Here is a 68,698-nt window from a genome sequence, read left to right as displayed (position 1 = left end):
TTGAGCGATCCACATCTGCGTATATACCCAAACACACTAAAAGCAGCAACTCAAAGAAATATTTGTGCACCCATGTTCATAGTTGCATTATGTGCAACAGCCAAAAGACGATGCAAACCAAGTGCCCATCAATAAATAGACAAAATATGATATATCCATACAATGAAATACGATTCAGCCTAAAAAAGGAAATTCTGACACATGCTACAACATGAACCTTAAAGACATCTGCTCAGTAAAACAAGTCAGGCTGGGTGAGGTGGCTCATGCCTGTAATCCCAACACTTTGGGAGGCTGACGCAGACGGATCACTTGAGGTCAGGAGTTCAATACCAGCCTGACCAACGAGGCTGGTAGAAATTTAGTAGAAATCTCGTTTCTACTAAAAACACAAAAATTAGCCAGGCATGGTGGCAGGAGCTTGTATTCCCAGCTAGTAGGGAGGCTGAGGCAGGAGAATCACTTGAACCCGGGAGGCAGAGGTTGCAGTGAGCCAAGATCACGCCATTGCACTTCAGCCTGGGCAACAAGAGCAAAACTCCATCTCAAAAAAAAAAAAAAAAAAAGGCAGTAACTTATCTGAAAATATTTGCTGAATGGCCCAAAAACACAAAGTTATAAAACAGTTAGACCATGTTAGGTGGCTTATGCCTGTAATTCCAACACTTCTGGAGGCCGAGGCAGGAGGACTGCTTTAGCCCAGGAGTTTGAGATCAGCCTGGGCAACATGGTGAAACCCCATCTCTACAAAAAATTTAAGAGTTTAATAATAGTTTTTTTTTTTGAGATAGATCTGTCGCCCGGGCTGGAGTGCAGTGGCCGGATCTCAGCTCACTGCAAGCTCCGTCTCCCGGGTTTACGCCATTCTCCTGCCTCGCCATTCTCCTGCCTCAGCCTCCGGAGTAGCTGGGACTACAGGCGCCTGCCACCTCGCCCAGCTAGTTTTTTGTATTTTTAGTAGAGACGGGGTTTCACCACGTTAGCCAGGATGGTCTCAATCTCCTGACCTCGTGATCCACCCGCCTCGGCCTCCCAAAGTGCTGGGATTACAGGCTTGAGCCACCGCGCCCGGCTCAAAAAAAAAACTATTATTAAACTCTTATTTTGATGAAACAATGTGTTTTGGGCCTAGAGAAAGGATGCTATTATCATTTCTGGAGGATAGGGTCAAGTGATTTATATTTCCTTTTTGCTTTTCTGCATTTTCTGTAATGAACTTGTGTTGCCTTTTTTTTTCTTCCTATACTTGCTTCCTGAATGACTGTGTTACAATCATTCTAATCTAATAATCTAATACGGTCAGTCACAGTGGCTCACACCTGTAATCCTAGTGCTTCTGGGAAGTTGAGAAGGGAGGATCCCTTAAGCTCAAGGCTGCAGTGAACTAGGATTGTGCCACTCACTACAGCCTGGGTAACAGAGCAACACCCCGTCTCTAAAACAAAATCAAAATCAAAAAACAACAAAAAATGCTTTTCCTCTCAAAAGTCCCCTCTCTCTCACTAGAGAGAGAGCTGTTTTCCTTTCTTTCTCTTTCTTTTGCCTGTTAAACCTCTGATCCTAAAAACAAAAACAAACAAAAAAGAATATCTAAATTGATTACTTTTAATGGATTTTCAAGTTTCCAAAATAAGAAAAGAAGAAGAGTATCTGGCTTCCTAGGTATGTTGCTCTTCCCCAAACCCCTGAGGGCACCACAGGGGACAGAACCTCCGTCCCCTGGAACTCTCCAGGGCCCCGTGCCAGGCACTGCCCTGAGCCTACACAGGGTGGTTTTCAGAGAAGGGGTGGGAGCATCTGAGTGATCCCAGAAGTCCCCAAAGCTGCTACCTGGATGGCTCCCAAGCACACCTCTCCAGGTGACTCACTTGGACCAAGATGTGCCCTCAACATGCGTTTTTTGTATTTTTATCTATTTATTTATTTAGAGATCAGGTTATGAGACTGGCTAATTATTGTATTTTTGGCAGAGACAGGGTTTTGCCGTGTTGCCCAGGCTGTCTTGAACTCCTGGGCTCAAGCGATCTGCCCACCTCCGCCTCCCGAAGTGCTATATTACACACATGAGCCACCAGCACCGGCCCTCTCAATATTCATTTTTGCCTCATTTACCTCCATATTGTATTCAAATTTTTCATCTTCTCCTACTTGTCCTGAAAATTTTAAAGGCATTTTTGTCTGGCTTTAATAAATTTGATATATGCCTCTATAGAAGCTTATGTCTATCTAGAAGATAGACATAAAATGAAATAAAAATCACCTGTAATCCTGCTGTACAGGAAAAAAATATGGATACCTTTTTGGTTTTGGTAAGTCTTACTTACATGTACAAACATATAATTTTTTTTTTTTTTTTTTTTGAGACAGAGGCTCGCTCTGTCACCCAGGCTGGAGTGCAGAGGTGCAATCTTGACTGAGCTCAATCTCCAAGTTCAAGCCACCCTCTCATCTCAGCCTCCCGATTAGCTGGGACTGCAGGCATGCACTGCCACGCCTGGCTCATTTTTAATTTTTCTTTTGTAGAGACAGGGTTTCGCCATGATGCCCAGATTGGTCTGGAACTCCTGGGTTCAAGCAATCTGACTGCCTTGGCCTCTCAAAGTACTGGGATTACAGGTGTGAGCCACCAGGAATGTGAATCTTTGACTAAATCTTTTTGTTTTTTTGAGATGCAGTTTTCACTCTTGTTGCCCAGGCTGGAGTGCAGTGGGGCAATCTCGGCTTACTGCAACCTCCACCTCCCGGGTTCAAGCAATTCTCCTGCCTCAGCCTCCTGAGTAGTTGAGAATACGAGCACGCACCACCACACCCGGCTAATCTTTTTGTACTTTTAGTAGAGATGAGGTTTCACCATGTTGGCCAGGCTGGTCTCAAACTCCTGACCTCAGGTGATCCGCCTGCCTCAGCTTCTCAAGTGCTGGGATTACAGGTATGAGTCACGGCGCCCAGCCTGTTTTTTTGTTGTTGTCGCTGTTGAGACAGAGTCTTAGTCTATCGCCTAGGCTGGAGTGCAGTGGCATGATCTCTGCTCACTGCAAACTCCGCCTCCTGGGTTCAAGTGTTTCTCTTACCTCAGCCTCTTGAGTAGCTGGGATTACAAGCACCCGCCATCACACCCAGGTAATTTTCATATTTTTAATAAAGACGAGGTTTCACCACGTTGGCCAGGGTAGTCTCGAACTGACCTCAAGTGATCAGTCCACCGCGACCTCCCAAAGTGCTGGGAGCATAGGTGTACACCACCACGCCCGGCCTACATCTTTGACCAGAAAAAAAATCTATTGGTAAAACGTGTGCTTTGAAGGCTCTACATAGATACTGATAAGCTTCCCTTTAGAAAAAGCATATACGCCGGGCGCGGTGGCTCAAGCCTGTAATCCCAGCGCTTTGGGAGGCCGAGACGGGCGGATCACCAGGTCAGCAGATCGAGACCATCCTGGCTAACACGGTGAAACCCCGTCTCTACTAAAAATACAAAAAACTAGCCGGGCGAGGTGGCGGCGCCTGTAGTCCCAGCTACTCGGGAGGCTGAGGCAGGAGAATGGCGTGAACCCGGGAGGCGGAGCTTGCAGTGAGCTGAGATCTGGCCACTGCACTCCAGCCTGGGTGACAGAGCGAGACTCTGTCTCAAAAAAAAAAAAAAGAAAAAGCATATACATTTATCTGCCTATCAGCAGTATATGAGTATGTGCAACATAGAAAGTTTAAGGTTTACTAACGTTTTTTAAATTAATGGTGAAAAATTACTTCTATTAAGGAAAAAGGGTGGTAGTACAGAAAACACTGGGTGTTTAATATTCCACACACAGGGTCAGGTGCAGTGGCTTACACCTGTAATCCCAGCTACTCAGGAGGCTGAGGCAGGAGAATCGCTTGAACCCAGCAGGTGGAGGGTGCAGTGAGCCGAGATCACGCCATTGCACTCCAGCCTGGGTGACAGAGCAAGACTCCGTCTCAAAAAAAAAAAAGAAAAAGAAAAAGAAAAAAATTCTACACACAGGACCGAAAATATCTGAAGCATGGGGGTCGACAAGAGGGTGCACAACTCAACGGTCTGAAAGTTGTCATTTTGCTTTCTTTTGGTACCCAACCAATACTGACCATGTACCTCCTTAGGAATAGTGACTTGGGGTGCTGGGAAACAGCCAGGCATAGGCCCTGTTCTTGTAGGGCACAGAGTCCCATACTTCAACCTCAGGGTACTTGCAAGCAGACACTAGGGGGGTGATAATCACCACCAGCACCTCCTTTTCCTACACTCACCGAGGGTCAGCTGCTGCACATACATTATCCCGGGAGGTGACAGTCACTATGGAAGGAAATTACAGGGACAAGTAGCCCTGGGTTCATACCTCACTCTGCCCCTTCCAAGTCTGTGACTTTAGATAAATTGCTCAGTCTCCACATTCATAAAATGGGGACAATGGCAGCACCTAGGGTTACTGAGAAGATGAAGTGAGCCAATGCACAGTAAACACTAAGTTGAATGACTGAGGGCAGGGCTTCATGGACTTTCTGGGTGGCTCAGATTTTCTATTGATTTGCATGACAAGAATGCTCAAAAAATGTTTACTACTATAATTTGTGTCACTGGCTGTTTCATCATTAGGACACTGAAATTGGTAGGAATAGAAGTCACAGGCTCAAGGTCACTCAGAAGGGCACCCTCCATGAGACCACTCAGGGCTCTGCAGGCCAACCAGCCCAGCAACAAACCATGGTGATGGAGTCAGACACACGGCAGGGGACTCACGCACGGATTCTTGGTGCGCTTCTTGAGATTTAAGTTCACCTCCTGGTGCTTTCGACATCAAAGACAAAGCCAGGAAAGGCAACTTCATGGACTAGAGCAAACCCTTCGACAGCTTCCCTGTCCTGGGGCAGCCTGTGCTTCTGAACCCTCATTCCTGCTGAGCACTTTTGCTTCCCTGCAACTTGAAGATTCCTTTTCTCCACCAAGGCTAACAAACTGTTCCAGGCAAGACACTGAGACATGACAAAGCTGGATCGTGGTTCAAGGTTGGGGGATGCCACAAAGAACATATCCAGGACCACCAGCATACCTGAGTGTGGACTGCCTATTAGATCGTAGTATTTGTTATGGCCTGAATTGTTCTCTCTCCCCCATTCATATGCTGAAGTTCTAACCACCAGGACCTCAGAATGTAATCATATTTGAAGATAATGTCTCTAAAGAGGTAATTAAGTTAAAAGAAGATCTTTAGGGCAGGCCCTAATCTAATCTTACTGGTATCTTTATGAGATGACAAAATCTGGACTTACACAGAGGAAAGACCAAGCCAGGACACAGCAAGAAGATGGTCATCTGCAGGCCAAGGAAAGGGCCTTCAGAAGAACCAAACCTGTAGTCACCTTGATCTGAGACTTCCAGCCTCTAGAACTGTGAGAAAATAAATCTCTGTTGTTTAAGCCACCCAGTCTGTGGTACTTTGTTATGGCAGGTCTGGGAAACAAACACATGATTCCATCAATGTGAAAGTTTCTAGGCCAGGAGTGGTGGCTCACGCCTGTAATCCCAGCACTTTGGGAGGCTGAGGCTGGCGGATCACCTGAGATCAGCAGTTCGAGACAAACCTGGCCAACATGGTGAAACCCCGTCTCTACTAAAAATACAAAAATTAGCTGGGCATGGTCGTGGGCGCCTGTAGTCCCAGCTACTCAGGAGGCTGAGGCAAAAGAATCACATGAACTCGTGAGGCAGAGGTTGCAGTGAGCCGAGATCACGCCGCTGCACTCCAGCCTGGGTGACAAGAGCAAGACTCTGTCTCAAAAAAAAAAAAAGAAGAAGAAAGTTTCTAAAGGTGGAACTCACTCTCTGGTTATGTATGATAATGTTCTTATTCTCAGTTAATTCCTGCTGGGATATTCAGGGGAAAAGGACTGTCATGGCTGCAGCTTACTCTTACCTGAATCACCAATAATTATGATAATAAGTATAGAGATTAGAGCTAGAGTAAATAAGGCAAATGTTGTAATTGGTGAATCTAGGTGAGCGGTAAGTGGGAGTTCACTGTATTCTTCTTGTAACTTTAAAAGTTTGACTTTTTAAAAAAATAGATTACCTTTCTCGCCTTTGAGGTTAGAGCAGGGAGGGGGCTTTCTGGGACAGGCAGCCCCATCGCAGGATCCAGGACCCAGCACCCACTGAGCCTCCAGGCCTAGTACCCAGGGCTTTGCTCACCCACCCTCTTGGGCAAGGGCGGCTGTTTTTCAACTCACAGAGGAAGAATGGAAAGTCCCAGACAGGAAGCAACACAGCAGGAAGCCAGCAGGTTGTGTCTGCTTTCCTCACTCTTCCCGTCCCACTTGTGCCTCTGTGCAAATATATGGAGTGTGCACAGCAGGCATTTCATAAAGGCTGAAAGGGAAAGACACCTGTGCAGCTGAAAGAACGTGCTCCAAGGTGCAGCCGCGCAGAGTAGGACCTACTGTGCAACAAGTCAGCAAGGTGCAGGGTGTGCCCCGCCCTCCTGGCCCACCAGAGCCTCCTCTGTTGGGGCAGGAGAGCACAGGATAGGAGGAGGAAGGCCTGAGACTTTCGGCAAAGAGCCCACCATTGCTGGCCCCAGGAGACCTACAAGATGCTTCAGGCTCATAAAGGCAGCTTTCCTTCCCTGGGCCTCCAGGGAGGGGGAAAGTGCCACTCCACCCACAGGCGCAAAGTGGAGGGGCAAGGCCTGAAGAGGGGCAGGGGAGGCACCAGCCAGCATAGCCTGTGGGCCCAGGCAGGTAGCACATCTGGACCTGGCTGCCTCTGATGCCTGTTACTCATGGTTTCCCAGAGGTCCTGGCTACATCCTTCTCCTCCCAGCAAGGAACCAGTACCTCAGGATGGGGAGGGTGACACTTCTGGTCCTTCCACCCACACAACAATGCCCACAGTCCTGCCCACATTGACCCTGACCACATTAGTCATCTCACAACCCCAGCCCTGTACAGGGTGTGTGCCCACCCCCTCCACATTCCCCTCTGGCCCTCACAGCACACACCCTTTCTCTCCTTCCTGCTGTCTTCACTCCACCTCCACAAAACAGCATTCTCCCTAAGTCCCAGACACACCCACCCTTTCCCTTAACCCAGTCCTCACTCGGAGGCCACCATCCTGACTCTCGAAGCAGAGCCCTCAGGCCTCCTCATGCCTCCGCACCTCCACAATCTCTGCTGCCCACACACCTCTGTGTTTCCTCATTGCCCTGCCCCCTGCCCCATGGCCCTGAATACTGGAAGTGACACTACCATCTTAGTCTGGTGTTCTCACATACGACTTCACTGGGCCCTCACAACCACCCTGGGAGGTGGCAAGGTTCCAAACTAAATCTATCTCCATCACTAACGATGGAGACACCGAGGCTCAGAGAGGTGGAATAACTGGCTGAGGTCACACAGCTACTGAGTTGCAGAGACATAATTCAAACCCACAACTACCTGCCCTGAGGCCCGTGCTCTAAACGCTCAGCTCCATGATGTCACAGACAGCCCCAGCCTGCCTAGCATGGGGACGACCTTCACCTCCCCAAATCCAAACATGCACACTCCAAGGAAGCTTCCTCACAAGAGCCTCTTCTGAGTCATTCTTCAGAGCATTTTTCTGCTCAGCTTAACTTCCTTCAGTCTAGGATATGACAGTATCTCCCTGCAGCCCAAAGCCTGCTACCGCCCTTTGCTCTGAGCTCTGTCTGGAAGAATCCTTACTTGGAGAAGGCATGGGCTTGGGGCTACCCTAGGCTGGAGCCAGTCACTGGCCCAGGTCATTAAAAGCCTCACACTTGGTGGTGAGTAAGCATGAACAGAAACTCAGTCTTGAAGCTCAGACTAGAAACCTTAGAAAAAACTCATATTAGAGATGCAGAAGCTAAGAACTAGGAAAATCATGACTTCTGGGCCCTGAAATCAGATCCTCTCTGTTCAGGCAGCTGGCTTCCCCCATGCAATGTCAGAGTTTAGGGGGGTTTAGAAACCATGCATCTTCCCCTTAAGGCAGAACTCTGCTCTGTAAAAGCCCTATTGGGTTGTTCTCCAAACCCAGTTTGAGCAGTCATTGATGATAAAATCATCCTTTTGCCAGAGGGCAGCTCTAGTTGCTTCAAACCTAAGTCTTTACAATAATGGAAATTGGCTCTCCTGAAATTTCTATTTATTGAGCCCTGACTGCTCACTGAAGCCAAAGAGCACTGCCACTTTCCTGTCTTTAAATATTTGTTGTTGGCCAGGCACAGTAGCTCATACCTGTAATCTCAGCACTTTGGGAGGCAGAGGTGGGCGGATCATTCAAGGTCAGGAATTCGAGACCAGCCTGGCCAATATGGCGAAACCCGTCTCCACTAAAAATACAAAAATTAGCCAGGTGTGGTGGTGGGGACCTGTAATCCCAGCTACTCAGGAGGCTGAGGCAGGAGAAACACTTGAACCTGGGAGGCGGAGGTTGGAGTGACCCAAGATTGCACCACTGCACGCCAGCCTGGGCGACCGAGCGAGACTCCGTCTCAAAAAAAAAAAATTGTTGTCAACTTGCATGGTTTCTCCAAGTTTCCTCCTTCACACTAATGAGAACCATCTGGATATCTGTTTGTCTTGCTAAGGTAAAAAGCTAAGAAAAGCCTGGCTCTTTCATCACTATTAAATACTCCACAATCAGGACTTGAGTTCAGGGTGTACCCTCTAATAAAAGCCTTTGTAAAATAAAAGTTCAAGCTTACAGACCCTTCAAATCATCAGGCAGCAACTGTAACCCAATCCTATCATTCAATCCACTGCTTTATCTGTCGTGTTCACAACCAAATCCCAAACCAGAATGTGCTAATTTTAATTTGCAACTCAACCCTGCCACCCTCCCGGAGGTGATTTCCCTTACCTTGCTCTTTTTCTTTTCCGCAGCACTTACCATCTTCTAACACACTTTACATACTTCACTATCAGAACATACACTCAACTAATCAGGGATCTTTTGTCTCTTTTGCTCACTGACTTATTTCAAGCACTTAGAACTGTGCCTGCTTCATATAGTAAACGCTAAGTATCTGTTGAATACATTGCTCCAATGAATACATTAATTGGATACTGACTATAGCTGGGCTGTGAACTGGATCACGTTGCTGGATCCCAAATCCACCTGGACATGAATGCTCCCTGAACCCTGAAACAAGCCAACATTTCATCTGGCTTCAGAAAGGAGCTAGGAAACCAACCTAAACCTAGGATGAATCTGTACATTTTTTTAAACAACTGAACTCCCAAACAAGACTAAGACCTTGGACTCATCTTTGAACTACATAGAACCTGTATTTCCGGGAGGGTCCTTTTGAGAGGCAGTCTCATCCTACCCTTAAAAGGGCCCAGTGAGACTTGGGCTGCAGTCTCTTTGCAAAGCCACGTACTGCCAGATTCATAGCTGCCACTTTTTCAACATTCCTTTTGCTAAACAGCACTCAATTAGATCTGCCACAGCACAGGTGGTGGGTATCACTGGGTCCTCTGGCCTCACAGAGCAAGGGTGGGGCAGCTCATCTGTACCCTGGGACTTTAGTTGAGGAGGAGGGTCCAGAAATGCCCCTGGCCTTCTTGCCCTTTCCTTAGTAGTGTCCAGCACCCCCTGGCGGATGGGCTGCTTGATGGGCAGATTCAGAGCCACCTCTGAGAGCATGAGAGCTGCAGACGTTGACCCCTGGACTCCCGCAGCAATTCCCAAGGAGCCTCTCCATCATCTGACAGGGACTCTGCATCGAGTGAGTGCAGGTGCATCTGGATTTGGCTGAACCAGTCTGCAGAGGGCAAGACTTTGAGACTTTAATATATGAATTTTGACCAAAGATAAAAGGCTGGTGCAAGAAGTCCTGAGTCTACTATTTTTTCCAGTCCAAGGAAGAGAAGAACAATCTCAGTGGAGACTGTTCCAGAGAAAACGTAAGGCATTCCAGAAATGCTGCCCTGCTTTGGAATGGTCTTCCCGAAGAGGGAACCCCAAACAGTCCCCATCAGCCCTTCCCCCCAGCCAGTGAGATGTAACAGCAGCTGCAGCAGCAGCAAACATCTACTGCACTCGTACTGTGCCAGGCCCTGTGCAAACCGTGCTGCAGAGACTGACCTGCAACCAACTGCTATTCCACCTCCTAGCTGTGTAACTTGAGGTACGCACTGCCCCTCAGAGACTACGCATTCTCATTTGTAAAACGAAAAACAATCTACCTCAAAGGATTGCTGGGAAAATTCAGTAAGATTATGCTTTGCCCAGGGCCTGCCACATGGTAACTGCTTAATAAGAGGTAGATCTCAAAGTAAGGGATGACGCTGAGAAAAGGAAAAACCACTGTTACTTAAGGGGTTCTTAAAAGTCCAAGAAGCCATTATTTATGCATTTAGGTATTTCCTAAGCGTTTGCTGATACCCGCTTTTCAAATAAACTTTATCCTCACAGTATCTTCGGGGGGGAAGAGGCAGAGGGTAGAGCGACAGACGTCCTGACCAAAGGAGGAAAACCAGGCCCGTGAAAGTCCAGGGGGGTGGCCAGCAAGCACCGAGGAGGAGCCCCCTGGCTCAAACCCTCCTGCGTGGCTTCAAAACATCAGACGCGCCCCTCCTCGCGGAGAAGCTGGGGGCCATTATTCGTGAGGCGGTCGGCGCTGGGACTCTAATTCAGCACCGCAGGGAAGTGGTCATCTTTTGTTCCTAAAGAAAAAAACGCACGTCAGGGCTCAGAGCCCGAGGAAAAAAAAGTCAGCGCCCGAGACGCGAGACGCCACGCGGATGCTTTCAACGCTAGGTCAGGCCCCGGCAGAAATAAAAGGGGGGCGGCCCTGGTTCTGGAAAAGCCACGAGCCTCCAGTGGGCTCAGAGTGGGGTGCTGGGGCCCAGAGGATACCCTGGACGGCGACCGGAGGAGGGGAGGGGGCGGCGGCGGGCGGGGGTCCCGGGCTCCGCTCACCTGGCCGCAGCGTCTGGCGTACCTGGCGAGGCCAGGCCCTGTCAGCCCGGAGCCGGGCTGGCGTCGCCAATGCTCTGAGAGGCCCGGCCCACAGATGCGGCCGGTGGCGGCCCGGAACTCACCTACGCTTGCAACCGCGCCGCCGCCGCCTGTCAGTCAAGCGCGCCCCCTCCGCTGCGCCGCGCAGGGTTGTGGGGTGGTCTGGCGACGCCCCACCTCCTTCCCTCCGCCGTCCAATCGGAAGAGGCTGACGCCAGGGGAGAGGCCGTGGCCACGCGGGCTGTGCGTGCCAGGGGCGGGGCCAGACGGGTCAGGCGCTCTGACCGCTCTGCGACGCGCCGGAAGCAGGCTGGGCCGCTGGGCAGAAGGCACGGTGGCCGGACACTTGGGCGGTTGTTAGCATGCCGGTCGTCCGGAAGATTTTCCGTCGCCGCCGGGGCGACTCGGAGTCAGAGGAAGATGAGCAGGACTCAGAGGAGGTTCGGTGCGTTTGGGGCGGGGCTCCCATGGGCCTGGTAGAGAGAGACTTGCTTGGGGGACTCACCACCGGCTGGGCGCTTCGCTGACATTGTTAACTGAGCCCGGATGGTGGTTCCTTCTGCGGACGCAGAAGTTGAGGCTCAAGTGGTGAGGCCGCGGTCCCAAGCCCGCACAGTTGGGAGAGATGCCTCCGGGATGCGCAGTGGCTCTGACTCCCGGTGGGTCTAGGCACAGGGTCGTCCTCTGGACCACTGTGCTGGTAGCTCAGCAGCGGGGCTGGGATGCCCACGAAGGTGCCTTGTTGGCTCTGTTAGCTTTGGATTCCGCGGGGAGTCACTCAGCCTATGCATTGCTCCTTCTTCTTTTTTTTAAAGATTAAAACTGGAAGAGACCAGAGAGGTACAGAACTTGAGGAAGAGGCCCAACGGGGTGAGGTGGGTACTACGGCGGGAGGAGGAGGCGGGGACGACAGACACATCCGCGTCCGGGTCGCTGTCGCAAATATCTCCTCAGACGTAGATTTTTCTGGAGACACTATACACTTTCCACTACCCAAATTGGAGAACAGCGTTATTTGCAAATGTTTAACCAGGACCTGCCCTCAGCTGTGTCGTCTTGGAGTGTGCTCCGGAGATATAGAAACAGGTCACTAACTCGCGTTTTTTCTTAAAACCAGTTAATTGTGAAATGCATATCGATCGTTAAGAGTCTGTATAATTTAGAAAAGTATAGTCAAGACAATAAAAAGCACCCATAATTCTCCATTCCGGAAGTGACCAGTGTTAACATTTTTTTTTCCTTGCAAAGCCACCCGAGAGTGCCATGGTATTAGTATTTAATACTCTTTCCAATCTGTTTTCTCTCTCTCTCTCTTTCTCAGATTGTGTACAACTTTCTATATACTTTTATTCCCTGTTCTTTTCAACTCATTATGACATAATGACATTGTAGGCATTCACCCATATTGTGGAGTATTTTTCAGAAAACCTTCTTAATGGCTGCGTAATATTCCACCAGATGTGTGCATCGTAATTTGTTAACAAATCCCCTATTTTGGGACATGTAGGTGATTTTGTAAATTTTTACTATCAAATAAGGTTGCAGTGTATATCCTTTTAAATTTATCTTGGCTGGGCGCGGTGGCTCATGCCTGTAATCCCAGCACTTTGGGAGGCCAAGGCGGGCAGATCACGAGGTCAGGAGATCGAGGCCATCCTGGCTAACAGGGTGAAACCCCGCCTCTACTAAAAATACAAAAAATTAGCTGGGCATGGTGGCGGGCGCCTGTAGTCCCAGCTACTGGGGAGGCTGAGGCAGGAGAATGGCGTGAACCCGGGAGGCGGAGCTTGCAAAGTGAGCAGAGATCGCGCCACTGTACTCCAGCCTGGGCAAGAGAGCGAGACTCCGTCTCAATTTAAAAAAAAAAAATTATCTTTAGCTGCACTTTCCATGATTGAGAGTACCTTAGAAATGAGATTTCCAGGCCAAGATAATGCCAAATGGCTTTACAGGAAAGTGGGACAGTGTACCACTTCACCACCAGCCCACCCTTCTTCCAGCATGTACAGTGCTTGTTGAGCCCTGTTTTATGCTTATAGGCTTTTCCAGCCGGCTTGCCTGCCCACCCTTCGAATCCCACCCTTGCAATAATGTTGCAATCCACATACCTGAGAGGGTTCCTCCTCATCTCTGAATTATGCCATTTCTCTCTCTCCCTCTCCCGTTTTTGGTTTTGCTCAGTGCTGTGGCCCTGCTGGTGGGAGAGAAGGTACAAGAGGAGACAACTCTAGTGGTAAGTTATGGGGTCTTCCCTGGGTAGTGATGGCAACCCTCCCTGCAGTGCTCTTCAGTGAGTGAGTATGCTTTACAAAAAAACAAATTCCACTACCATTTATTTAGATGCTTCCTCTTAACTGTGTTTGCTTTCCACAGGATGATCCCTTTCAGATGAAGACAGGTGGTATGGTGGATATGAAGAAATTGAAGGAAAGGGGCAAAGATAAGTAAGTGCAGGATAGGCTTATATGCAAATTCACCTTTAGCCGCTGCCTGGGTCTAGGTTCCCTCAGAGAACTGAGGCCTGTAGCAGCAGCATTAGTGGGACATCTTGAAGCAGGTTTTGTGCTTTGCAAAGGGTATGTTATTTAAAAACAAAGAAAGCAGAAAGTCTTTAAAAGTTAACTTAGAGCCAAGCTGGTAGACTCCTTTTGTAAAAGTGTGTTGTAGGCATGATGACTGATGCCTATAATCCCAACACTTTGCCGGGCGTGGTGGCTCACGCCTATAATCCCAGCACTTTGGGAGGCTGAGGCGGGCGGATCACAAGGTCAGGAGATCGAGACCACGGTGAAACCCCATCTCTACTAAAAATACAAAAAATTAAGCCGGGCGCAGTGGTGGGCGCCTGTAGTCCCAGCTGCTCAGGAGGCTGAGGCAGGAGAATGGCAGGAACCCGGGAGGCGGAGCTTGCAGTGAGCCAAGATCGCGCCACTGCACTCCAGCCAGGGGGACAGAGCGAGACTCCGTCTCAAAAAAAAAAAAAAAATCCCAACAGTTTGGGAGGCTGAGGCTAGCTTGAGTCCAGGAGTTTAAGACCAACCTGGGCAACATAGTGAGACCCCTGTCTCTACAAAAAAAAAGAAATACATGTACATATATATGTACACACATGTACATGTGTACGTGTATATATATGTGTATGTGTGTATGTGTATCTCTGGGTGTGGTGGCATGTGCCTGTAGTCCCAGCAACTCAGGAAATTAAAGTGGGAGAATTGCTTGAGTCAGGGAGGTTGAGCCTAGAGTGAGCCGTGATCACACCACCGCACTCCAGCCTGGGTGACAGAGAAAGACCCTGTCTCAAAAAAATAAAATAAGTGAACCCATGGGGGAAGTTTCATATAAAAACAATTAACAAAAATAATACATTCAGGCCAGCTGTGGTGGCTCATGCCTGTAATGCCGGCACTTCGGGAGGCTGAGGCAGGCGGATTACCTGAGGTCAGGAGTTCGAGACCAGCCTAACCAATATGGTGAAACACTGTCTTTTTTAAAAATACAAAAGTTGCAGGGCGCGGTGGCTCAAGCCTGTAATCCCAGCACTTTGGGAGGCCGAGACAGGCGGATCACGAGGTCAGGAGATCGAGACCATCCTGGCTAACACAGTGAAACCCTGTCTCTACTAAAAATACAAAAAATGAGCCAGGCGAGGTGGCAGGCGTCTGTAGTCCCAGCTACTCGGGAGACTGAGGCAGGAGAATGGCGTAAACCCGAGAGGCGGAGCTTGCAGTGAGCTGAGATCCGGCCACTGCACTCCAGCCTGGGCGACAGAGCGAGACTCCGTCTCAAAAATAAATAAATAAATAAAAATAAAAATAAAAGTACAAAAGTTAGCCGGGCGTTGTGGTGGGCGCCCGTAATCCCAGCTACTCAGGAGGCTGAGGCAGGAGAATTGCTTGAACTCGGGAGGCGAGGTTGCAGTGAGCTGAGATCGCGCCACTGTACTCCAGCCTGGGTGACAGAGTGAGACCCATCTCAATAAATAAATAAATTAGGCCGGGCGCGGTGGCTCAAGCCTGTAATCCCAGCACTTTGGGAGGCCAAGATGGGCGGATCTCGAAGTCAGGAGATCGAGACCATCCTGGCTAACACGGTGAAACCCCGTCTCTACTAAAAAATACAAAAAACTAGCCGGGCGAGGTAGCGGGCGCCTATAGTCCCAGCTACTCCAGAGGCTGAGGCAGGAGAATGGCGTAAACCCGGGAGGCAGAGTTTGCAGTGAGCTGAGATCCGGCCACTGCACTCCAGCCCGGGCGACAGAGCGAGACTCCGTCTCAAAAAATAAATAAATAAATAAATAAATAAAACAAATAATTCAAGAGTTTAAAAAATAAAAGTACACTGTGTACTTTTGTGACAACTATATAGCATTTATGTTGAATTAGGTATTAAAAGTAATCTAGAGATGATTTAAAGCAGATGGTAGTATGTGCGTAGATTAGATGCAGATATTACACTATTTTATATAAGGGACTTAGTAGTATGTGTGTAGACTAGATGCAGATATTACACTATTTTATATAAGGGACTTCACTATCTGCAGATTTCGATATCCTTGAGGGGGCACTAGAACCAATCGCCCATGGATACCTAAGGATAAGTGTATCCACTCAATCCTTGGAGGTATCACTAGCAGCCAACAGTTTGCTTGCATATATTTTTAGAGTTTCTTTCATTTACATGTTATACTATAGCTTTTTTTTTTTTGCCAACCATAAATGGTATATTATAAATGCTTGTGTCTTTGTTTTCTTCTTAGAACATAAAACTCAGCTTCACTGAGTTGTGACTTGAAAGCTCTGCCTTATTGTTCTCTCCCTTCAGGATCAGTGAAGAGGAGGACCTGCACCTGGGGACATCGTTTTCTGCAGAAACCAACAGACGGGATGAGGATGCAGACATGTAAGTGTCAGTCTGTTTGGCTGTGAGCAATTGGGGCTGGACCCCAGTCAGAGTCCAAGATATTTAGTCAACAGATGACATTTCTAGAATTTTCTAGAAGATGTCAAAGTTGGCCCCTCTGTTTCTACCTCCCAGCTTAAGAACTTTGAAAACCTCTTAAAAGGTCTTTTCAGGCTGGGCATGGTGGCTATCGCCTATAATCCCAGCACTTTGGGAGGCCGAGGCAGGCAAATCACCTGAGGTGGGGAGGTGACCAGACTGACCAACATGGAGAAACCCCGTCCCTACTGAAAATACAAAATTAGCCGGATGTGGTGGTGGGCACCTGTAATCCCAGCTACTCGGGAGGCTGAGGCAGGAGAATCGCTTGAACCTGGGAGGTGGAGGTTGCAGTAAGCTGAGATCTCGCCATTGCACTCCAGCCTGGGCAACGAGTGAAACTCCATCTCCAAAAACAAAAAATAAAACTTCTTTTCAAAGGTGGTTTCATGACTAGTAATATTTCCCCAAAACATTGCAGGGATAAAACATGGACTTGCCTACTTTTTATTTAGCCAACAAAGCTGTTGGCAAACTATCATCTTTCTGTCTTCAAAGAACCTGTACATCCTAACACCATTAGATTAGTGGGATATAACCTCATAGGTTGGTGCTTCTTTAAGTGGAAAATTTCTAACTTGATGAAAAAACTCAAGTTATTTTGTATTTTTCTTGTTTCTCCATGGACCGTCACTGGTCTGTGGGCCAGTGTTGGGGACCACTAATTTAGAGATACCTGGTGTGTGTTTCCCGCCCCTCCCTGAGCCCTGTGGGTTTCTCACTTCAGGATGAAGTACATTGAGACAGAGCTAAAGAAGAGGAAAGGGATCGTGGAACATGAGGAACAGAAAGTTAAGCCAAAGAATGCAGAGGACTGTCTTTATGAACTTCCCGAAAACATCCGTGTTTCCTCAGCAAAGAAGACCGAGGAGATGCTTTCCAACCAGATGCTGAGTGGCATTCCTGAGGTGGACCTGGGCATCGAGTATGTTTGAGACCCATAGGCAGAAGACACAGTGCTTTCCAGTTAAAAGTTATGGGGGACAGGCCAGACGCGGTGGCTCATGCCTGTAATCCCAGCACTTTGGGAGGCTGAGGTGGGTGGATCACAAGGTCAGGAGTTCAAGACCAGCCTGGCCAAGATGGTGGAACCCCATCTCTACTAAAAATACAAAAATTAGCTGGGCATGGTGGCGGGCACCTGTAATCCCAGCTACTTAGGAGTCTGAGGCAAGAAATTGCTTGAACCCAGGAGGTGGAGGTTGCGGTGAGCCAAGATCATGCCACTGCACTCCAGTCTGGCGACAGAATGAGACTCTATCTCAAAAGAAAAAAAAATTTATGAGAGACAGGTGTGGTGGCTTACACCTATAAGCCCAGTACTTGGGAGGCCAAGGCAGGAGGATCACATGAGGCCAGGAGACCAGCCTGAGAAATATAGTGAGACTCCTGTCTCTACAAAAAATTTAAAAAATTAGCTGGGCTCTCACTTGAGCTCAGAGTTGAGGCTACAGTGAGCCATGATTGCACCACTGCACACCAGCCTGGGTGACAAAGTAAGACCCTGTCTTTTTTTTTTTTTTTTTTTTAGGAAAAAGGCTAGACATGGTGATTTGTGCCTGTTATCCTAGCTCTTTGGGAGGCAAAGGTGGAAGGATCACTTCAGCCCAGGAGTTCGAGACCAGCCTGGGCAGTGTAGTGAGACCCCATGTTCTTATCTGTGTCCTTAGAATCCTACAGATACAAACGAGATTGTCTCTGGCAGGTTGTTGCTAGAAGTTTTGCTGAAGGCTTGGCCAGAGTAGTAAGGGCCCCTAGCTGCTGAAAGCAAAAGTGGTTCTTTAGCCTCTGTTGACAGCTGTATCAGGCCCTTTATTCTTCTGTTTTCTTCTAGCAGGAGCCATGTTAAAGGCTCACCCACCCCTTCTCCCCATGATCCTTCTTAAAACAAAATATCCACTTTAAAAGGGGATTGTCATGGAAGAAGTGCAATTGTCAGAATAATCTTTTGGTACAGTAGAAAGTTGGGAGGCTTCTAGGCTCTTTTCCGGCCTTACAAACTCTGAGCCTTAAGCATTTTACTTCTCTGAAGCTCAATTTGCTCTTGATCAGAAGAGCAGAGTAACTGTGGTTCTCTGACGGCCGTGAGAGTTCCATGAGAATGTGACTACAAGTGTGCTTGGTAAACTGGAGAGCTGTGTCCCAGGACACATGATTTTCTTATGTCCTGCTGGGCTGCCAGCCTCACCACTCACATCTGAGTAGTAAGGTGCTATCATCTTCTGAGTGGTGTGGTTTCTTTCTCTCCATAGTGCTAAAATTAAAAATATAATTTCCACGGAGGATGCCAAGGCCCGTCTGCTGGCAGAGCAGCAGAACAAGAAGAAAGACAGCGAGACCTCCTTCGTGCCTACCAACATGGCTGTGAATTACGTGCAGCACAACAGATGTAAGCCCCTCAGGGAGAGCGGTCTTGCCCCCTTTCCCTTGTTTGGGCTGAGGTCCCTAGGAACCTCATGTTCCGTCTAACGTGTCCCCTGGTCTCTTTGGGTCCAGTTTATCATGAAGAGCTCAACGCACCCATACGGAGAAACAAAGAAGAGCCCAAGGCCCGGCCCTTGAGAGTAGGCGACACGGAGAAGCCAGAGCCTGAGCGTGAGTGCAACAAAGGCCTCGGGGCTGCCTGGAGAGCTCAGCTCTGTGGTGGCCCATGGAGGCAGGGTGCAGCGGGGGACAGTGTGGAGGTTGGCACTGAAGCTGGGGCATCTGGGTTCCAGTCCATGCTCTGGACCATGACTATGTGCCTTCCCCTTTCTAAGCCTGTTTCCTCATGGGAATCCTAATAAAACCTACCTGTTAGGATTGCTCTGATAATTCAGTATCAAGCATACTATCTCATATTCTCAAGCACAGTAGAGACTCAAGAAGTCAGAAAATTTCAGTAAGGACAAATGAAAGCTAATCATAAGGTTAGCTGAGTGCAGTGCCTCACACTTGTAGTCTCAGCTGCTGGGGAAGCTGGGGCAGGAGGATCACTTGAGACTGAGAGTTCAAGGCTGCAGTGAGCTATGATTGGATGACTATACTCTAGCCTGTGTGACAGAATGAGACCACATCTTTTTTTTTTTTAAGAAAAGAAAAAGGTATTGGCCAGGCTCAGTGGCCCACACTTATAATTCCAGCACTTTGGGAGCTAAGGCAGGCAGATCACCTAAGGTCAGGAGTTCGAGACTAGCCTGGCCAACATGGTGAAACCCCATCTCTACTAAAAATATGAAAATTAGCCACGCATCGTGGCAGGTGCCTGTAATCCCAGCTACTCAGGAGGCTGAGGCAAGAGAATCGCTTGAACCCAGGAGGTGGAGGTTGCAGTGAGCTTAGATCATGCCATTACACTCTAGCCTGGGCAACAGGGTGAAACTCCATCTCAAAATAAGAAAACAAAAAAAAAAGACAAGTAAGTATCTACAGAGGCCCTACTGTGTTCACTGGATTAGGCGCTGGGGCTCCTGTGGGGAAGGAAACAGGCAGTTATCTTTGCCTACATGGAGTAAAGTCTAGCAGTGGGTTCCAGCATGGCAAACCACCTTTCCCATTATTTTCCTTCTCAGGGTCCCCTCCTAACCGCAAGCGTCCTGCTAACGAGAAGGCAACTGATGACTATCATTATGAGAAGTTCAAGAAAATGAATAGGCGGTACTGAGCTGTGCAGAGTGGGATGTAAATAGCGCCTTCCTCTCCCTATATCCCTCCCATGAAACATGGCTTCCTGGCCGGGCATGGTGGCTCAGGCCTGTAATCCCAGCACTTTGGGAGGCCGCGGTGGGCGGATCACCTGAGGTCGGGAGTTTGAGACCAGCCTGACAAACATGGAGAAACCCTGTCTCTACTAAAAATACAAAAAAGTTAGCCAGGCGTGGTGGCACATGCCTGTAGTCCCGGCTACTTGGGAAGCTGAGGCAGGAGAATCACTTGAACCCGAGAGGCAGAGGTTGCGGTGAGCCGAGATTGCACCACTGCACTCTAGCCTGGGCAACAAGAGCGAAACTGTCTCAAAAAAAAAGAAAAATGGCTTCCTGGACAGAGCATGCTTATTTGCTAGCGAACAGTTCCAGAAACAGGCCTTATTAGTCCTTCTGCTTACCTGCTGGATTTTTCAGGCACTAAATTTATAACTTTTTGAAACAAAACAATGTGTAATTTTCCATTGAGGGGCAAACTCTATTCTTGTGAGCATTATTAAATCTTGTTTGTAAATATATTGTCTTTCTCTTAATATTTGCTCTGGGTCAGGAAGAAACTGTTCACGGTGTGATAATACCCTTTAGATTGTGCTTCCATTATTATAGATGCATCATGTCTTCTGCTTTCACATATCTGGGATGGGGTCAGAAATGCATCCTCCATTGATTAGAGTGGGTCCAACTGACAGAAAAATCTAGGATGAGATCAGAAGGATACTGGTGTTTTCTGACTTTTACAAAATTACTTGTTTGTTTTCATTAAAAAAAAGCATAAACTATGTTTCTTATTACTATTAGAATTTAATTATTAAATTTCAAAATGAATCCAACCATATTGTTTGTATTATGTTTCCTTATACCAACATCAGGTAATGTTTTCAAAGCCCATGGTTTGGGTAGCTTAAATGTAAAATTGAATTGCTGAGATGGATTTTCTCATTTATTTCAAATGTCATAGACATGCTGCAACCTGCTAACTGTCAAGTACCTTCTTACCTATGCCCTCATTTTTCCTGAGGCATCCACATGGGTCCGGAATAGGAAAGAGCAGATTGGCTGACTTACGGGCGGATTTAGAGCAGATATTGTGGTTATGGTGGTTTGGCCCAGGAGTCACATCTGAGCCCAGCTCACAGCTTACTAATTGTGTCCTTGGACAGATCCTTTTCACTCTTAGCCTCAGTTTTCTCATCTGTAAAGTGGAGATTTTTTTTTCCTCCTCCACTTGAATGTGGTCAGTGAAGGCAGGAACCATGTGTGCCTAATTTTTAAATTTGAAACCCCAGGGCATAGCCCACAATCTGACACATAGGCAGTCCTCAAAACTATGAATGATCCCTATAGTGTCTGGCTTGTAACAAATGCACAAAAGTATTATTTTAAATCCAATATGAAAAAGTTGAACCTTAAAAAATATTTTCAGGATATTTCAACTAGCATTTAAGAGGTCCCAATGATGTACAGGGGTAACCCAAGATGAATACTAAAGGCCTAGCACATCTGGCACACAACAATGCAACACGTGTTTATGGGATGAACAGGCAAATAAGTGGATGATCAACAATTCTCACTTGCCAGAGTTCCCTTTGCTGGAAAATGAGTAATCTTTTACCCAGCTTAAAAGTGGCCGCCAGATGGAGGGAGCCAGGTCTCTCACTGTTGGGGTGGGAATTCACAGATAAGCAAGGGGAGGAGGCTCCAATGATCTGTGTAATGGATTAGAGTTGGAGATGTCCGCATGAGCTCATGTTTAGCTTAATATAAGTACAGATGTTTACCTAGAAATATTTATAGATGTATGTTTAATAGTATATATACACATTTTTTTGTTCTGTCAGCTGAGACTGCCTGAAAGAAATGACATCTCAGTAAGAAGCACACCTAGCACCCAGACCTTGGTTTCTCTTTTTTTTTTTTTTCTTTTTTTGAGATGGAGTCTCGCTCTGTCACCCAGGCTGGAGTGCAGTGGCATGATCTCGGCTCACTGCAGCCTCCACCTCCTGAGTTCAAAGAATTCTCCTGTTTCAGCCCGCTGCGTAACCGGGACTACAGGCACACGCCACCATGCCCAGCTAATTATTTTGTATTTTCAGTAGAGATGGGGTTTCACCATATTGGTCAGGCTGGTCCCAAACTCGTGACCTCAGGTGATCCACCTGCCTCAGCCTCCCACAGTGCTGGATTACAGGCACGAGCCACCATGCCCAGCCAGTTTCTAATGCCATTCTACAATGAAAGGAATCAGCGTTCCTCGTAGAAATAGGATTCTAGGCCAGGCGCGGTGGCTCAAGCCTGTAATCCCAGCACTTTGGGAGGCCGAGATGGGCGGATCACGAGGTCAGGAGATCGAGACCATCCTGGCTAACACTGTGAAACCCCGTCTCTACTAAAAAATACAAAAAACTGGCCGGGCGCGGTGGCTCAAGCCTGTAATCCCAGCACTTTGGGAGGCCGAGACCGGTGGATCACGAGGTCAGGAGATCGAGACCATCCTGGCTAACATGGTGAAACCCCATCTCTACTAAAAATACAAAAAACTAGCTGGGCGAGGTGGCGGGCGCCTGTACTCCCAGTTACTCCAGAGGCTGAGGCAGGAGAATGGTGTAAACCCGGGAGGCGGAGCTTGCAGTGAGCTGAGATCCGGCCACTGCACTCCAGCTGGGAGACAGAGCCAGACTCCGTCTCAAAAAAATAAAAATAAAAAAAAAAAATACAAAAAACTAGCCGGGCGAGGTGGCGGGCGCCTGTAGTCCCAGCTACTCGGGAGGCTGAGGCAGGAGAATGGCGTAAACCCACGAGGCGGAGCTTGCAGTGAGCTGAGATCCGGCCACTGCACTCCAGCCTGGGCGACAGAGCGAGACTCCGTCTCAAAAAAAAAAAAAAAAAATAGGATTCTAGGACTGCGGCAGGAAACACACAAGATGAGCCTGGAGCATCCTGTAGTGACAGAAAGGAAAGAAGCACTCAAACCCAAATAAACTGGTATACACTGGGTGTAGGTCAAAGGAGCACAAAGAACTACTTAAATTCCCCGAGGCCGAAATGAGAACAATGTGAGGGAAAAAAAAATTAGTACTGTATTATAACACAAAGGATAAAATAACAATGGTCCATACTGATGTAAATGAATACATGGGGGAGAAGAAACAAATCTCCCATGCAGAATTCCAGATAATCTCTGCAGATACTCTGCCCCCAAGGAGGTGGAGCAAAATCCCAACTCCTTAATGTGTGGGCTGTGCATGGGACCTCCTTCCATAGAGTACAGTAGAGAAAAGAGGGGTGGGGAGAAGAATAAGTGTATAGTGAGTGCGGAGACTTGACAAACACTACCTCAGTCAAGTGATCAAGTCAGCACCAACGGTGATAAGTAACGTTGACAGTAAGAACCCTTCCTTGGTAGGATGTGATGAGCATAGCACTTTACCTCTGTGATCTTCCTTCCAAAACCCCATAGCACTAGTCTAATCCTGAGAAAAACATCAAATTCGAATAGAGGGCCAGCCTACCAAAGATTGTGCCAGTACTCCTCAAAACTATCAAGGTCATCAAAAATAAAAGGCTGAGGCCAGGCATGGTAGCCCACACCTGTAGTCCCAGCACTTTGGGAGGCTGAGGTGGGCGAATCACAAGGTCAGGAGATCGAGACCATCCTGGCCAACATGGTGAAACCCCGTCTTTACCAAAAATACAAAAATTAGCCAGGCATGGTGGTGTATGCCTGTAATCCCAGCTGCTCGGGAGGCTGAGACAGGAGAATCACTCGAACCTGGGAGGCGGAGGTTACAATGACCTGAGATCACACCACTGCACTCCAGCTAAAATAAAAATAAAAACAAAAGGCTGAGATACTGTCACTAACAGGAGTCTAAGACATAACAAATTAATGTATCCTGAATGGAAACCTGGGGCAGAAAAAGGAATTAAGTAAAAGGAAGGAAATCCGAATAAACTGTACACTTTAGTTAATATAACAACAGTGCTTCGTTAATTTTAACAAATGGGGCCGGGCGCGGTGGCTCAAGCCTGTAATCCCAGCACTTTGGGAGGCCGAGACGGGCGGATCACAAGGTCAGGAGATCAAGACCATCCTGGCTAACACGGTGAAACCCCGTCTCTACTAAAAATACAAAAACTAGCCGGGCGAGGTGGCGGGCGCCTGTAGTCCCAGCTACTCCGGAGGCTGAGGCAGGTGAATGGCGTAAACCCGGGAGGCGGAGCTTGCAGTGAGCTGAGATCCGGCCACTGCACTCCAGCCTGGGCGACAGAGCAAGACTCCGTCTCAAAAAAAAAAAAAAAAAAAAAATTTTAACAAATGTAATACATTAATAATGTAAGAATTTAGTAACGGGGTAATTGCAGGGAGGTGTGGCACATGGGAACTCTGTACTATCTTATCAATTTTTTCTGTAAATCTGTTCTAAAAATTAACGTCCATTATTTTTTTTGGGGGGGGGCGGGACACAGTCTTGCTCTGTCGCCCAGGCTGGACTGTAGTGGTGAGATCTCAGCTCACTGCAACCTGTGCCTCCTGGGTTCAAGCGATTCTCATGCGTCAGCCTCCCCAGTAGCTAAGTGCCTACCACCACACCTGGCTAATTTTATATTTTTAGTAGAAGACGTGGTTTCACCATGTTGGTGAGGCTGGTCTTGAACTCCTGACCTCAGGCGATCCACCCGCCTCAGCCTCCCAAAGGGCTGGGATTACAGGCGTGAGCCACCACGCCCGGCCAAAATAACGTCCATTACTTTAAAATAAACAAACAAAAACACGTGGCGGGGGCGGTGCAGAACCGACCTTCCGGAAGCAAAACTGGGCTTTGTACCGACCAAAGATGGCGGACGCCGGCGTCGGGAGGAGGGCTGCCCTGAAGAAAGATGGCCTCCGCGCGAGGAGGAACCGGAAGCGCGGGTCTGGCGGCGGTACTGGTTCGCGGTCGGCGCGAGAACGCGCAGGGTGGCGCGGGTCCGGGCATGAAGCTAGGCCGGGCCGCGTTGGGCCTGCTGCTGCTGGCGGCGTCCGTGGTGCAGGCGGTGGAGCCCATCAGCCTGGGACTGGCCCTGGCCGGCGTCCTCACCGGCTACATCTACCCGCGTCTCTACTGCCTCTTCGCCGAGTGCTGCGGGCAGAAGCGGAGTCTTAGCCGGGAGGGTAGGCAGGGGCGGGGGCGGGGGCGGGGGCGGGGGCTGAGGCTGGAAGCTGGGGCTGGGGCTGGGAGATGGCACTAGGGCTGGGCTAGGACCAGGGGATGGAGGATGGAGGCCGGGGGATGGCACCGGGGCCGGGCTAGGACTAGGGCTGGAGCGGGGCTTGGGGGCTGGGCGATGGCACTAGGGCCGGGCCGGGCTGGGGCTGGGGCTGGTGAATCGCACTAGGCCGGGCTAGGACTAGGGCTGGAGCGGGGCTTGGGGGCTGGGGATCGGGGCGGGGGCTGGGACTGGGGGATGGCACTAGGGCCAGGCCGGGATAGGGGTCAAATCCCAGGAGGGCCGGGCCTGGGCAGAGCTGAGTCCGCGGGGGCCGAACCCCGGAAGCCGAGCGGCCCGCCTGCAGGATGAGACCTGGCCCCTCGGCCACCACAGACGGGCCACACTTCAGTTGGAGACCTGAGGAGCCGGGCTGCAGGTTGGCCTACTTTGTGCTAAGCTGGGGGTGGATCGGTGGTAACCTCCCTCCGAAGTGGGCTCTGCTTCCATTATAGCCTAGCGGGAGACAGGAAGGATGGTGAGGACTCCTTCGGAGCCGACCAGGAGGGACCAAACTGCTTCCTTTCCTCGCTCTGCCTTGGTGTGGGAGGAGCAGCACAGGGGTTAGAGGTGTAAACTGGTGGCAGTGGCAGTGGCACCGGCACCAAGGGCCTTTTCGGGAAGGAACCGGGCCAGGGCTTTAGAATAGGCAGGATCAGCAAAGGGAGGGCTCCCTGGACCACCGTCCCCTCTGGGCCAGGAGCTTACAGACCGCAGTACTTGAGGTTTCACAAGGTGCTTGAAGAGCTACAAGGCTTTGCTGGCTTTCTCATGGGCTGTAAATGTGGCTGCCTTTGGTCACTGTTTCTTCCCCACTCCTGATTGGCTTTGTCTCCCCCAGCATTGCAGAAGGATCTGGACAACAAGCTCTTTGGACAGCATCTTGCAAAGAAAATCATCTTAAATGCTGTGTTTGGTTTCATAAACAATCCAAAGCCCAAGAAACCTCTCACCCTCTCCCTGCACGGGTGGACAGGCACCGGCAAAAATTTTGTCAGCAAGATCATCGCAGAGAATATTTACGAGGGTGGTCTGAACAGTGACTATGTCCACCTGTTTGTGGCCACGTTGCACTTTCCACATGCTTCAAACATCACCTTGTACAAGGCAAGGATGGAAGTTTGGAATCCCTTCCTGGATGTCGTCGGGTTTGGGGTCTCTTTGTTGTGGGACGAGATTTGGGAATTCTGTGTTGAAATGAGTGAGCCCTGAAAATGGTTCATGTCTCAGTTCCCCTTGGAAAGGTGTAGAAGTTAGAGGTTGAGATTCGTGAAGCAGTTAACACCATCAAAGCTTTGTGGTGGGTTCTGAAAATCGGTCCAGTGAGTTTGTAGGGTCATGGGATTTTAGAGGTGGACATGATCTAATCCATCTTAGAGATCCACACATCTCACTCATTTTTTTTTTTTCCTTTATTTTGAGACAAAGTTTCACTCTTGCTACCCAGGCTGCAGTGCATGATCTCAGCTCACTGCAACCTCTGCCTCCCAGTTCAAACAATTCTCCTACCTCATTATCCCAGGTAGCTGGGATAACAGGCTCCTGCCACCATGCCCAGCTAATTTTTGTATTTTTAGTAGAGATGGGGTTTTGCCAACTTGGCCAGGCTGGTCTCGAACTCCTGACCTCAGGTGATCTGCCCACCTCAGCCTCCCAAAGTGCTGGGATTACAGGCGTGAGCCACCATGCCCAGTCACATCTCACTCATTTTGTGAAAGAGGAAACATATGTAGAGAGTCCTAAGTTTGTTGAACCTACTGTTGCAAACTGCCCTTTTTTTTCTTTGAGTCAGGTTCTCACTCTGTTGTCCAGGCTGGAGCACAGTGACGCCATCTTGGCTCACTGCAACTTCTGCCTTCTGGGTTCAAGCGATTCTCCTGCCTCAGCCTCCCGAGTAGCTATGACTACAGGCATGCACCGCCACACCCGGCTAATCTTTGTATTTCTAGTAGAGCTGGAGTTTCCCCACGTTGGCCAGGCTGGTCTTGAACTCCTGACCTCAAGTGATCTGCCTACCTCAGCCTCCCAAAGTGCTAGGATTACAAGTGTGAGCCACCTCGCCCAGCAGCAAACAGCTTTTATGGTTGAACTCACTGATAAGCAGCATGGGCTTTGGCAGCAGACACATCTGGATTTGAGTCCTAACACTTTCCCAGCTCCATAGTCTTAGGAAAGTTGCCTGACCTGAGACTCAGGTTCTGACTTACAAAGTGTTGCTTGTAACAATCCAGGGAACTCTGTCTGTCAAGTGTGTAACATGTGCCTGGTGCATGTTAGAAATAAATGTTAACTGTTGCCTTTTAGATCCTTGTAACAGACCTGCAAGGTGGACAAAAGTTACTATTTGTTTATTTTTTGAGACTGAGTTTCACTCTTGTAGCCCAGGCTGGAGTTCAATGGCACAATCTCAATGTGGGCTCACTGCAAACTCTGCCTCCCGGGTTCAAGTGATTCTCCTGCCTCAGCCTCCCAAGTAGCTGGGATTACAGGCGCCCGCCACCACACCCAGCTAATTTTTGTATTTTTAGTAGAGACAGGGTTTCACCTGGTTGGCCAGGCTGGTCTCAAACTCTTGACCTCAAGGTGATCCACCTGCCTCTGCCTCCCAAAGTGCTGAGATTACAGGCGTGAGCCACCATGCCTGGCCTCAGTCAGTTATTTATCCCTGACTGTATCCATGGAAAAATGTGAACACATTTTTCCCTTCTGTTTGGGTGAGCAAGTGGGTCACCCACTGTCCAGCAGTTCTGTACTGAAATGCGAATGTTCCATGGGTGTGGTGGCTCACACCTGTAATTCTAGCATTATGGGAAGCCAAAACCGGCTGATCCCTTGAGCTCAAGAGTTCCAGACCAGCCTGGGGAACATGGTGAAACCCCATCTCTACTAAAAAAAATACAAAAAAATTAGTCAGGCGTGGTGGCACACACCTGTAGTCCCAACTAGGGGCCTGAGGCAGAAGGATGGCTTGAACCTGGGAGGTCGAGGCTGCAGTGAGCAGAGAGCCACCGCACTCCAGCCTGGGTGACAAGAGTGAGACCCTGTCCCAAACAAGCAAGAACCATTCTAGACGAATCAGGATGAGTTGGTCATCTTAGAATTGAGGCTTCACTAACAATAACTGTGACTTTGGGCAAGTTACTTCACTTGTCTGTGCCTCAGTTTTCTCATTTGTAAAAGAAGGAGCACAGTGGTAACTACCATGATGGGTTTTGGGAAGTCAGAGTAAAATGTTTTATGAACAGACCAGGCGCGGTGGCTCACACCTGTAATCCCAGCACTTTGGGAGGCCAAAGCGAGTGGATCACTTGAGGTCAAGAGTTCAAGACCAGCCTGGCCAAGATGGTGAAACCCCATCTGTACTAAAAATACAAAAATTAGCTGGGCGTGGTGGCAGGTGCCTGTAGTCTCAGCTACTCAGGAGGCTGAGGCAAGGGAATCGCTTGAACCTGGGAGGCAGGGGTTGCAGTGAGCTGAGATCACGTCACTGCACTCCAGCCTGGGTGACAGAGCGAGACTCTGTCTCAAAAAAAAAAGTTGCATGAACAGTGCTTAGAATATTGTTGTGTCCATAGTGCACGCTCAGTACATGTTCCCTGTTACTGCATATAAGTTAGTAGGTCACCAGAGTGGGAAATCTTGGCTGCTGGAGCCTAACAAGTCTGACTGAATCCTTGTTTATTTTATTTTATTTTATTATTTATTATTATTATTTGAGACAGAGTCTCGCTCTGTCCCCCAGGCTGGAGTGCTGGCGTGTAGTGGGGCAATCTTAGCTCACTGCAACCTCTGCCTCCCAGGTTCCAGCAATTCTCAAGCCTCAGCCTCCCAAGTACCTGGGATTATAGTCGCCCGCCACTACGCCTGGCTAATCTTTTTTTTTTTTTTTTTTTTAATGGAATCTTGCTCTGTTGCCAGGCTGGAGTGCAATGGCGTGATCCCAGCTCACTGCAACCTCCGCCTCCCAGGTTCACGCAATTCTCCTACCTCAGCCTCCTGAGTAGCAGGGACTATAGGCACCTGCCATCATGCCCAGCTAAATTTTGTATTTTTTTTTTTTTAGTAGAGACAGGGTTTCACCATGTTGGCCAGGCTGGTCTTGAACTCCTGACCTCAGGTGATCCGCCCACCTCAGCCTCCCAAAGTGCTGGGACTACAGGCATGAGCCACCATGCCTGGCCCTAATTTTTGTATTTTAATAGAGATGGGTTTTCACCATGTTGGCCAGGGTGGTCTCAAACCCCTGACTTCAACTCATCCCGTCTGCCTTAGCCTCCCAAAGTGCTTGGATTACAGGTATGAGCCACCGTGCCCAGCCCCACCCCCTTTTCAAATAAAAATCAGTATCCTCATGACATCCCACATTGCCCCTTTGATGACAAAAGAGCAGCAGCTCTGACAGCATCTGTGTGGCATCTCACAGCGCAGGAACCGTAATCAGAGTATCGGGCTTTGGAGTGAGACAGGACTGGGTTCAGGTCCCAGCTCTGCCCCGTATAGCTTACTCCACTCTCTTGGGCAAGTGGAGTAAGCTTGCTCTGCGCCTCAGTTCCCTCATCTGTAAAATGGGTATGATAGTGCTCACTCCATGGGGTTGTTAGGAACAAAGAAGATTTTGTGCATGTGAAGTTCTTAGTGCTGAGTGCACAGTGGTCCGTAAGTGAAGCTGCGGTTCTTAGGGGTAGAAGGAGCTGATTGATGGCCCTGGCTGAGTACTTTGTGTTGGATTTTTCCCCTTGTAATTCAGGATCAGTTACAGTTGTGGATTCGAGGCAACGTGAGTGCCTGTGCAAGTTCCATCTTCATATTCGATGAAATGGATAAGATGCATGCAGGCCTCATAGATGCCATCAAGCCTTTCCTCGACTATTATGACCTGGTGGATGGGGTCTCCTACCAGAAAGCCATCTTCATATTTCTCAGGTAAGGTCAGGGCTAGGACATGATGGATGGGCCTCGAGCCCAAGTCTCCGAGCTCTAGGAGAAAACCCCATCCTTACCCACTGGAATTGTTTTGCAGCAATGCTGGAGCAGAAAGGATCACAGATGTGGCTTTGGATTTCTGGAGGAGTGGAAAACAGAGGGAAGACATCAAGCTCAAAGATATTGAACATTCCTTGTCTGTGTCGGTTTTCAATAACAAGAACAGTAAGTAGGGCCATCCCACCGCCAGTCCCATCTGGTTCCTAATCCTGCACCCAAAGTGTTAAAGCATCAGGGTCACTGTCAGCATCACCTGGGAGCCAGGTAGGAAGAAATGCAGATTTTCAGTCCCTTTCCGAGTCATGAGGGGAATCTTTGCTGATACACTCCAGGTAACTTTTATGAACACTAATGTTTGACAAGTGCTGTTTTATTTTTATTTTTGAGATAGTTTTACTCTTTCACCCAGGCTGGAGTGCAGTGGCATAATCTCGCCTCACTGCCACCTCCGCCTCCCAGGTTCAAGCGATTCTTGTGCCTCAGCTTCCTGAATAGCAGGGATTACAGGTGCATACCACCACCCTAGCTAATATTTGTATTTTTAGTAGAGACAGGGTTTCACCATGTTGGCCAGGCTGGTCTCGAACTCTTGACCTCAGGTGATCCATCCACCTCAGCCTCCCAAAGTGCTGGGATTACAGGCGTGAGCCACTGCGCCCAGCTTATTTTTTGAGACAGGGTCTCACTCTGTCACCCAGGCTGGAGTCCAGTGGTGTGATCTCAGCTCACACCACTGGAGTCTTTGACTTCCTAGGCTCAAGTGATCCTCCAGCCTCAGCCTCTCACGTAGGTAGAACCACAGGCTTATGCCACCGTGCCTGGCTAATTTTTTTTTTTTTTTTTGTAGAGACAGAGTCTTCTTATGTTGCCCAGGCTGGTCTTGACTTCCTGGACTTAAGTGATCCTCCCGCCTCAGCCTCCCAGAATGCTGGAATTATAGGTATGAGCTACATACCTGGCCTGCTGGGGTTTTTGTTTTTTTGTTTTTTGTTTTTTTTTTTTTTTGAGACAGTCTCGCTCTGTCGCCTAGGCGCTATCTCGGCTTACTGCAAGCTCCGCCTCCTGGGTTCACACCATTCTCCTGCCTCAGCCTCCCAAGTAGTTGGGACTGCAGGCGCCCACCACCACGCCCAGCTAATTTTTTGTATTTTTAGTAGAAATGGGGTTTCACCATGTTGGCCAGGCTGGTCTCAAACTCCTGACCTCAGGTGATCTGCCCACCTCAGCCTCCTAAAGTGCTGGGATTACAGGCATGAGCCACTGCACCCAGCCAATTCCCCCATTTTCTTCAGCTACATCTTTTCTTTTTTTTTTTTTTTTTTTTTTGAGACGGAGTCTCACTCTGTCGCCCAGGCTGGAGTGCAGTGGCCGGATCTCAGCTCACTGCAAGTTCCGCCTCCCGGGTTTACGCCATTCTCCTGCCTCAGCCTCCTGAGTAGCTGGGACGACAGGCGCCTGCCACCTCGCCCGGCTAGTTTTTTTGTATTTTTTAGTAGAGACGGGGTTTCACGTGTTAGCCAGGATGGTCTCGATCTCCTGACTTCGTGTTCCACCCGCCTCGGCCTCCCAAAGTGCTGGGATGACAGGCTTGAGCCACCGCGCCCGGCCAATTTTCTTTGTAGAAGAAAGAGCCAGTAGTTGAGCACCGAAGGCTGCCAAGGGCAGCTCAAGGGGAGAGATGACCTGTTAGTTTTTCCCTTTCTCTTCATTGCCCAAGAGCAACAGCCAAATAGTGGTTGGACCCTTAGTTTGTACTGGGCACCGTGTGAAACACTTTGCCTGCGGATTTCACTCAGGCTTCACCATACCTCGTAGGGTAGAGACTGAGAGACTCAAAGAGATGTGGCAGCTTGCCCAGGGCCATGCAGCCTGTTCAGTATCTCTGATTCTAAAACCTGAGCTTTTAAGTTTTAGCTCGCTACTTCTCCAGGGAATGTCATGAGACCTTCGACCTTGACTCTGGGGAGGCGAAAAGCCAGCATCATGGAGGCTAACTCACTGACCTGTGAGTTGTGCAGGGCTGGCTGTTCAAGTCTTTGCGCTTCAGGTTCTGGAGATGACAAAAACAGAAGGGCTCATTGGAGACAGACTTGCCAGGAAATTCATCCTACAGTTAGTGAACAACATGGGGTACTGTATGTCAGTGTGTGCAAGTGGAATACTACTGAGGCCAGACAAGTGTTTTGTAACATGTTGGATAGTTTCTTGCCTTGCCAAAAAACATGAGCACATGCAGCAGAAACCTTAGCCTAATGCTGAGGCAGATGAGCCAGTGGCCTTGAATCCACGCTGTGGAGGTTACACGGCACTCAGGAGTGCCAGCCTGGGAGTCGGGCAGCCCTGGCCCACAGACTGACTGTCGCCTCAGGCAGATGGCTGAACATTCATTCAACGCATGTATATGGAGCATCTATCTGGTAGGTGCCAAGCATCGTACCTAGGACTGGGGACACAGCAGTGAACACACACAGAAATTCTTGCCCTTATTGAGCCTACATCCTAGTGATAATAAAGAAAGAAAATGTATCAGATGATGGGGGATAGATACGTTGATGTGTGTGATGTGTTTGTGTGTATACATGCAGTACATATGCACACATCGCACATGTACACACATGGACATATATATATATCTATATATATCTATATCTCTTTCTCCCCAGCACCAGTAGAGGAAAAAAAGAAAGGCTTTGGGGTGCAGGGTAAGGATGGGCTCTGCTTATTTAATAGAGTGGACAGGGAAGGCTCCCTGTGAGGGTGGCATTTGGGCTGACCCCAGGGAGTGAGCCATGCGGATGTCTAAGGGAAAAGCATTCCCCAGTGCGGACAGCACATCCAGGGGCCTGAGCGGGGCCTGTGCTTGGAGTCACTGTGACTGGTTGAGGATAAACAGAGGAGGGGAACAGGAGGTGATAGAAGAGGCGAGATTTGGGGTGGAGGTGCAGACCGTGGAAAGCCTGGTGGACCATGGTGAACCTTGGGTCTTACTCCAAGTGGAAGAGAGAGGCCTGGAGGGTCCTGGGCAGGCGGTGCTGTGATCTGACGAGGCCTTCACAGGACCTTGCTGGCAACTGGGTGGAGGACAGACCCACAGCCACAGGGCCAGGGAACCCAGCGTGGAAGTAGTGGGGGTGGAGGGACATGGTCGGGTTCTGGGTGTGTTTTGAAGGTAGAACCTGTAAGACGTCCTGCAGAATTGTATGTGGAAACGGGAGAAGAACCAAGGACCTGACTTGAGCAGTGGGAAGGGTTGCGCTGCCATTGAAGGGAAGGGACAGCAGGAAGGACAGGCGAGCGCAGTGGGCGATGGTATCAGGGCATCAGAGCAGAGCCGCGAAGCCCCAGGGAGGCCATCAGGCTGGGAGGGCAAACTTGGGAGTCCTCAGGAGATAATTGTAAAGTCTCAGGGCTGCCTGAGGTCACCTGTCATTCCTGGGTCTGAGGTCTGCTGTCATTCCTGGGTCTGAGGTCACCTGTCATTCCTGGGTCTGCGTGGTTGAGTCCTTGTTGCTCAGGCTCTGCCCTGAGGTCCCGCCCAACGTGCTCCACCTCCCGCTCTCCATGTCCATTCTGCTGTGCAGCGTTCATCACTCCAAGCACCATCTGAGACTGTTTCCTGGTTTGTCGGGTGTCTCCTGCCCTAGAGTGGTAAAGCTGTGAGGGCTGTCCGCCCTCAGCTGTGTCCCCAGGCCCAGGGCGTGCCTGGCATAGAGCAGGCCTCTGAGAACCAGCTCGTGATGGCGAGACTGCCCCTTGTTGCCATTCAGAGGTTGGTTCTGTTCTTTCCCTGGCCACAAGCTCTACTCTATCAGTCAGCCACACATTTATTGAGCACCAGTTGTGTGCAAAGCACTGTTGGGCATGAAACGCATTAACCCAGTGAATGAGGAGGAGCTTGGGTTGGGGATGGAGCCCCAGAATTAAATGGCAGAGCAGAAGGGAATCAGCTCACTAGAAGACATGCGTGGGCTGGTGGGCGACGTAGTGTGTGCTGTGTCATTTGGGGCTGGGAGGAGGTATCCTGGGTCAGGAGTTCCAGGAGCCCAGGAGGAGTGGATGGGGCAGGTGCAGAGCCAGCCCACATTCAGGGGAGAAAATACTGCCAAGGCCAGGCCTTCACAGGGAGCCCGGCGTGGGCTGCACATCTGCACTCCCGAGGCTAGTTTTGGTGCCCACATGCTCTGCAGGGGCTGGGCACTGTGGCAGCGGCAGCAGCCTTCCCTGTTAGTCCAGCTGCTGAAACTCCAGGGAGAGTAAAAAATGACCAGCGTGGCTGGTAGTCCTTCCCAGGAACTCTTCTTGCCTCCTGCTTTCTGTGGAACTCTGCCTTCCCCACTGCCTCTGCTTGTTCCTGGGCCCCAGGACCTCTTTCCCATCTTTGATCTCTTAAGTCATACCTTGGGAGGCCTCTCCCAGCCCACAGTGTAAAGAGGGTGTCCCTTTCCACTGTCACAGAAGCATCCCAATGTGCAGGTGCCTGTTAACATCTGCCTTCCCCACTGATCTAGAGCTCCACAAGGGAGAGGACACACCCAGTAGGTGTGTGTGGGATAGGTGGGAGGGTGGGTGACCCCAGTAGGTGTGTGGGACGGTGGGAGGGTGGGTGACCCCCAGTAGTGTGTGTGGGACGGGTGGGAGGGTGGGTGACCCGAGTAGGTGTGTGTGGGACGGGTGGGAGGGTGGGTGACCCCCAGTAGGTGTGTGTGGGACGGATGGGAGGGTGGGTGACCCCCAGTAGGTGTGTGTGGACGGGTGGGAGGGTGGGTGACCCCAGTAGGTGTGTGGGACGGGTGGGAGGGTGGGTGACCCCAGTAGGTGTGTGTGGAATGGATGGGAGGGTGGGTGACCCCAGTAGATGTGTGTGGGACAGATGGGAGGATGGGTGAGTGATCCCCAGGACTCGTGTAGAGGGTGGATGTGGATGAACAGCACCTTGTTTCTTCTTCCCAGGTGGCTTCTGGCACAGCAGCTTAATTGACCGGAACCTCATTGATTATTTTGTTCCCTTCCTCCCCCTGGAATACAAACACCTAAAAATGTGTATCCGAGTCGAAATGCAGTCCCGAGGCTATGAAGCTAATGAAGACATTGTAAGCAGAGTGGCTGAGGAGATGACATTTTTCCCCAAAGAGGAGAGAGTTTTCTCAGATAAAGGCTGCAAAACGGTGTTCACCAAGTTAGATTATTACTACGATGATTGACAGCCATGATTGGCAGCCAGTCTCTGCTTGGAGTTGGAAAAGAAACAACACTCAGTGCTTTCACGCCTCCTCCCCCAGCTCCTTTCCCTGGAAGAGGAATCAGTGAATGTTTCCTGTTTGAAGTGACAGGAATTCTCTCCCGGCATTGTTTCCATCCCCTGGTGCCCGTAGGCCACCGAGGGACCATGGGCAAGGACATGAAGCTTCCCGAGCCCACACAGAAGGAAGGGGCCAGCTCCCAGCCCACTCATCGCAGGGCTCATGATTTTTTACAAATTATGTTTTAATTGCAAGTGTTTCTGTTTCAAGGAAGGATGAATAAGTTTTATTGAAAATGTGGTAACTTTATTTAAAATGATTTTTAACATTATGAGAGACTGCTTAGATTCTAAGTTGTTGGCCTTGTGTGTGTGTTTTTTAAGTTCCCGTCATTATAACATATACTGTGATGTATCTTTACTGGAAATGAGCCCAAGCACACGTGCATGGCATTTGTGCCACAGGAGGGCATTGCTGGGGATGTGGCTGGAGCACGAGCCAGCTCTGTCCCAGGATGGTCCCAGCGGACGCTGTCAGGGGCAATGAAGTGTTTAGATGAAGGACAAGTAGGTAAGAGGACGCCTTCAGGCACCACAGATAAGCCTGAAACAGCCTCTCCAAGGGTTTTAACCTTAGCAACAAAGGGAACGGTGGGAATGATTTTGGCAACACTGTCAACATTTGTCAGAACAAGTCTTTTGAAAGAAAAGTATTTCCAGCTTGTCACTCTTATTTTGCAAAAGGTGGCCCTTCACTGTCCATTCTGAATGAGCCACACATGCTCTGCTGGATTCTAAATTATGTGAATTTTGCCATATTCAGTCTTCCTCATTTATACTATTTTTTGTTACATTCAGTCAGATCCCCAAAACCTCCCATAAAGTTTAGCTGCCCCTTCTGAGGATGCTGAGAAACCGTGTCTTTCTTTATAAATGCAAATGGCTCCCGTTTTACAATAAAATTTTGCATGTGTCATTGGTGAGTACGTTTTTGAAGAGGGAGAAGTGCCCCTCCGCTGTAGGCCTTGTGAGGTGAGGCTGCGAGTGAAGACCTAGCAGAACAATCCAGGTTGGAAAGAAAGTCTCACACAGGGATCTGAGGATCTTAACGATGGCTCTGTCCCCTCACCCAGTGGTCTGGGAAGCCGCCCTCCATTGTGCGGTTCTTGGAGCTCCTGACACCCAGCCACAGAGTTCAAGTACAGCTGAGATACCAGCAGGAACAGCACCGTAGACTAAGGTAAGCACACCTTGTTTTATGCCTGTGTCCCCCCACGTGGGCAGTGCTCCCATGGGTGCAGCTGCTGCAGAGAGCCCTGCAGGAACCACTTCTAGTAGGCACAGAAGACGAGTTGCTGGCCTAAGCTGCAGGTCTAATGCAAGTCTCCTCTGCCTTATGGCTCCCCAGCCTGCATGGGGTCCCACTAGGGCACCCAAGCCCTAAAGATGGCTCTAAGCATTAGAAAGTTCTTGGTATTTAGCTGCAGCCGGCCTGTTATGTCCCTGGGAGTGACAGATTAGGTCTCATCATTCATTTGAAGAGTGTGGCCCAGGCACCAGAAGTCCCAAGTTAAGGAACGCAGGTCCCCTGACAGTTTTGGAAGGTTCAGTCTTTGTAGATGAGGCCGTGTGGGTAGAATAGGAACTGCGTTAGACTGAGAACCAGACCTAGAAAGTTGGTCTCCTGGGAATTGAGTACCTTCAGTTGAGAAATTAAGGGAGTGGGTGGGATGATGGTGATGAGGGTTTGTGCTTTCTAGTCAATCTGCGAATCCTCAATCCTGTGAAGAGGGTGCGTGTTAGCCATTCACTGACAAGAGACAATACCGGGTTACGTGTAATTAAGCCTAGATCAGAGTAGCATTTAGGATTTTTTTTTTTGAGACAGTTTCACTCGTTGCCCAGGCTGGAGTGCAATGGTGCGATCTCGGCTTACGGCAACCTCCGCCTCCCAGGTTCAAGCGATTCTCCTGCCTCAGCCTCCCGAGTAGCTGGGATTACAGGCACGTTCCACCACGCCCGGCTAATTTTGTATTTTTAGTAGAGATGGGGTTTCTCTATGTTGGTCAGGATGGTCTCAAACTCCCAACCCCAGGTGATCCGCCCGCCTCTGCCTCCCAAAGTGCTAGGATTATGGGTGTGAGCCACCACGCCCGGCCTCGGATTTCTTATTTACCAGTTTTTACGTTGCAGGGGTTAGGTTTCCTCACCTGAGCTCAGGTTCAGGATGTCAGAGGTCTTTACCAGTACCTCAATTTCCTCCCACATTAATTTTGGGAGAAAGTATTTTATTGGAAGTCTGTCTTTGATGAAATATCCATCAGCTAATTTAACTTCTCTTTATCTGGGGGAAGAGCTTTTTTTTTTTTTTTTTTTTTTTTTTTTTTTTTTTTGAGACGGAGTCTTGCTCTGCCACCCAGGCTGGAGTGCAGTGGCCGGCTCTCAGCTCACTGCAAGCTCCGCCTCCCGGGTTCACGCCATTCTCCTGTCTCAGCCTCCCGAGTAGCTGGGACTACAGGCGCCCGCCTCGTCGCCCGGCTAGTTTTTTGTATTTTTAGTAGAGACGGGGTTCACCGTATTAGCCAGGATGGTCTCGATCTCCTGACCTCGTGATCCGCCCGTCTCGGCCTCCCAAAGTGCTGGGATTACAGGCTTGAGCCACCGCGCCCGGCCTGGGGGAAGAGCTTTTAAGGTAAATACTGCTTCTGTATCACACTGATTGCCCACTCGCCTGTCCAGGGTACAGTGAGTCTCACAGCTGTGCTGCTGAAATTCATTCTGAACTTTGGTACCAAATAAAGTAGAAAAAAAAAGTTAGCAAGTGGCATTTCACGATAAAATCTAGGCTTTATTATTTTATATTCAGTAGCTCAGTAAAGCTCTTGTCCACATCTTACAAGGGAGATGGAGGAGGCGGGGTCATGATCAACCATGGCCTTTTCAAGTTGCAAATCAGTAATAGCAGTCCAAAGGTGGCAAATATGTATTTATTGCATCACTGTAAACAGAGAAAATCTTGTCTCCTCTCAACCAGATGCCCAACATTTTATAAAAGAAGTGTAACTTAGTTCCAATTTGAGGATACGTACTAAAAATGTTAAACCTCACCTTGGTGTTTTTTTCAAGACTAAGTGTGATACGCTGTAAGGCATTTCCATGTCATAAATTCTACCGTATTTTTATGTAAAAAATGGTGCACATTGTTGTAATTGTGTCTGCAGCTGTGCTGCGATTATGAGACAGATACAATGATTCACACTGGCTGGAAGCTAAGTCTCACGGCCCAGGGATCAGGGCAGTCCAGCCTGGCGCTGCCACAACGGGTGATGATATCAGGTCACACCCAGGACCTGCCACGACTTTAGACTGACCTTGTTTGATCCACAGTTGTGACCACGTATTACCACAAATTTAACAATAAAAAATTGTTTTAAGAGTATCTGAGAAAGGACTAAGCAATCATTCCATTTTGTGTCCTTCCCTTGTTTTAAAATGAACAATGTCCTTGAAGATCTGCCAGCTGACTGTTCAGTCTGGGCCCATGTCATCCTTCCAGAATGAGCACATCCTAGGTTTTCAAATGGTTCTACAAAATAAAGTGAGAGATTGACCCAAGTATAAAGTCTTAACAAGCATCTCTCACCATGGAAACCAAGGACTCACATTGAAAGCCAGTGGTCTCATTGCGACTCAATTCTATGACGATAGATGGCTGGAGGGACTCTAGCAGTGAGCCAAGCTGAGATACGGCACAAGGAAGGCTGGGGATGATACCAGCTGAGATGGTGAAGGATTCCACAGCCAGGGCTGTATTAGCAGCCAGAACAATGGACAGCCGGAGAGACCTGTCTGTCCAGGTCTGCTACAGAGGCGTTAGGTGAAGGCCCCACCCCACACACAGACAGCTCAGCCCAGGTCAAGAGTGCTCAGCGGGCACGGCCACATCCTCCTGTCAGACACTGTCTGCACCTCCACCCCCGATTTTAACTGAATATACTTCAAGTCAGTGAACTGTGTGTAAAGAATGAAACAGAGGCCGGGCGCGGTGGCTCAAGCCTGTAATCCCAGCACTTTGGGAGGCCGAGACGGGCGAATCACGAGGTCAGGAGATTGAGACCACCCTGGCTAACGCGGTGAAACCCCGTCTCTACTAAAAATACAAAAAATTAGCCAGGCGTGGTAGCAGATACCTGCAGTCCCAGCTACTCAGGAGGCTGAGGCAGGAGAATGGCGTGAACCCAGGAGGTGGAGCTTGCAGTGAGTGGAGATCACGCCACTGCACTCCAGCCTGGGCGACAGAGCGAGACTCTGTCTCAAAAACAAAAAAAGAACGAAACAGAGCAAAAGGATGTTTTCGGCCAATAAGAACCCAGCGCTCCCCAGCCTGCTGGTGGGAACCCAGTGTCCCTCAGCCTGCAGCAGGTTCCTGGACTCCTTTAGTCCTGAGAGTAGCTTCTGAGGTGTGGGCGCTGTGAGTCAGAAACCATTGCCAGGCCTGCCATGCGCAGCTGTTTTCAGGCACTTCTGTCACGGTCAGTACATTAAGTGTGAAGGGGATTTTAAAAGTTCATCTTCAGCCACAAAGAAGAGCTGGACGGCTGTCATCTTGCAAAATGACAAATGCACGCAATAGATTCATGTGTTTTCCAAAATCAACTCTTAGATTCTATATCCCAGCCGGGCACAGTGGCTCATGCCTGTAATCCCAGCTACTCAGGAGGCTGAGGCATGAGAATCATTCAAACTGGGAGTGGAGGTTGCAGTGAGTTGAGGATTGCACCACTGCACTCCAGCTTGGATGACAGAGCGAGACCCTGTCTCAAAAAAAAAGATTCTATATCCCCAAACTCTAAGGTGCAAACAGGCAAAACCGCAAAGCGGTCTTCAGGGTTCTTCTGAAAGGCAAGGCCTCTGGTGTGCGGAGCCTCCCAGCTGCCTCCTACCCCATCCAGATAGGAGCTCAGTGGAAATCAAGCCGCGACTGCACAGTCTTGCAGCCCTTGTCTGAGTAGATTTTCTCGTCTTTGGGGAAAAACGTCATTTCCTCTGCCACTCTTGTGACAATGTCTTCATCTATAGCAGAACCACGGGCCCTCATCTCGGCCCTCACACACATTTTCACATGTCTGTACTCCAAAGGCAGGAAGGGGATAAAGTAATCAATGAGGTTTTTGTCGATCAGTCCACTGTGCCACAGGCCACCTGCGGAACAAGACAAAGCTGGGTTTCCCGCCGCCACCGCCACCTGGCCAAGCTCCAATCCCAACCCTCAGCACGTGCCTCAAGTCCGTACCCCTTAAGAGAGTCTCTTGTCAGTGTGCAACAAGCCCATGTAGGACTCAGCTGGACACTCACTGGTTTCAAGGACAGTACACCTAAGAAAATTCCCGACTTTAGCAAAGCCAGAAGTCCAGTGGGATCCTGTGGCTTTGTGAAACAATGCAAGCGCAGATGGCTCACTGCCGGACAGTTAAGGGGCTCCTTTACCCTGGTGCACTTACTGTGTTTATTATTGAAGACTCCAACAGACAGTACAGGTTCCAGGTCCTTCAGTTGAATGTCTTCCCTCTTTCTTCCGGCCCGCCAAAAGTCAAGAGCTGTCTTAGTTATAAGGTCCCCGCCTGCATTACTGAGTTTGCCAGAGAAATAAAGATTAGAATCACATATTAAAACTTCTTTGTCAGCCGGGTGTGGTGGCTCACGCCTGTAATCCCAACACTCTGGGAGGCCGAGGCAGGCGGATCACCTAAGGCCAGGAGTTCGAGGCCAGCCTGACCAACATGGAGAAACCCCGTCTCTACTAAAAACACAAAAATTAGCCAGGCTAATGGTGGTGTATACATGTAATGCCAGCTACTCGGGAGGCTGCGGCGGGAGAATCATTTGAACCAGGGAGGCGGAGGTTGCAGTGAGCCGAGATCACGCCATTGCACTCCAGCCTGGGCAACAAGAATGAAACTCTGTCTCAAAAAAAAAAAACTTCTGTGTAAATGAACCTGCTCTATTTTCCCTTTTTTGAGACACTCTGTCACCCAGGCTGGAGTGCAGTGGTGCAATATCGGCTCACTGCAACCTCCACCTCCCGAGTAGCTGGAATTACAGATGCCTGCCACCACACCCCTTCTAATTTTTGTATTTTTAGTAGAGATGGGGTTTCACCATGTTGGCCAGGCTGGTCTTGAACTCCTGACCTCAAGTGATCTGCCCACCTCGGCCTCCCAAAGTGCTGGGATTACAGGCGTGAACCATCACACCTGGCCAAAGATCTATTTTCGTAAAGGAATATTTTACTGAGTGCTACTACAAAAAAGTGTCTGCTCTCATGGAACTTAAAATGTTTATTCACAACTAGCTGGGATAATGCTATGGCTCTTTATAACCCTAAAAACGAACATGCGCAGTTAATAAAATTACTTGTTTTCCTTTGTTTCATTTTTAGGGTCGGGGTCTTGATTTGTCACCCAGGCTGGCGTGCAGTGGCATGATCATAGCTCAATAAAACCTTGAACTCCTGGGCTCAACCAATCCTCCTGCCTCAACTTCACCAGGAGCTGGGACTCCAGGCCCATGCTACCATGCCCAGCTAAAATTGCCTGCTATCATTGATTCTTTTTTTTTTGAGACAGAGTCTTGCTCTGTTGCCCAGGCTGGAGTGCAGTGGCACGATCTCTGCTCACTGCAAGCTCCACCTCCCGGGTTCACGCCATTCTCCTGCCTCAGCCTCCTGAGTAGATGGGACTACAGGCACGTGCCACCACGCCCAGCTAATTTTTGTATTTCTAGTAGAGACAGGGTTTCACCATGTTAGCCAGGATGGTCTCGATCTCTTGGTGATCTGCCCACCTCGGCCTCCCAAAGTGCTGGGATTACAGGCGTGAGCCACCGCGCCCGGCCCCAGTGATTATTTCTTTAGTTCACTTCCACAACCCACACTGTGTGCCATGCTGAGACTGGCAAAGGAAAAGAAAAGTAAAGCAGTAGGTAAGTGCCTTGTGCCAGGCAGGCACTTTTGTCCTGGTAAACCAAGTGCTGATGGTCCTCAGGACCTCATTTTATCATTGAGAGAATGAAGGGCTTGTGTGCCCCAAAAGACCGCCTCCCGCTGACCTGAGAAAGATGAAGATGGCTTTGCGGTAAGACACTCCGTCAACCTGCTCGTAGTAGTCTAGAAACGGCTTGATTGCGTCAATGATCCCAGGGTGCAATTTATCCATCTCGTCAAATATGAAAACAGAGTTCGCACATGCACTCACATTACCGCGGATCCACTTCTGTAACTGGTCCTGGACCAACCGTGAAAGAAGAAATAGGATGCGAAGCTCAAAGGGTGCACCAAGAGGAGCGCGGGAACCATCTGCTCCTCATGCACTGAAGGACCAGGTCAGAGCTCTTAGGACTGCACCCTCACCCCCACTCGCTGGGTAACAGTTTTTCTAAAACCTTATTTCTAAAAAGTGGAAATTGGCAGAGCCAGATGCTAAAATGCAGAGAAGCTTTTTCCTAACTCAAATGACATATTAAATGTGACTTTTTAAAGGTATAAGAGGTACAAGATCCGTGATTTTTTTTTTTTTGAAACAGGGTCTCGCGCTATCCCCTAGGCTGGTGTGTAGTGGCATGATCTCGGCTCTGCCTCTTGGGTTCAAGAGATTCTCCTGCCTCAACCCCCGTGTAGCTGGGACTACAGGCGCTCCCATCCCCCACACCACACCTGGCCTTTTTTTTTTTTTTTTTTTTTTTTTTGAGACAGAGTCTCGCTCTGTCGCCCAGGCTGGAGTGCAGTGGCCGGATCTCTGCTCATTGCAAGCTCCGCCTCCCGGGTTTACGCCATTCTCCTGCCTCAGCCTCCCAAGTAGCTGCTGGGACTACAGGTGCCCGCCACCTCACCCAGCTAGTTTTTTGTATTTTTTAGTAGAGACAGGGTTTCACCGTGTTAGCCAGGATGGTCTCAATCTCCTGACCTCGTGATCCACCCGTCTCGGCCTCCCAAAGTGCTGGGACTACAGGTTTGAGCCACCACACCCGGCCACCTGGCTAATTTTTGTATTTTTAGTAGAGACAGGGTTTCGCCATGTTGGGCAGGCTGGTCTTGAACTCCTGACCTCAGGTGATCCACCCACCTCACCCTCCCAAAGTGCTGAGATTATAGGAATGAGCCACCTGGCAAGATCCGTGAATATCATTCACTGCTAACCTAGCCATAGTTTTCATCTCTCTTGGCCTACAGTCTCAAGTTAGTACCACCAGACATACTGAGGAATAAGAAACTAGATTAGACCTGCATAGTACACAGTACCCCAGACCAACAGAGCTGACTCACTGACATTTCATGAAAAGCATCTGTTCCAGATGCTTTCTTGAAACAAACATAAAGACACTCAAGCAACAAGCCCTCTACCCCAAAGTGTGAAAGGCTGTACCATGAAGCTCCCCGAGACATGCCCTCATCCATTTATATTACTCTGTTTCTAGAGATATATAATGTAGAAAACAAGAAAATCCTTCCTTCCTTTTTGGCAGTCTTCCCTGTCTCATGTCAGTTTGTAGGGCAAATACTTCTACTTCCTTGTTCAGTTAAGTTTCTGTTTCTTTCTTCAGTCTCCACCTAGGAGGAATTTTTTTTTTTTTTTTTTTTTTTTGAGATAGTCTTACTCTGTCGCCCAGACTGGAATGCAGTGACACAACCATGGTTCATTGCAGCCTCAGCCTCCTGGGCTCAAGCGATCTTCCATGTCCGCCTCCCAAGTAGCTGGGACTACAGGTGCATGCCACTACACCTGGCTAATTTTTTATTTTTTGTAGAGATGGGGTCTTGCTATATTGCCAGTGGGAATGTTAACCTTGACAAGGGCAACATTCATTTAAATGAGACCTAACCCTCTTAGACAACTTAAAATACATGTGGAAACAATATCTCAAAAGGAGAAACGGTCTCAAGGTTCAGTTCTTTGAGGCTTCCTTTGAAGAAAGCAATGCCAAGGACATGAAGGATGGGAGGAACAAAGGGAATAAAACCTGTTTAAGAGAAAAAATACCTCTAGGCTACATTGGAAAGAGCAGAGGCAAAGCTGAGGCTGCACCAGAGGTGGGCAGCATCGAATGAAGCCACCCCCAAGCTAATCCCTGAAGACTGACTGCCCCTCTCACCAACTGCACTGCTGCGGATGCCGGATCCCTTCACTCACCGGAGAAGGTGGCTACCATGCCAACTGGAAGTTGGGAGGTTTTGGTTCAAGTTCCTGCTCTGCCACAAAGATTATAAGGAGTAAGTCACCTTGCCTCTCTTGGCTCCAGGCTCCATCTTTTTTTTTTCTCTCTCTCTCTTTTTTGAGACAGAGTCTCACTCTATTGCCCAGGCTGGAGTGCAGTGGCACAATCTCAGCTCACTGCAACCTCTGCCTCCTGGGTTCAAACGATTCTCCTGCCTCAGCCTCCCGAGTAGCTGGGATTACAGATGTGCACCACCACACCCAGCTAATTTTGTGTTTTCAGTAAAGATGGGGGTTTTCCATGTTGGTCAGGCTGGTCTCGAACTCCCGACCTCAGGTGATCCACCTGCCTCGGCCTCCCAAAGTGCTGGGATTACAGGCCTGAGCCACTGCACCTGGCCTTGACTACATCCTCTTTTTTTTTTTTTTTTTTTTTTGAGACAGAGTACAGTGGTAGGATCTGGGCTCACTGCAACCTCCGCCTCCCAGGTTCAGGTTCAAGTGATTCTCCTACCTTAGCTGCCCGAGTAGCTGGGATTACAGGCGCGCGCCACCGTGCCCGGCTAATTTTTGTACTTTTTGGTACAGATGGGGTTTCACCATGTTGGCCGGGCTGGTCTCAAACTCCTGGCCTCAAGTGATCCGCCCACCTCGACCTCCCAAAGTGCTGGGATTACAGGCATGAGCCACGGCGCCCAGCCCTTGGCGCCATCTTTTAGTGGGAATAACATGCCCTACCCCACTGGACTGTTTTGGAACCAAGTAAGAGAAATGTTGTAGGAGAGCTTTGTAACTACCTGGACTAAGTGTGCCTTAACTCAGTGGAGCCGGGGGCTACTGCAACACAAAGGAAAGAGAAGCAGAGGCCAGAGTTAGTGAGCAGGTCACCCAGACCAGTCCGACTGGCCTGCGGACGAGATAATAGCGGGTTCTCTTGCCTGGTACAGTTTTATCTTCTGTTCATGAGGGAAGTGCAGAGTCGATACAAACAGGTGGACAAAGTTACTCTTCAGGCCCTTTGGGTGAAGATTTTCAGCCACAATTTGACTGACAAAATTCTTGCCTGTGCCAGCCCAGCCGTGTAAGGAAAGGGTCAAAGGTTTCTTGGGATTTTTGTTGTTCCTGAAGCCAGTCAGCGCCTTGAGAATCACTTCCGTGGCCAGATGCTGTCCAAACAGCTTCTCCTCCAAATCCAGCTTGAGAGCTGCAAGAACAGCCCCAGAACAGAGAGAGAAACAGACGTTAAAAATGCATCAGCAACGCAGTACTTTCCCAGCTGCCCAAAGCAAGAAGGACCCAGCAGGGTGTCTACCAAACCCTAGAGCCGAGGTAGTCAAACGATGCCACTTTCAAGTAAACGGATTATGTGGACGTTCTTAACGCTTTGGGGTCTGATAGGGAAGCTAAATGGTCATCCATTCGGAGATGAACCATCGCTTGACTGAGCGCTTGCTATTCCCAGCCACCGCTGCTGGCCCGCAGGAAAACCGGGGGCCAAATGTGGGCTTTCTGAGCGACGCAGCACGTCTGAAAGCTACTTAATAGGATTGGCAGGGCGCAGAAGGGCCGCCCACCGTACTTTCCGTTTCTTCTGCCTGTGATCCTCAGGAACGGGAGCTTTAGAAAGGCGCTGGGGCAGAGCCCCACGACCTGGAGACTGTTTGCGAAGGCACCGCTTCCAGGGCTGGAGTTCGCACTGCGTTCCCGCGAACGGTCCCGGGGCCGCCCCATCCGCTCCCCACCCACCCCAGCTGGGACCACCGCCGTCTAGATGCCGCGCGCCCGGTCCGTGCCAGGCGCCCACGAGGCCGTCCCTCCGCGCCCCAGTGCCCGGCCTGGGGTCGCAGAGGCCCCCGCGCCGCCCGCAGCGCCGACCCACCGCTCGCGCGCGCCGTACCCGAAGCGTTGAGTGGCCGCTCCTCGCGGCAACACTCGGCGAAGCGGCAGTAGATGTCATTGTAGGACAGGTAGCCGGTGATGGCCGACGCGGCCCCGATGGCGAGGCCCACGGTGATAGGCTCGAACGCCGCCACCACTCGGGCCGCCAGCAGCAGCGCCAGCACCACGGCGCCCCGGAGCCAACCAGCCCGCAACATACCGCCCCTCGTAGCCCGCAGAAGCAGCTGAGCCAGGCGCCCCGCGGACTAGCGGCAGGACGGACTTCCGCTCGTGCGTCACTTCCGCCCCGCAGACCCGCCCACTCCCTTGGGGGCGGCCATGTTGGTGAGGAGCGGAGAGGAGGACAGTGCCATCATCCTTGTGAGTGGCCCGAAGGTGTAGGTGACTGTTTTGTTTCCCTTTTCTTTCTTTTAAAAAATTTTTTTCGGGCCGGGTGCGGTGGCTCACGCCTGTAATCCTAGCACTTTGGGAGGCCGAGGTGGACGGATCACGAGGTCAGGAATTCGAGACCAGTCTGGCCAACATGGTGAAACAAGCTGCCTGCTTGCTCATCTGTCTCCCTGACAAGTTACCTGGACCATGGTAACAGCCTCTACTAAAAATTAAAAAAAAAAAAAAATTATCTGGGTGTGGTGGCGCATGCCTGTAATCCCAGCTAATCAGGAGGCTGAGGCAGGAGAACTGCTTGTCCCAGGACCCGGGAGGCGGAGGTTGCGGTGAGCCGAGATCACGCCATTGCACTCCAGCCTGGGCAACAAGAGTGAAACTCTGTCTCAAAAAAAAAAGTTTTTTTTTGACTGGGCGCGGTGGCTCATACCTGTAATCTCAGCACTTTGGGAGGCTAAGGCAGGTGGATCACCTGAGGTCAGGAGTTTGAGACCAGCCTGCCCCACATGGAGAAACCCTGTCTCTACTAAATATACAAAATAAGCCAGGCATGGTGGCACATGCCTGTAATCCCAGCTACTTGGGAGGCTGAGGCAGGAGAACCGCTTGAACCCGGGAGGTAGAGGTTGCGGTGAGTTGAGATCGCGCCATTGCACTCCAGCCTGGGCAACAAGAGCAAAACTCTGTCTCAAAAAAAAAAAAAAATTTTTTTTTTTGGCTGGGCACGGTGGCTCAAGCCTGTAATCCCAGCACTTTGGGAGGCTGAAGCAGGCAGATCACATAATGTCAGGAGTTCAAAACAAGCCTGCCCAACATGGCGAAACCCTGTCTCTACTAAAAATACAAAAAATTAGCCAGGTGTGATGGCGGGCACCTGTAATCCCAGCTACTCGGGAGGGTGAGGCAGGAGAATCGCTTGAACCTAGGAGGTGGAGGTTGAAGTGAGCCGAGATCATGCCACTGCACTCCAGCCTGGGCGACAAGAGCGAAACTCTGTCTCAAAAAAATAAAAAAAGCCAAAAAAATGTTTTAAGTACTTTCTTATTTTTTGTGTGTGGTCTGATATGTATATTGGGGACAGGGTCTGGCTCTGTCGCCCAGGCTGGAGTGCAGCATCAGGATTTCGGCTCGCTGCCACCTCTTCCTCCCAGGTTCAAGCGATTCTCCCATCTCAGCTTCAGAGTAGCTGGGATTACAGGTGCCCGCCAACACGCCCAGCCAACTTTTGTGTTTTTAGTAGAGACGGGGTTTCACTGTGTGGCCCAAGCTGGTCTCGAACTCCTGACCTCAAGCAATCCACTCACCTCGGTCTTCCAAAGCCTTAGGTTACAGGAGTGGGCTCATGACTGCATTTGTTTTCTTGAGAGCTTCTCGGAGCCCTCAAGCTTTGCTTTGTCATCCCTCCCTTCACTTTCCCGGAGGTATAATGTGCTTTTCTGGGGCCGGCCCACCCGCCTGCCTTCTTCCTGAAACAGTTGCGAACTCGAGATGCTGCGCCCTAGGCTGAGCACTCAGATGCAGCAACCCCAAGACAGACCTGCCCAGGCTTCCACTCTCAAACCCCAAGGTCCATTCTTTCATTCAGCATTCTAGGTGGTAGGCCTCTTGCTGGATGCCAGGAATGACAGCAGAGGAGGGGACACAGTTGGCCCCTGCCCTCTCAGAGCTGACTGTCTATGGGGGAGGCGGACAAAGGGGTAAGAACCAATGCTGAGTGGGCAGAGAAGTATAGGGCAGTGGTGCAGGGAAGGATTTTGTCTAAGCTGGACACTGAGGGAGTTAGGCCAGGCAAAAAAAGAGGAGTAGAGTGTTCTATGCAGAAAACAACAGCCAGTTTGGAGAACTGAAAGGGTTCCACATGGTGGAGGGTGGTGAGAGACAGGGATGAAGAATCAGGCAGAGACTGGAAGGTGAAGTCCTTGCGAATGTTGTAAGGAGTTTGGCCTCTGTTCTCGGGGGTAATAGGGAGCCACAGAGGGTTTTACACAAGAAGCAACATGGTTAGATCAGAGATCATTCTGCCTGCCGGGTTCACAAGAAATGGAAGGCAGAGAGCCAGTGAAGAGGCTGTTACCATGGTCCAGGTAACTAGTCAGGGAGACAGATGAGCAAGCAGGCAGCTTATGTCCAGGGTGGCCAGGGCTGTAATGCAGTACACACAGAGGCCTGTGGGTGGGGAGGGATCTTCTCCTCCCTATCTCAGTTGTGATTTAAAGAATGAATGGAAGGGCCAGGCGAGGTGGCTCATGCTTGTAATCCCAGGACTTTGGGAGGCCGAGGCAGGCAGATCACCTGAGGTCAGGAGTTCGAGACCACCCTGGCCAACGTGGTGAAACCCCGTCTCTACTAAAAATACAAAAATTAACCAGGCGTGGTGGTGCGCGCCTGTAATCCCAGCTACTCAGGAGGCTGAGACAAGAGAATGACTTGAACCCAGGAGGCAGAGGTTGCAGTGAGCCGAGATTGTGCCACTGCATTCCAGCCTGGGTGACAGAGAAAGACTCTGTCTGGGAAAAAAAAAAAAAAAAAGAATAGAAGTTGGCCGCGGGAAGTGGCTCAAACGTTTGTTTGTTTCTTTGTTTTTGGTTTTTGGTTTTTTTTTTGAGACAGAAGCTTGCTCTGTTGCTCAGACTGGAGTGGAGAGTGCTGTGCCGTGATCTCAGCTCATTGCAACCTCTGACTCCTGGATTCAAGCCATTCTCCTGCCTCAGCCTCCCTGGTAGCTGGGATTACAGGTGCACACCACCACACCCAGCTAATTTGGGTATTTTTAGTGGAGACGGGGTTTCACCAGGTTGGCCAGGCTAGTCTCGAACTCCTGACCTTGTGATCTGCCTGCCTTGGATCTGTCCCACAGGGGTGTCTGTCACGGTAAGTGCAACCATCTTCACCAGTTGCTTAGCCCCAAACCTAGGAGTTGTCCTGGGTTCTTTTCTCCCAATCCCGACACTTCTAATCCATAAGCAGGTTGAAACCCCATCTGCAAAACATCTCCAAAAAAACTTTTCAGTGGTCTTCATCTCCTTGGCCACTCCCCCGCAATCCAAGCCACCATCACTGGTTGCATGGATGAGCACAGGAGCCCCTAGGCAGTGCCTGTAATTCCCCACACCCCATCCTCTCTGAGTCATTCTCCTGAGTGCAGTGGCCGGATCTCAGCTCACTGCAAGCTCCGCCTCCTGGGTTTAGGCCATTCTCCTGCCTCAGCCTCCCGAGTAGCTGGGACTACAGGCGCCCGCCACCTCGCCTGGCTAGTTTTTTGTATTTTTTAGGAGAGATGGGGTTTCACCGTGTTAGCCAGGATGGTCTCGATCTCCTGACCTCGTGATCCGCCTGTCTCGGCCTCCGAAAGTGCTGGGATTACAGGCTTGAGCCACTGCGCCCGGCCGACAGGTGGTCTTTTTACGAGGAACTGGGTCCTGCTACTCTTGCTTGGTACCTGTTGATGGCTTCCTAAAACCCTTGGGAAGAGACGTGCCCTTCCTCCTCTGGCCTCCCAGCCCGGTGATGTGCCCACTTTCCTCTTACAGAACCTTTCCCATCCCACAGGCTCCCTCGCTCTCAGGCCCCTGGCCCCTTCTCTCTCTTGCCTCGGAGTTTTCACATATAACGTGTTCTCAGGCTGGACTCTTGCCTCCAAGTCCTACCCAGCTAACAGCTTCTAACCCTCAGCTCCAACCCCACCTCCCCCCGTCTACATTAGCCTTACTCGCATCCCCCAGGCACCTGCTCTCTCTCCTGTCACCCCATCTGAGTCCTTGGTTCTTGCCCTTCTCTCCCACTGCCATGAGAGCTTCAGGAGGGCAAGGACCTTGTCTTTTGTCTTCTGCATCTCTAATTCCCAGAACTCTGCCCAGGACACAGTAGGTGCTCCATAAATATGTGCTTGGTGTTCAAGGATAGAACACTGTCCAAGAGGGCAGACTGATCTGGGGGCCAGGGATGCCTAAGGCCCTGCAGAGTAACGGCCTGTCCCTACCATGAAGGACTGACCATGAAAGAGCCAGGACATCCCCCTTTGGGGACCCTCTGGGCATCTCTAATCCACCACAGGTCTCAGGAAACCTCTTCCCTGCTCCTCTCCTTCCCCTTGGAAAGGAAAGGAGTTTACCTTGATTGAGCATCTAAGATTGAGCCAAGTGTCTTCGTGACACCTTGTGAGACAAATGTTTCATTTGCAGGTGAGGGAACTACTGGGAGAGGCTAAGACATGCCCCAGGCCAGGCGACTGCTCCAGGCCCAGCCTCTTCCCCTGTCCTGCCACCTTCCCCGGGTGTCCCCATGCTCCTCCTCATCCCACCCCTTCCTGTCTTCTTTCCCATACTCTAATGGGACTGGTTTCTCTGTTTGCTTGAATGTATGGAAACCTTGAAGGCAGGGTTTGCTCTATTCACCTGTGGTGCTTAATGCGGTACTATGTCCATAGCGTATGTCAAATATTTGTGAAAAACACACTCCCTTTCTGTTGGACAAAGACTCTTCCAAAATGCTGCCTCCGGAAACAGACACACCTGAGTTTACATTCTGGCTGTCATGTTTCCTGTGTGACCCGGGGCAAGTCACCCACCTTCTCTGAGGCTCAGGCTTCTCATCCCGTCCAGCGCAGCGGGTTTAGCGCAGCTCCTCTGCCATCATAAGCAAGTGCTGGGGGCCTTATGGCAGTGAACTCAATTTCTTTTGTGACCTCAGCTAAGTCCTTCTAGGTACTTGGCTTCAAAACCTCAAAAGCTAGCACCCCCAGGGGAGCTGTTCCACAGAGGTGAGGGAGGCTGTCTCCATGCAGGCTCATTCTGATGGGTTTGGGGGGCCTTTTCTCGGGGGGCAGCTCTAGCCCTGTTACATGTCAGGAGTTGTGCCTTGGACATCTCTTCCTCTAGGGACCCCTCAGCCGTCCCACCACCCCAGGTACAAGAAAGCACAGTGGGGTTTTTCCATCCGTGTTTCCTGCCCACCTCACATGTTTGGTGTCTTTTTTCTTTTTTTTTTTGAGATGGAGTTTTGTTCTTGTTGCCCAGGCTGGAGGGCAATGGCATGATCTCGGCTCATTGCAACCTCCAACACCTGGGTTCAAGCGATTCTCCTGCCTCAGCCTCCCGAGTAGCTGGGATTATAGGCACCCGCCGCCACACCCGGCTGATTTTTGTATGTTTAGTAGAGATGGGGTTTCACCGTGTTGGTCGGGCTGGTTTCGAACTCCTGAGCTCAGGTGATCCACCCGCCTCGGCCTCCCAACGTGCTGGGATTACAGGCATGAGCCACTGCTCCTGGCTATATAGTGAAATTTTAAAGTGTATCAAAAGTTTCTATGATCATTATACTCGGTGGAATAAACCAGTCACAAAAATACAAACACTGTAAGATTCCACTTCTATGAGGTCCCTGGAGAAGTCAAAATCATAGAAACAGAAAGTAGAAAGGTGATTTCCAGAGGCTGGGGAAGGGGGCCTGTGGAGTTACTGTTTAATGGAGACAAGAGCTTCAGTTTGGAAAATGAGAAGTTCTGGAGATGATCGGATGCCCAACAGGGTGAATGTGCTTAATGCCACTGAGTTGTACCCTTAAAAATGGTGAAGATGGTAAACTTTATACAATGTGTTTTTTAGCACAACTAAAATTCAAAAAAAAATTTTTTTTAAGTTCCTATGACTATGAGTCTCTGAATGTTAAAATTCTGAACTGAGTCAGCATTCCATTGATTACAACTTGCCAAAATAGCACTGATATGTTTGTTTGTTTAGAGATAGGGGCTCACCCTGTCACCCAGGCTGGAGTGCAGTGGTGTGATCACGGCTCACTGCAGCTTCAACCTCTGGGGCAGAAGTGATCCTCCCACCTCAGCCTCCTGAGTAGCTGGGACTACAGGCATATGCCACCATGCCCAGCTGATTTTTTATTTTTTGTAGAGATGTGGTCTCATTGTGTTGCCTAGGCTGGTCTCAAACTCCTGGGCTCAAGCAGTCCTCCCGCCTCAGCCTCTAAGTGTTGGGATTACAGCCGTGAGCCACCACGCCCGGCGAAGGTAACTTTCAATAGATTTTCTTTTTTTTTTTTTTTTGGAGATGGAGTCTTGCTCTGTTGCCCAGGCTGGAGTGCATGGAGTGCAGTGGCCGGATCTCAGCTCATCGCAAGCAAGCTCCGCCTCCCGGGTTTATATGCCATTCTCCTGCCTCAGCCTCCCGAGTAGCTGGGACTACAGGCGCCCGCCACCTCGCCCGGCTAGTTTTTTGTATTTTTTAGTAGAGACGGGGTTTCACCATGTTAGCCAGGATGGTCTTGATCTCCTGACCTCGTGATCCGCCCGTCTCGGCCTCCCAAAGTGCTGGGATTACAGGCTTGAGCCACCGCGCCCGGCCTTTCAATAGATTTTCAACGTCCCACTCTCATCAAGAGCCACTGCTCTGCCCTGGTGCTGCTGGTGGTGAGATCTTGGCCTCTGTGACCCCTCCATTGATTGGCCTGAGGCAGTGACGTCCCAGGGCGCTGGGGCTGACCTCTTGGAGGTAGATGGTCCTCAGGGAGGTCCAGGTGACATTGGCTTAGCTGCTTTGTCACTGTGGGCACTGGTACTCCCCTCTCCTGGAACTTGGATGATGGGAAGGGAGGTGCCTGCCTGCATTTTTCCCCATGTGGGCTCAGTAATCACTCCCCAGTCCCCACAATTCCCTAAGCACCTTCTGCCCATCTCCCATTCTCTCAGTGGCCAATTGCTGTATCAATTGAGTTCTTTGTTTCCAAGCAACAGAAGCTGACAGTGATTTGGGCTTTTTAAGGGTTTGTTAGAGGAAGTCAGGGTGACTCACAAAACTGTGAAAAATGAGAACTGACCACATCTCAGGATGAGCAGGGTCCCCGGGGGTGTTGTGTAGGACTCAGTGGCAGGAGTTGGGGGCCCTGTTGCTGGGACATTGCCCACAGGCAGATCAGGCGTGGCCACTTCCCGTACCTGCATGCTTGGGTCCAACTTTGAGTTTGCAGAGAGAGGATCTGATTGACCCAGCCTGGGCCAGTTGACCTTGGATCAATGAGCCATGGGCTGGGGGGTCACTGTGCCTGGGTCTCCCCACCCCCAGTTTGTGCTACTCTAAATACTTGGATAACATTTTGTTCCCTTAAAAATGTGGGTATTGGCCAAGCGCGGTGGCTCATACCTATAATCCCAGCACTTTGGGAGGCTGAGGCAGACGGATCACCTGAGGTGAGGAGTTTGGGACCAGCCTGGCCAACGTGGTGAAACCCCGTCTCCACTGAAAATACAAAAGTTAGCCGGGTGTGGTGGCAGGTGCCTGTAGTCCCAGCTACTCAGGAGGCTGAGGCAGGAGAATGGCGTACACTCCAGGAGGCGGAGGTTGCAGTGACCCGAGATTGCACCACTGCACTCCAGCCTAGGGGAAAGAGCGAGACTCTGTCTCAAAAATAAAAAAGTGTAGGTGTTTTCTGATTTGTCATTTGATCATTTATCTCAAAGTTTGCCACTGAAATCCATAGAGAATGGGAAGACAGCAACAAGGTAAAGGGCCTTAAGACCCCTCACAGCGCGCTCTGGGTGGCCCCAGCAATTAATTGCTCCCTGCCCCCACTTCATAATGATTCTGACATTGTTTTGTGCCCCTTTCTTCCTCTTTAATTTAATTTAATGTATTTATTTATTTTTGAGATGGAGTCTCTCTGTCGCCCAGACTGGAGCGCAGTGGCATGACCTTGGCTCACTGCGACCTCTGCCTCCCAGGTTCAAGCTATTCTCCTGCCTCAGCCTCCTGAGTAGCTAGGATTACAAGCGTGTGCCACTATGCCTGGCTAATTTTTTGTATTTTTAGTAGAGACGGGGTTTCACCGTGTTAGCCAGGATGGTCTGGATGTCCTGACCTCATGATCCGCCCGCCTCGGCCTCCCAAAGTGCTGGGATTACAGGTTCAACACCTGGGCCACCACACCTGGCCCATTCCTCCTCTTTTAAAAGAATTAACAATTTTTTCCTTTTCCTGTTTTTATTTTTGAGACAGGGTCTGGCTCTGTGGTCAGTCTAGAGTGCAGTGGCTTGATCTCAGCTCACCACAATCTCTGCTTTCTCGGCTCAAGCAGTTCTCTCACATCAGACTCTCAGTAGCTGAGACTATAAGTGAACATCACCACAACTTGCTAACTTTTTTTTTTTTTTTTTTTTGTAGAGATGAGATTTCACCATGTTGCCCAGGCTAGTCTCAGACTCCTAAGTGGTCTGCCTGCCTCAGCCTCCCAAAGTGAAATTTCTTTTTCTTTCTTTCTTTTTTTTTTTTGTTTGTGAAACGGAGTCTTGCTCTGGCTCATCCTCCAGAGTACCTGGGACTACAGGCATATGCCACCATGCAAAAAATTTTAAAACAACATATATTTCAAATCAACAAAAACTAGTATCATTTATAGTATCTTTTAAAAGATTCTCACACATTTACAGGTGACATTTATATTATCTTATGATAATTTGCCCTTGGGCTGGGCATGGTGATTCATGCCTGTAATCCCAGCATTTTGGGAGGCCGAGGTGGATGGATCGCCTGAGGTCAGGAGTTCAAGACCAGCCTGGCCAACATGGTGAAACCCCATCTCTACTAAAAATATAAAAATTAGCTAGGTGTGGTGGTGCGTGCCTGTAGTCCCAGCTACTCAGATAACTGCCCAGGAGCGTTCTTTGAACCTGGGAGGCAGAGGTTGCAGTGACCCTAGATTGTACCACTGCACTCAAGCCTGGGAAACAGAGCAAGACTCCATCTCAAAAAGAAAAAAAAAAAAAGATGGACCAGGCACAGTGGCTCACGCCTGTAATCCCAGCACTTTGGGAGACCAAGGCAGGTGGATCATGAGGTCAGGAGATTGAGACCATCCTGGCTAACATGGTGAAATCCCGTCTCTACTAAAAATACAAAAAATTAGCTGGGCATGGTGGTGTGCGCCTGTAGTCCAGCTACGCAGGAGGCTGAGGCAGGAGAATCGCTTGAACCCGGGGGGTGGAGACTGCAGTGAGCCAAGATTGTACCACTGCCCTCCAGCCTGGGCGATAGAGCGAGACTTCATCTCAAAAAAAAAAAAAAATTTACCCTTGAATGATATCTTTCTTTCCAGTTCTTTGATTTCTGCAAGACATATTTACTAATGTGGGCCAGGTGTGGTGGCTCATGCCTGTAGTCCCAGCACTTTGGGAGGCCAAGGTGGGCGGATTACTTGAGGTCAAGAATTTGAGACCAGCCTGGCCAACATGGTGAAACCCCATCTCTATTAAAAATGCAAAAATTAGCCGGGAGTGGTGGTGGGCACCTATAATCCCAGCTACTCAGGAGGCTGAGGCAGGAGAAAGAATTGCTTGAACCCAGGAGGTGGAGTGAGCCGAGATTGCACCACTGCACTCCAGTCTGGGCGACAGAGGGAGGCTCCATCTGAATAAGAAAACCCAAAACAACAAAAAAGAAAATTTACTCCTGGAAACAATGAAGACTGCTTAAATGAAAAAGGCAAGAAGGACCTGTAGCTTTTCTTTTGGATTAGTTGCCATAACACTGTCCTTTAGGCAGCTGAGGGACTTTCACATTTTCTTTAGATGTCGTTAGGTACCAGAGCGCTTGCAGGACCAGGTTGAAGCTTTTTATAATAAATGCTGCCATTTTGTCAGCACCAATATGGCTCTTGGGTCCACTACTCCACTCAAATTATTAATTCCATTCATATTAATTCTTTTTTTGAGACAGAGTCTCACTCTGTCATCCAGGCTGGAGTGCAGTGGTGCAATCTTGGCTCACTGCAACCTCTGCCTCCTGAGTTCAAGTGATTCTCGTGCTTTAGCCTTCCAAGTAGCTGGGATTACAGGCGCCCACCACCATGTCCAGCTAATTTTTGTATTTTTAGTAGAGACGGGGTTTCACCATGTTACCCAGACTGGTCTTGAACTCCTGGCTTCAAGTGATCCACCCACCTCGGCCTCCCAAAGTGCTGGGATTGCAGGTGTGAGCCATTGTGCCTGGCCTCATGTTAGTCTTTTTGTTACAAATCTCACCAAGGGGGTGATTCCAAGTATTCAGTTCCACATTCTGTTTTAAGATTGTATATTTGGTTTTCATAAATTGTCCGAGTCTGTGGTGGCTGTCGTCCTGAGTTGCTAGAAGGCCAGCATATTACTCATCTCACATTTCCCATTCTCCTTACTCTTTCTTTTTTCTTTCTTCTTTTCTTTTTTTCTTTTCTTTTAGATGGAGTCTCTCACTCTGTCGCCAGGCTGGAGTTCAGTGGTGCAATCTCGGCTCACTGCAACCTCCACCTCCCAGATACAAGCAATACTCCTGCCTCAGCCTCCCAAGTAGCTGGGATTACAGGTGTGCGCCACCATGCCCGGCTCATTTATTTTTGTATTTTTAGTAGAGACAGAGGGGGTTTCACCATGTTGGCCAGGATGGTCTCAATCTTTTGACCTTGTGATCCTCCCACCTCAGCCTCCCAAAGTGCTGGATTACAGGCGTGAGCCACCGCGCCCAGCCACTCTCCTTACTCTTTCTATCATTGCTCTCCAGAATCATTGCCTATGACATTTGAATTGTCAATCCAAAACATTCAGAACTACCAGCTGTACTCCTCGAGGCCATCACAAATGGAAAGAAGGCCTGAGAAAGGTGTGGAAGGGTGATTCAGCTGCAGAGGGCTGTGTACTTAGGTTTCGCGACTGACTGTGACTTTCAGGACCAGAGACAGCGCCCCAGGTCCACACCCATTTCCCACCCAGCGTCAGGCTTAAGGATTGTAAAGTGAGGTGTCCTTGTGCTGATAGACAGGAAACTGCCCACAGCTAGGAGACTTCGTGTGCTCACACCAAGGAGGCACTAGAGGGTGCTGGTGAGCTGCAGGTCTGAGGACCTCTAGATGGGCTAAAAACAACAGCAACGGCTGGCGCGGTGGCTCAAGCCTGTAATCCCAGCACTTTGGGAGGCCGAAACGGGCGGATCACGAGATCAGGAGATCGAGACCATCCTGGCTAACACGAGACCATCCTGGCTAACACAGAAACCCCGTCTCTACTAAAAAACAAAAAACTAGCCGGGCGTGGTGGCGGGCGCCTGTAGTCCCAGGTACTCGGGAGGCTGAGGCAGGAGAATGGCCTGAACCCGGGAGGCGGAGCTTGCTGACATCCGGCCACTGCACTCCAGTGAGACTCCGTCTCAAAAAAACAACAACAACAACAACAAAACAGCAACAACAACTTAACAGAAAAAGTTCAAAAGCCTAGATTATTTAAAATGTCAACAGTTCCACTGGGCGCTGTGGTTCACGCTTGTAATCCCAATACTTTGGGGGGCCAAAGTGGGTGGAGGTCAAGGCTGCAATGAGCCGTGATCGCGCCACCGCACTCCAGCCTGAAAACAGAGCGAGATCCTGTCTCCAAAAAAAAAAGTCGAAAGTTTACATTAAATTCTGTTCTCTTCCAAATCCTAGTGCCTCTGTCTTTCAGGGGGCCTTCTGAGGGGTACATGGTATTTGGTATTCTCCTTTTCTTGTTTGGTATTTTGTGTATCAATAATACAGTTTATTTCTATGAAACCTTTTTGTTTTGTTGTTTTGTTTTTTGAAACAGGCTCTCACCATGTTGCCCAGATTGGAGTGCAGTGGTTATTCACAGGTGTGATCATAGCTCACTGCAGCCTTGAACTCCTGGCCTCACACAATCCTCCTGCCTCAGCCTCCAGAGTAGCTGGGATTACAGGTGCATGCCACCATGTGTGGCCTATTTCTATGAAATCTTTTTTTTTTTTTTTTTTTTAAATACAGGATCTCACTCTATGACCCAGGCTGGAGTGCAGTGATGCAATCTTGGCTCAAGATCCCAGGCTCAAGCAATCCTCCCACCTCAGCGCCGGAGTAGCAGGGATTACAGGCATATGCCATCACGCCCAGCTAATCTTTGTATTTGTAGTAGAGACAGGGTTTTGCCATGTTGCCCAGGATGGTCTCGAACTCCTGAGCTCAGGTGATCCACCTGCCTCGGCCTCTCAAAGTGCTGGGATTACAGGCGTGAACCACTGAGCCCAGCCCTATTTCTATGAAATCTTAAGATGATAGAATATCACATGTGCTTTCACACTGCTTTAGTGAGGTATCATTGACATAGAACAAACTGCACATATTTAAAGTGTGCAATTTGCAGCTGGGCGCTGTGGCGCACATACAAAAGTTAGCTGGGTGTGGTGGCAAGCACCTGTAATCCCAGCTGCTTGGGAGGCTGAGGCAGGAGAATGGCGTAAACCCGGGAGGCGGAGCTTTGCAGTGAGCTGAGATCCGGCCACTGCACTCCAGCCTGGGCGACAGAGCGAGACCCTGTCTCAAAAAAAAAAAGAAAAGAAAAGAAAAAAAAAGAAAAGAAAGAAAAAAGAAAAGAAAGAGATCTGCAGCAAATATAGTAAAATGCAAAATGTAATCTCTGTTAAATCTGGGTGGAGAGTATGTTCTCTCCTCTATCTTTGACGAAATAGTTTATAATTAAATGAAAAAGTTAAGATGGTCTCTAGATGGGTAGCTTACACACATCTGGAGAATCTGGCCTTTGATAACCTGAAGAGTGTTGCTATTTTTGCCGGTGGGAGAAGGGCTAGAAAGCATCCATTTCTCCCCAACCGTGCCTCGCCAAGGGCTTGGCAGAGGGAGCCTGGAGTACTTCCCTAATCTAACCACTAGATGGGGCCAGTACTACGGGTTAGAAATGGGGAGACCCGAGGGAGGGATGTGGGAGCCTTCCAGCAACTTGACACAAGGAAGAATCAGTTTTTGCAAGAGAAAAACAGAGGATGATAATTTACTTGAGAACGTGAGAAACAGGTAAAGGTAGAAAAACAGCAGTCACAGCTGGGTGCAGTGGCTCACGCTGGTAATCCCAGCACTTTGGGAGGCTGAGGAGGGCATATTGCTTGAGTCCAGGAGTTTGAGACCAGCCTGGGCAACATAGCAAGACCCCTGTCTCTACAAAAAATAAAATATTAGCTGGGCATGGTGGCATGGCACCTGTAGTCCCAGCTACTCCGGAGGCTGAGGCAGGAGGTTCACTTGAACCCACGACTTTGAGGCTACAGTGATTCACAATCGTGCCACTCCAGCCCGGGCAACAGAGCAAAACTCTGTCTTGAAAAAAAGAAAACAAAAAAGAAAAACAGGACTCAGGTAACAAAAGAACCCCTAGTTAAAGTAGCAATACCATTTACAGGTGTTAGTAAAGTACCTATTTTCTAGTCTCCTAAGTTACCCAAGATGCAATTGTTAAGCATTAAAACAGATGCCAACAGGGGCTCAGGGAAATTCCAGTTTCTATTCCTTTGGATTTTTTTGTTTGTTTTTTGTTTTGTTTTGTTTTTGAGATGGAGTCTTGCTCTGTCGCCCAGGCTGGTGTGCAGTGGTGTGATCTCGGCTCACTGCAACCTCCGCCTCCTGGGTCCAAACGATTCTCCTGCCTCAGCCTCCCAAGTAGCTGGGATTACAGGCGCGTGACACCACGCCCAGCTATTTTTTGTATTTTTTTTTGAGACGGAGTCTGGCTCTGTCGCCCAGGCTGGAGTGCAGTGGCGCGATCTCGGCTCACTGCAAGCTCCGCCTCCCAGGTTTACGCCATTCTCCTGCCTCAGCCTCCCGAGTAGCTGGGACTACAGGCGCCCGCCATCTCGCCCGGCTAATTTTTTGTATTTTGTAGTAGAGACGGGGTTTCACCGTGTTAGCCAGGATGTTCTTGATCTCCGGACCTCGTGATCCACCCATCTCGGCCTCCCAAAGTGCTGGGATTACAGGCTTGAGCCACCGCGCCCGGCCTATTTTTTGTATTTTTTAGTAGAGACGGGGTTTCGTCATGTTGACCATGCTGGTCTCAAACTCCTGAGCTCAGCTGATTCACCCACCTCGGCCTCCGGAAGTGCTGGGATTACAGATGTGAGCCACCGCGCCCGGCCCCTTTCCCTTTGTCTGATTTATATCATTCCACCCCTGTTCACTGAACCAGCCAGAGGCGTGTCCACCTTCTGGAGGCTGGAATGATCCGTGAATGCCGGGGCTTTGGCATAGAGGCTCTGAGTTCATCTTCTGGCTCTGCTCCTAGCCAGCTCTGTGACCCTGGGTGATGGTCTTAGCCTTTCCAGGCTTCTGTTTTCTGATCCGTAAAGTAGGGATGATAATAATATTACCTAGCCTGTAGTCCCAGCTATTTGGGAGGCTAAGGTGGGAGGATTCCTTGAGCCCAGGAGTTCAAGGGTGCAGTGAGCTGTGACCGCACAACTACACCCACCCGGGGCAACCGAGTGAGAAGGCTGTCCTATCTCCAGCAGGCACACAGGGCCTCATGACTTAAGCTCATGTGATCTTATCCCTGCCCTCTTCTTGGCCCTAGAATCCTCACCATGTATTTGCTCTGCCCGGACTGGGCTGTGCATTCCTCTGGGAAGGGGTGGTGTTTGTCTCGCTCATATCCCAGGGCCAGCACAGGGATAAACTTAAAATTCTTTGGAATGAACAGCAACAAAAAAATCAGGGCTGGGCGTGGTGGCTCATTCTTGTAAGCCCAGCACTTTGGGAGGCCGAGGTGGGAGTATCACTTGAGTCCAGGAGTTTGATACCACGCGGGACAACATAGTGAGACCCTGTCTCTACGAAAAATTTAAAACTTAGCTGGGCATGGTGTGTGTCTGTAGTCCCAGCTACTCAGGAGGCTGAGATGGGAGGATTACTTGAGCCTGGGAGACTGAGGCTGCAGTGAGCTGAGATCACGCCACTGCACTCCAACCTGGGTGACAAGAGTGAGACCTTGTCTCAAAAAAGAAAAAAGAAAAAAGAAAAAAAGAATAGGCTGGGCATGGTTGCTCACACCTGTAATCCCAGCACTTTGAGAGGCCAAGACGGGCAGATCACTTGAGGTCAATAGTTCAAGACCAGCCTGGCCAACATGATAAAACCTCATCTCTACTAAAAATGCAAAAATTAGCTGGTCGTGGCAGCATGGGCCTGTAATCGCAGCTACTCGGGAGGCTGAGGCAGGAGAATTGCTTGAACCCAGAAGGCGGAGTTTTCAGTGAGCCAAGATCACACCACTGCACTCCAGCCTGAGTGACAGAGTGAGACTCCGTCTCAATAAATAAATAAATTGGTCAACATGGTCTAACCCAGTGAATGTCTAAAGTAGCATTATTGAGGCATATTTTCCATATCATAATTTACCCTTTTAAAGTGTGCAATTTAGGGATTTTTATCACATTATCATAGTCAATTTACCAACCTACTATGGTGCAACCACCAACATAAGTCAGTTTTAAAATATTTTCATCATCCCAATATGATCGCTCTTTCTGAGACAGGGTCCTGCTCTGTTGTCTAGGCTGGAGTACAGTGGCGGAATCTTTGTACACTGCAGACTGAACCTCCTGGGCTCAAGCGTTCCTCCCACCTCAGCCTCCCCAGTAGCTGAGACTTCAGGTGTGCAATATCACACCCAGCTAGTTTTTCTATTTTTGATAGAGACAGGATCTCATTATGTTGCCCAATCTGATCTCTCATGCACATTTAAATGCTCCAGTCTCTGGCCGGGTGCAGTGGCTCATGCCTGTAATCCCAGCACTCTGGGAGACCGAGGCGGGTAGATTACCTGAGGTCAGGAGTTCAAGACCAGCGTGGCCAATATAGTGAAACCCCGTCTCTAAAAAAATACAAAAATTAGCCAGGCATGATGGCAGATGCCTGTAATCCCAGCTACTTGGGAGGCTGAGGCAGGAGAATCACTTGAACCCAGCGGTGGAGGTTGCAGTGAGCCGAGATCATGCCATTGAACTCCAACCAGGGCGACAGAGAGAGACTCCATCTAAAAAAAAAAAAAAGTTCCATTCTCTGCTACAACTCCCACCCAGACAACCACGAATCTACCGCCTGTCTTTATAGCTTTGCCTTTTCTGAATATCGTATTGAAATGCTCCACGTAATATGTGGTCGTTTGTGTCCATCTTCTTTTCCCGAGCATGTCTTTGAGTTTCATCCATGTTGCGGCAGGTGTCTGGAGATGGTTCCTTTTTATTGCCGAATAGTATTCCATTGTAAGGATATGTCACATTGTGCCTGTCTATTCACCAGTTGATGAATGTTTGAGTTGTTTTTAATATTTTTCTAGCCCAGCAAATTTTAACCTGGGTCCAGTGGGTGGATTTTAAAACTTCTGTTAGCCCCTTGACATGGCATGCAAAATGTGTGTGTGTGTATATGTGTGTATATGTGTGTGTGTATATGTGTATGTGTGTGTATGTGTGTGTACGTGTGTATGTGTGTACGTGTGTATGGGTGTGTACGTGTATGTGTGTGTATATGTGTGTGTGTGTATGTGTGTATGTGTATGTGTGTGTCTGTATATGTGTGTATGTGTGTGTATGTGTGTGTGTCTGTGTGTATGTGTGTATCTGTGTATGTGTGTGTCTGTGTATGTATATCTGTGTGTGTATGTATCTGTGTGTGTGTGTATGTGTGTGTATGTGTGTGTGTATATGTGTATCTGTGTGTGTATGTGTGTATATGTGTGTGCGTATCTGTGTGTGTGTATCTGTGTGTATGTGTGTATATGTGTGTGTATGTATCTGTGTGTATGTGTGTGTGTATCTGTGTGTGTGTGTGTATCTGTGTGTATGTGTGTGTATCTGTGTGTGTGTGTGTGTATCTGTGTGTATGTGTGTGTGTATCTGTGTGTGTGTTTGTATGTGTATCTGTGTGCGTATGTGTGTGTATCTCTGTGTGTATATGTGTATCTGTGTGTATGTGTGTATGTGTATATATGTGTATGTGTGTGTATGTGTGTATGTAGTGTGTGTGTATGTGTGTATGTATATGTGTGTATGTGTGTATATGTGTGTGTAGTGTGTGTATGTGTATGTGTGTGTATGTATGTGTGTGTGTATGTGTCTGTGTGTATGTATGTGTGTGTATGTGTATGTGTGTGTGTCTCTGTGTATCTGTGTGTATCTGTGTGTGAGTGTATCTGTGTGTAAGTGTGTATGTGTGTATATGTGTGTGTATGTGTGTGTATCTGCGTGTATGTGTATGTGTGTGTATGTGTGTATGTATCTGTGTGTGTATGTGTGTATGTATCTGTGTGTATCTGTGTGTACGTGTGTGTATTGTGTGTGTATGTGTTGTGTGTATGTATGTGTGTGTATCTGTGTGTGTATCTGTGTATATGTGTGTATCTGTGTGTGTATGTGTGTGTATCTGTGTATGTACATGTGTGTGTATCTGCGTGTGTGTGTATCTGTGTGTATGTGTGTGTGTATCTATGTGTATGTGTGCATCTTTGTGTGTATCTGTGTGTATCTGTGTGTGTGTGTATCTGTGTGTGTGTATCTGTGTGTGTATGTGTGTGTATCTGTGTGTGTGTGGTATCTGTGTGTGTATCTGTGTATATGTGTGTATCTGTGTGTGTATGTGTGTGTATCTGTGTATGTACATGTGTGTGTATCTGCGTGTGTGTGTATCTGTGTGTATGTGTGTGTGTATCTATGTGTATGTGTGCATCTTTGTGTGTATCTGTGTGTATCTGTGTGTGTGTGTATCTGTGTGTGTGTATCTGTGTGTGTATGTGTGTGTATCTGTGTGTGTGTGTATCTGTGTGTGTGTGTGTATCTGTGTGTGTGTGTGTGTATCTGTGTGTGTGTGTTATGAAAGAAGTTCTATAGCTTTAAGGTGCTCAAAGGGTACTGGTGTCCATCCCCCCAAATGTAGAAAAGCATGACTCTAGACTAAACTAAGTTGGTTCAATCACCTGAGGTCAGGAGTTCAAGACCACTCTGGCTAACATGGTGAAAACCCATCTCTACTAAAAATACAAAAATTAGTCAGGCATGGTGGAGGGCGCCGGTAGTCCCAGCTACTACTTGGGAGGCTTAGGCAGGAGAATCGCTTGAACCCGGGAGGTGGAGGTGGCAGTGAGCCAAGATGGTTCCACTGCACTCTAGCCTGGGTGACAGAGTGAGACTCCATCTCAAAATAAATAAACAAACTAAGTTGGTTCAGCGCAGCCGGTCTAAATTAGGTGGAATTATTAATCATTCTAGTCTAAGAGTGCATGCCTTTGCTAGGCGATGTTGCCCGGAGGGTCTCTTGGTTGAGGCTGGAGGGCATCGGTCAGCAACGGTGCTCCTGAACCAGCATCCGGGCTGAGTCAGCCAGAGAAGGGTAGGGGTGGGGTCGTGAAAGTTTGCTTGTGGCAGTTCTCCCTAGGAACAGCATCAAGAACAGTGTTGTGGTTCCCAGGCTAGCCCACAATGTCTGCTAACACCCCACAGTGTACCTTAGTGGAGATTCTGAGAGGGATGAAGGGGGAAGAGAAACAAGGGGAGAGGAGTTACCCACCCCATTCCTAATGCAACAATGAAGAAAGACCCTCTTTTTAAGAAAATTGGTAGCACTTTATTTGGGGAATAAAAAGAAATCTACAGAACATTAGAAAGAGTACTATGATAAACAACCACATATCCGTGCCTAGATTCACCAAAAATTAATGCTTTCCCACGTTGGCCCCTCTTTTCTCTTTTTTATTGAGACAAGATCTCACTCTGTCACCCAGGCTGGACTGCAGTGGTGCTATCATGGCTTAATGCAGCCTCAAACTCCCAGGTTCAAGTGATCCTCCCACCTCAGCCTCCCAAGTAGCTAAGACTACAGGCATGCAATACCACACCCAACTAATTTTTGTATTTTTTCTAGAGTTTGGTCTCATTATGTTGACCAGGCTGGTCTTAAACTCCTGGGCTCAAGTGATCCTCCCACCTTGGCCTCCCAGAGTGCTGGTATTACAGGTGTGAGCCACCACATCAGGCCTCTCTTTTTTGTTTTTTTAACTGACCTATTTGAAAGCACTTTGCAGACATTTTAAAACGTCAACCCTACACCCTTCATCATGTATCTCCTAAGATTAAGGACAGCTCTTCCAAAACCATAATACCCATACTGTCTTACTTTGCTTTTCATTTCTTTTTCAAGACGGGGTCTCATTCTGTTGCACTGACTGGAGTGCAGTGGCGCAATCTCGGCTCACTGCAACCTCCGCCTCCCAGGTTCAAACGATTCTCCTGCCTCAGCCTACTGAGTAGCTGGGATTACAGGCTCTTGCCACCATGCCTAGCTAATTTTTGAATTTTTAGTAGAGACAGGGTTTTGCCATGTTGGCCAGGCTGGTCTCTAACTCCTGACTTCAGATGATCTACCCACCTAGGCCTCCCAAGTGCTGGGATTACAGGCGTGAGCCATCACACCTGGCCTGTTTTGTTTTTTGAATTCAAGATCTAATCAAGGATTAAGCCTTGCATTTTGTTGTCATGGGAAGCCAGAACCCAGGCTGAATTGAATCCAGGTTAATGAATTTTGCTAGCCCGTGTGAGAACTTGCATGGGCCAGGTGCCTGGGGAAAGTGCAGTGCACCCTGAATCTCATTTAATCCTCAGAACAGTCTGCTGGGCGCCACTGCCCACATTTTATGGAGAGAGGTGGTGTGCTTGTTAGAGAGCTGAGCTATCATCATTCAGATTTAGTAGATGAGAAAAACGAGGATAGGGACCAAAAGCGAGGATAGGGACCTGATATGTTTTGCCCAGGTCCTCCAATTTGGGAGGAGTGGCAGAGCTGAGATTTGAACCCAAACCCAGCTGATTCTGAGCACCAAGGCACTCCTGCTCTGCAGACCCCACGCCTCCAGTCTCATCTCGGCCCCTGTCCTGTGCCTGGCCCAGCATAATGTGCCCCAAATGGCACCCCTGCATTTAATGTCCTGTTCCCGCTAAGCCAGCTTCACTGTGGGGGAGGCACCCCCAGTCCCCAGAGGACCCCCAGCATTTGTTAACACCAGCACCCTTGTAGTGGCTGCACTCAGACTGTGCCAAGCTGTCTGAGTCTGGGAGGCCGCTAGAGGGGTGCCAGAGCTGAGCAAACAACGTGCACTGCCTGCTGGCCCCACTGCTCTGGGTGCACCACTTGTCTGGGCACCCTGCCCCAGTTCCGTTTTCCTAGTCGGCTTCTCTACCCCACTGCAGACCTCACATCTGGGTGGAAGCCACGGAGCTATGGAGTGAAAGGCATAAGGGAGGGGTTGTGGGGAACCTTGGGCTGCTGCCCATTGTTTCTTTTGACTTGAGAATTAAGGGAGAAAAAAAAGAAGTCCCTATAATGGGTGTGTATATTTTAAGATATATATATATATATATATTTTTTTTTTTTTTTTTTTTTTTTTGAGACGGAGTCTCGCTCTGCTGCCCAGGCTGGAGTGCAGTGGCCGGATCTCAGCTCACTGCAAGCTCCGCCTCCTGGGTTTACGCCATTCTCCTGCCTCAACCTCCCAAGCAGCTGGGACTACAGGCGCCCGCCACCTCGTCCGGCTAGTTTTTTGTATTTTTTTAGTAGAGACGGGGTTTCACCGTGTTAGCCAGGATGGTCTCGATCTCCTGACCTCGTGATCCGCCCGTCTCGGCCTCCCAAAGTGCTGGGATTACAGGCTTGAGCCACCGTGCCCGGCCAAGATATATTTTTTTAAATGACAGAAACACAGGACATGTGTTGAAGAAAAGTAGAAAATACAAACAAGCAAAAATAAACAGAAATCTCATATCCCTACCACTGACACCGTTTTCCTTTAAATATCAGCGCACAGCCTCTGAATCTTTTTCCAGACATTGCATATCGGGATTTTGTTTTAGTTCGGTTTTCCCAACTGAGATCTTATATGACTGGATCACTGGGTGATGGGAGCTGTGGTTTTATATAAGAATGTTATTGTTCTTAGGAGATGCTGATTAAATAATCTTTTTTTTTTTTGAGACAGAGTTTTGCTCTTGTTGCCCCAGCTGGAGTGCAACGGTGCAATCTCAGCTCACTGAACTTCTGCCTCCTGGGTTCAAGAGATTCTCATTCCTCAGCCTCCTGAGTAGCTGGGATTACAGGCATGCGCCATCACGCTCAGCCAATTTTTGTATTTTTAGTAGAGATGAGGTTTCGCCATGTTGTCCAGGCTGGTCTCGAACCCCTGACCTCAGGTGATCCACCCGCCTTGGCCTCCCAAAGTGCTGGGATTACAAGCCACTGCATCTGACCCTAAATAATCATTTTTAAAATTAATCAATCCTTCTTTCCTCCCTCCCTCCCTCCTCTCTTTCTTTCTTTCTCTCTTTTTCTTTGTTTTCTTTCTTTTTCTTTCTTTCTCTCTCTCTTTCCTTCCCTCCCTCCCTCCTTCTCTCTCTCTTTCTCTTTCGCTCTGTCGCCCAGGCTGGAGTGCAGTGGCCAGATCTCAGCTCACTGCAAGCTCCGCCTCCCGGGTTCACGCCATTCTCCTGCCTCAGCCTCCCGAGTAGCTGGGACTACAGGCGCCGCCACCTCGCCCGGCTAGTTTTTTTTGTGTGTGTATTTTTAGTAGAGATGGGGTTTCACTGTGTTAGCCAGGATGGTCTCGATCTCCTGACCTCGTGATCCGCCCATCTCGGCCTCCCAAAGTGCTGGGATTACAGGCTTGAGCCACCGCGCCCGGCCTCTTTCTTTTCTTTCTTCTTCTTTCTTCTTCTTCTTCTTCTTCTTCTTTCTTCTTCTTTCTTTCTTCTTTTCTCTTTTCTCTTTTCTCTTTCTTTCTCTCTCTTTTCCTTCCCTCCCTCCCTCCTTTCTTCCTTCCTTCTTTCCTCCCTCTCTCCCTCTCTCTTTCTTGGATGGGTTCTCATTCTATTGCCCAGGCTGGAGTGTAGTGCTGCGACAATGGCTCAGTACAGCCTTGAGCTCCTGGGTTCAAGCAATCGTCCCACTTCAGTCTCCCAAGTAGCTAGGACCACAGGTACACACCGCCACGCCTGGCTAATTTTAAAATTACTTGTAGATAGAGCATCTTTCTATGTTGCCTATCCTGGTCTTGAACTCCTGGGCTAAATGATCCTCCCACTTTGGGCTCCCAAAGTGCTGGGATTACAGGCAGGAGCCTGATTAAGTGATCTTCATGTGATTTCATTTGGTGGTAACAAAACAAAATGCACTGTTTTATAACCTGCTTTAGTCAACTGGTAATTTACATTTTCTAAATTTTCATCTGATC

General features: G+C 49.3%; 4 protein-coding genes across 12 annotated transcripts in view; 2 read left to right on the top strand and 2 right to left on the bottom strand.

Annotated features, from left to right (window-relative positions):
* Positions 1-11,861, bottom strand: part of USP20 (ubiquitin specific peptidase 20) — a 47,029-nt gene extending 35,168 nt beyond the window's left edge. For 2 of the 5 annotated variants that reach the window (XM_033193704.1, XM_033193711.1), the window contains exon 1: positions 11,062-11,187. The gene's annotated coding sequence lies outside the window, so the exon portion shown is untranslated. Of the gene's footprint in view, positions 1-6,240; positions 6,377-10,939; positions 11,188-11,483 lie in introns of those variants that run through there. The other 3 variants (XM_033193723.1, XM_033193701.1, XM_033193718.1) reach the window with 3 other exon arrangements.
* On the top strand, positions 11,223-20,492 carry CUNH9orf78 (chromosome unknown C9orf78 homolog). 2 transcript variants are annotated; one of them, XM_033193854.1, is made up of 9 exons: positions 11,223-11,423; positions 11,794-11,853; positions 13,160-13,211; positions 13,352-13,422; positions 15,803-15,880; positions 16,707-16,904; positions 18,232-18,368; positions 18,476-18,574; positions 19,531-20,492. In XM_033193854.1, exons 1-9 carry the CDS (start codon positions 11,341-11,343, stop codon positions 19,620-19,622), a joined length of 870 nt encoding a protein of 289 aa, XP_033049745.1. In that variant the 5' UTR covers positions 11,223-11,340; the 3' UTR covers positions 19,623-20,492. The 2 variants fall into 2 exon arrangements, with proteins under 2 accessions (XP_033049745.1, XP_033049753.1); XM_033193862.1 differs by lacking the exon at positions 11,794-11,853 and having other exon boundaries at positions 11,286-11,423; positions 19,531-19,982.
* Positions 20,493-24,476: 3,984 nt separating this feature from the next.
* TOR1A (torsin family 1 member A) lies at positions 24,477-36,107 on the top strand. 2 transcript variants are annotated; one of them, XM_033193695.1, is made up of 6 exons: positions 24,477-24,814; positions 25,751-26,016; positions 29,657-29,832; positions 29,930-30,057; positions 30,740-30,832; positions 34,843-36,107. In XM_033193695.1, exons 1-6 carry the CDS (start codon positions 24,541-24,543, stop codon positions 35,091-35,093), a joined length of 1,188 nt encoding a protein of 395 aa, XP_033049586.1. In that variant the 5' UTR covers positions 24,477-24,540; the 3' UTR covers positions 35,094-36,107. The 2 variants fall into 2 exon arrangements, with proteins under 2 accessions (XP_033049586.1, XP_033049589.1); XM_033193698.1 differs by lacking the exon at positions 30,740-30,832.
* A 3,589-nt stretch (positions 36,108-39,696) lies between these two features.
* TOR1B (torsin family 1 member B) lies at positions 39,697-46,504 on the bottom strand. 3 transcript variants are annotated; one of them, XM_033193691.1, is made up of 5 exons: positions 46,238-46,501; positions 45,279-45,544; positions 42,239-42,414; positions 40,633-40,760; positions 39,697-40,333 (listed from the first exon to the last, which is right to left on the bottom strand). In XM_033193691.1, exons 1-5 carry the CDS (start codon positions 46,434-46,436, stop codon positions 40,092-40,094), a joined length of 1,011 nt encoding a protein of 336 aa, XP_033049582.1. In that variant the 5' UTR covers positions 46,437-46,501; the 3' UTR covers positions 39,697-40,091. The 3 variants fall into 3 exon arrangements, 2 of the variants coding, with proteins under 2 accessions (XP_033049582.1, XP_033049585.1); XR_004433124.1 differs by having other exon boundaries at positions 40,238-40,333; positions 45,138-45,544; positions 46,238-46,504; XM_033193694.1 differs by lacking the exons at positions 39,697-40,333; positions 42,239-42,414 and having other exon boundaries at positions 40,636-40,760; positions 46,238-46,503.
* Positions 46,505-68,698: the final 22,194 nt, after the last annotated feature.

This window comes from Trachypithecus francoisi, unplaced genomic scaffold (genome assembly GCF_009764315.1).
Source record: "Trachypithecus francoisi isolate TF-2019V2 unplaced genomic scaffold, Tfra_2.0 Contig01585, whole genome shotgun sequence".
NCBI classification, from domain to species: Eukaryota; Metazoa; Chordata; class Mammalia; order Primates; family Cercopithecidae; genus Trachypithecus; species Trachypithecus francoisi.
This window is presented reverse-complemented; position numbering and strand designations above follow the sequence as displayed.

Excerpts from the sequence above, each read along its gene's own strand:
- CUNH9orf78 (XM_033193854.1), top strand. The coding sequence starts at position 11,341 with ATGCCGGTCGTCCGGAAGATTTTCCGTCGCCGCCGGGGCGACTCGGAG. Across the intron at positions 13,423-15,802 it reads AAGGAAAGGGGCAAAGATAA|GATCAGTGAAGAGGAGGACC; the intron begins GTAAGTGCAGGA and ends CTCTCCCTTCAG. Across the intron at positions 16,905-18,231 it reads GAGGTGGACCTGGGCATCGA|TGCTAAAATTAAAAATATAA; the intron begins GTATGTTTGAGA and ends TTCTCTCCATAG.
- TOR1A (XM_033193695.1), top strand. The coding sequence starts at position 24,541 with ATGGCCTCCGCGCGAGGAGGAACCGGAAGCGCGGGTCTGGCGGCGGTA. Across the intron at positions 30,058-30,739 it reads GGTTTTCAATAACAAGAACA|AGACAGAGTCTTCTTATGTT; the intron begins GTAAGTAGGGCC and ends TTTTTTTTGTAG. Across the intron at positions 30,833-34,842 it reads CCAGAATGCTGGAATTATAG|GTGGCTTCTGGCACAGCAGC; the intron begins GTATGAGCTACA and ends TCTTCTTCCCAG.
- TOR1B (XM_033193691.1), bottom strand. The coding sequence starts at position 46,436 with ATGTTGCGGGCTGGTTGGCTCCGGGGCGCCGTGGTGCTGGCGCTGCTG. Across the intron at positions 40,761-42,238 it reads GCCATCTTCATCTTTCTCAG|TAATGCAGGCGGGGACCTTA; the intron begins GTCAGCGGGAGG and ends TGGCAAACTCAG. Across the intron at positions 40,334-40,632 it reads AGTCTTCAATAATAAACACA|GTGGCCTGTGGCACAGTGGA; the intron begins GTAAGTGCACCA and ends CTTGTTCCGCAG.